At 43.7% G+C, this 54,958-nt stretch overlaps 1 protein-coding gene across 1 annotated transcript; it reads right to left on the reverse strand.

Annotated features, from left to right (window-relative positions):
• Positions 1 to 1,863: 1,863 nt before the first annotated feature.
• On the reverse strand, positions 1,864 to 45,038 carry LOC149276792 (mitogen-activated protein kinase kinase kinase 3-like). The gene is made up of 16 exons (XM_089503264.1): positions 45,010 to 45,038; positions 44,531 to 44,658; positions 31,045 to 31,142; positions 20,914 to 20,951; positions 17,177 to 17,276; positions 11,271 to 11,429; positions 9,351 to 9,462; positions 8,777 to 8,895; positions 6,152 to 6,225; positions 5,630 to 5,694; positions 4,805 to 4,897; positions 4,281 to 4,475; positions 3,866 to 4,014; positions 3,541 to 3,672; positions 3,171 to 3,300; positions 1,864 to 2,045 (listed from the first exon to the last, which is right to left on the reverse strand). Exons 1-16 carry the CDS (start codon positions 45,036 to 45,038, stop codon positions 1,864 to 1,866), a joined length of 1,803 nt encoding a protein of 600 aa, XP_089359390.1.
• Between the last annotated feature and the right edge of the window lie 9,920 nt (positions 45,039 to 54,958).

A 54,958-nucleotide genomic window follows, 5' to 3' on the forward strand; every position in this document is an offset into this window, starting at 1 on the left:
GTATACAGTAATATAACCCCCCAGCGCTGTATACAGTAATATAACCCCCAGCGCTGTATACAGAAATATAACCCCCAGTGCTGTATACAGTAATATAACCCCCAGCGCTGTATACAGTAATATAACCACCAGCGCTGTATACAGTAATTACCCCCAGCGCTGTATACAGTAATATAACCCCCAGCGCTGTATACAGTAATATAACCCCCAGCGCTGTATACAGAAATATAACCCCCAGCGCTGTATACAGTAATATAACCCCCCAGCGCTGTATACAGTAATATAACCCCCAGCGCTGTATACAGTAATATTACCCCCAACGCTGTATACAGTAATATTACCCCCAACGCTGTATACAGTAATATTACCCCCAGCGCTGTATACAGTAATATAACCACCAGCGCTGTATACAGTAATATTACCCCCAGCGCTGTATACAGTAATATTACCCCCAGCGCTGTATACAGTAATATACCCCCCAGCGCTGTATACAGTAATATAACCCCCCCAGCGCTGTATAAGGTAATATAACCCCCATCGCTGTATACGGTAATAAAAACCCCCAGCGCTGTATACAGTAATATAACCCCCAGCGCTGTATACAGTAATATAACCCCCCAGCGCTGTATACAGTAATATAACCCCAGCACTGTATACAGTAATATAACCCCCCCCAGCGCTGTATACAGTAATATAACCCCCCCCAGCGCTGTATAAGGTAATATAACCCCCATCGCTGTATACGGTAATAAAAACCCCCAGCGCTGTATACAGTAATATAACCCCCAACGCTGTATACAGTAATATAACCCCCCAGCGCTGTATACAGTAATATAACCCCCCAGTGCTGTATACAGTAATATAACCCCCCAGCGCTGTATACAGTAATATAACCCCCAGCACTGTATACAGTAATATAACCCCCATCGCTGTATACGGTAATAAAACCCCCCAGCGCTGTATACAGTAATATACCCCCCAGCACTGTATTCAGTAATATACCCCCCAGCGCTGTATACAGTAATATAACCCCCCCAGCGCTGTATACGGTAATATAACCCCCAGCGCTGTATACAGTAATATAACCCCCCCAGCACTGTATACAGTAATATAACCCCCAGCTCTGTATACGGTAATGTCTGGTTTTATCTCATTTTGTTCCAATAAACTCCCTTTATCTGCAGACCTGGAGCCGCCGTTGCTGTCAGTCATGTGATAATTTGGTTGACTTTCCCGGCTCAAACACCGCACTGAGCTGATGCTTTATGGCGATGCTAATGAAGTCCGTCCCTCCATAGACTTTCATTAGTGAGAGTGTCCAACTGGGTTGATAAGACTGAGCCATTCTATTGTTCCCCACAGGCAGTATGATAAGGATTCGGGGTGTTTGTCTAATAGATGCAGCTGCCCGAAAACATTATATTATGGGGCAAAAACTACAACTGCTTAAAAAAAACATCTAAAAACTTATTTTGATGCTAGTAAGAAAAAACAACAGCGTGAAATTGAGCAGAATAGGTGGGACGGCACCTTTAAAGCGAGGCAGCCCACAAATGAAAGGATTGCTTGTTCTCTGCAAATGACAAGGGGCCCCGGAGTGGCCCCCGTGGCACGTTAATCAATCAGATGCATTCTGGGAGAAAATCTTACCTGAAAGCGCATAAAACGTGTACATAACATACAGGCAATGTCCTTCCAACTCACACCTTAGTAAATCTCTCCCCACCGATGCGTTTTTCTTTTTTTTGTTTAATTTTCCCTTTTTCTGGCCAAGTTGCTGCCGTCAGATTCATTTTTTTATCCGTGGGAAAGACAGATCGGTTTTTTTTTCGGTTTGTTTTTTGTTTTTTTAATCTAGAACGCTCACCAAACATCTGCTTTCCTGCCGTATCCTTCCCCGCTGATCACCTCCGGGCTCATCCAGTACGGGGTCCCCGTCACGGATTTGATGCCGGTCCCGGACATGCAGATGGTTTGGATTCTCTTGCTGGCCCCGAAGTCCCCGAGTTTGACGTTCCCAGCGGAGTCTCTCAGAATGTTGGCACCTGCGGGGACAGAAAGGGCTCGTAACCTGCGCTCGGCCCCGGCCATGGGGAATCGCGGGGCGCATTTAGCCGATCCGGGACACGGACGGGCGATAGGCCACGGCGCAGCTCTCCGCCGAGGGCCGGGGGTTTTATCTAACGGCCTCAGCCTTCCTTCCTGGACATTTCATGGAATATTATTTCCTGCCTGGCACGGAGATCGCTCTCTCTATTCCAGACCAGAAAAAAAGAAAGAAAGAAAGAAGCTGAAAGCATTTTAAATCCTGTGATTTCCTCCAGAGCCGTTTAAAGGGACAGTGCCGCTCCGTAACCCAAATCGGCCGGGGGGGGGGGGGCTATTTGCTGTGCCGGACAGATAATTCTCAGAATTAACAGCAAAAGTAGACAGAAGAGCCGTAAAAAAGAGACGGACGTGAAGATTACTCCCCCTAGGAATTCTAAAGTTCAAATAATTCCTGGCTAAAGCATCTCTTTACATCCACACAAACATAGAACCTGCCGGCAGATCGGCCCCATCCGGCCCCCGTCTAGTCGCCCGTTTCTCTCACTGTAGAGACGTTAATCAGTCGTTGGTCTCGTCTTAGATTCAGGAGCCGTATGTCTATCCCATGCATGTTTAAATCTCCTCGCTGTATTACCCTCTACCACCTCTGCTGGGAGGCTGTTCCACTTATCTACCACCATCTCAGTAAAGTAAACCTTCCTTATTTTAGATCAGAAAAGGCATTCAAGGCTGTTCTACGGGTTAAACCTGTGATTCCTTAGCCATCATTAGCTGGCTGTAATAATGGATATATCTGTCATCATGTAAGTTAGAGCACTATGAACTCTATCGAAGGTCCCTTGAGGGGACCAATGCAGAGCCTAAATGAGGCAAGGATGTTACATATTACTGGGGTGAACAGCAGTCTCTGTGGGGTTGGATGCCGCGGTAAGTGGTGTAGTAGGGGATTGGATTTTCCATCAGCCAGCAGGGGGCACCATTGCCCAGCAATAACATCCATTCACTACCCGGACAGGGTGTTCTAGAACACGCAGCGAATAACGTGAAGTTTTAACGGGGTTCCAATCGTTCCAAACGAGGGGCCAGATCACACGTTACGGAGTCTCCATGAAAACACCCACCTTTGATGTCTCTATGTACAATCATGTTGGCGTGCAAGTAGGAGACCCCTTGTAGGATCTGCCTGGTGTACCGCCGGGTCACGTTCTCTGTGAGAGCGCCATACGCTTTCAGTTGGTCTTTAATCGACCCCTGGAAAGATAACCATAAGAAGGTTAAGTCCGTGACGGGCCGAAGCCTGACGCTTTCTGTGCCTTTATCTAGAACGTTCAGATTCTGGTTCTAGGTTTATCAACTTTCAAACGATCGTGTTTGTAGGGAACAGAAAAAAAAATAGATTTCATATTTAAAAATTCTGCCTAAACGTGTAAAAAAAAACAAACCATGCGTTTAGTTTAAAATAATAAAAATGGATACTGCCGTGTTCCTCACCCCTGGCATATACTCCACAAAGATGGAGAGCTTCCTCTCTGCCGGGTCGCGCAGGCAGCCGTAATACTGGACGATGCGTTCGTGGCGATGAAGCTTCAGCAGCTGAATCTCACATTCAAGGGCATTGACTTCCTGCGAGAGAGCGGGACGGTGAAACAAACTGTGATACCGAGCGACCAAACCCCCCCGACGACGCAGGAAAGACTCATCCGTTACGCTCATTATGTGCGGCACCTACGGCGGTGTCGCCAGTTTGTGACACAAAAGCTTCTGTCCCACACCTGCGCATGTCTCGCGTCACAGAAGCTGCCGGTTAAATGCTCACCTTGCTGGTTTCTTGGCTGTCTGGGTCGAAGGGCACCTGCTTGACCGCCAGTTCTCTGCCGGTGTCCACGTCGTAACACAGGTAGACCTCGCCGAAGGCTCCCCGTCCCAGCAGTTTTCCCAGCCTCCAGTTCTCAGGAGCCTGAGGGGCTGCAAGGAAATATCGGCGTAAGAAACAATGCCCCCCACTGGGATATTCCCCGCCGACACTCAACGAAGGGGGATGTTTTGGGACAACTAGAGGTCTGAAGGACCCCGGAGAAGACTCCCCGTCCCTCAAGGCTCAATTCACAACAGCAGGAGAACGCGATGGCCAACGACCCCATGCGGCCATCAGATGGGAACGGCAGCGGGAAAACGAAGCAGATGGCCTCGCTGCCCCGCTTTGACCGCACCGCTGGGTTCCACCGACTTACACTTGGCGCAGTGGTCAGACGAAGAGGGAACGGAGAACGGCAGGTTCTGGTCTGAGCTGAAGCCGCGTTTCCTGGACTCCTCAAACTGCAGCGTTATCAGCGAGCTCTCCCCTTTCACGCTCCGCGTTCGGTTTCCGGAACTCAGCTGGAACAGGTTCTCCGGCGGGGCGTAACTCCTCGGAAAGGTGCGCCGACCTGAGGGCGAGGAACGGAGAACACCACCCAAAATATTACAACCCCATTTCCAACGTTTATTCGGTATTATTTTATCTCTAGGGACAATATCTTGGACAGATCATAAAATAATGCATTTTAGTAAATAAACTGAATACATTAAAAAATTATTCCACGTTAGCCATCAGGAAAAGATGGACGGACCAGACGGGCCGAATGTGTTTTATCTGCTATGAAATCCAGAGTTTGTATTAAGCGTGGAAATGAATAATAACCGTTTCTGGGTTAATCTGCGCATGTTCTATTAATCCGGGGCAAACGAAATGAAAAGGTGCGTCCGGCGCTCTCACCGTCGTTGTAGTCTTTCCGGCTCTGTGAAAAATGGAACTGGCGGGGGAAAGTGCCTCCTTTCCCGAACCTTTCGTACAGCGGAATCTCAAAGTCTAGAGAACGAAAAGAAAAGAAGATCATTGGAATGACTCCCGGTCCTGCCGGCACGCTTACAGCACGCATACAGCACGCTTACAGCACGCCGACTCCCGGTCCTGCCGGCACGCTTACAGCACGCATACAGCACGCTTACAGCACGCCACGCCGACTCCCGGTCCTGCCGGCACGCATACAGCACGCATACAGCACGCCACGCCGACTCCCGGTCCTGCCGGCACGCTTACAACACGCCACGCCGACTCCCGGTCCTGCCATCACGCTTACAACACGCTTACAGCACGCCACGCCGACTCGCAGTCCTGCCATAACCCTTACAGCACGCCACGCCGACTCCCGGTCCTGGCCTCCAGGCAATCTCTCTGAGGGCCACACTGGCCCCTGGTAGACTCCCAGTACACACACTGGTTGGCTGACCTCTTGGCAAAGTGAATGCCCCGCATTTATTCATGACCTCTGGCACGCTCCCAGCTTGGCACATCGATCCCTGGCATCCTGCCACATTCTCTCACAGATACCGTCTCCAAACCCGGTGGACGTTCCCGTTATCCCTTTATTCCTGCTCCCCCCGCAGCTCCCCCGCAGCCCCCCATATCCCCCCCCGCAGCTCCCCCATTTCTCCCCCGCAGCCCCCCCATATCCCCCCCGCAGATCCCCCATATCACCCCTATATTTCTCGGCTCTCTCGTCGTGAAGCTTTTTTAAAGAATAAAGTTAAATCCTTTTACCTAAACAAGCCAAGCTGTCTTTGAGTGGACCTTGTCGTCTTGGAACCGGAGTGGAAAAAACCGGACTGAAAGCCAAAAAAAAAGAGATATTGAGTTACTTTGGGATTTCCCCGACTGGAGAAATAGCACGGACTGCTCATAATGTTTGTCCAGTAAACACAGGCATTGGGGAGGAAAAAATCACGAAACCAAAGTTCAAACATGATCTCATCCCATAGGTCTGTGTGGCAAGATTTATCCATAAAATATTAGAAAGAAAAGGTATTTTCATGTAAATAAACGTTTTTTCCTATAAAACCGATGAATAGAAGCAAAACAATTATTTACTATAAAAAAGGCATTTTAAAGGATAAGTCGTCGTTATTCAACAAAATATTTACACTAAAAACAGCTGGCGCCCCTAACAGCTTCTCCATGGGCTGGATTTAGTTATCCAGCAAAAGAAAAAGCCTATTCTCCCGGAGTACCTGAGGGCCGATGTAAAACAAATTCACGATGACATCAGACCCGTGACGTACTTACCTTTCTAAGGATTGGTCCAGTGACTGACAGCTGCTCGACAGGGAACCGCTAGGACTTATGAATGGATCGAGACCCTGAGAACGTAAAGAAATGCACAAAAAACGTGAGAGATTAGCTACGCTGTGCACCCCAAAGTGCATCATTTTGGCAGGGGTGTCCTCCTGGTTTTTTTTTTGGTTTTGTTTGGTTTTTTTTTATTCAATACTGTTTTTTTTTTGTTTGTTTTTTAAAGATTCTTCTTATTAGTAATCGAGTCAACAGTCAAAAGCGATACTTTTTACTGAGTTAATTGTTTTAGTCACATAAGTTTTCAAGAGATCTCTGAGGATTACGTCACTTTTCATCTTCTTCTATGGTGGCCCAAAAACCTATACGCCCTCTTTTCTTGCACCGATACGGCTCGATCTATATCTATATCTATATGGACCTTAAAAACTACAATCGGATATTTCTAGATCAATAGACAGACTTTGTTAAAATATATATATATACCCTACTGTTCACAATTTTGGGGTCACTTAGAAATATCCTTGTTTATGAAAGAAAAGGAGATTTTGCTCATTAAAATAACATGAAATGGATCAGAAATCCAGTGCAGACGGGGTTAATGTTGTAAATGACTATTGTAGCTGGAAACGGCTGATTTTTTATGGAATCTCTTCATAGGCGCACAGAGACCCTTTATCACTCCCATCACTCCTGTGTTCCAATGGCCCTTTATTACTCCCATCACTCCTGTGTTGCAATGGCCCTTTCTCACTCCCATCACTCCTGTGTTTCAATGGTCCTTTATCACTCCCATCACTCCTGTGTTCCAATGGCCCTTTCTCACTCCCATCACTCCTGTGATCGAATGCTTCTTTATCACTCCCATCACTCCTGTGTTCCAGTGGCCCTTTATCACTCCCATCACTCCTGTTTTTCAATGGCCCTTTATCACTCCCATCACTCCTGTGTTCCAATGGCCCTTTCTCACTCCCATCACTCCTGTGATCGAATGCTTCTTTATCACTCCCATCACTCCTGTGTTCCAGTGGCCCTTTATCACTCCCATCACTCCTGTTTTTCAATGGCCCTTTATCACTCCCATCACTCCTGTGTTCCAATGGCCCTTTATCACTTCCATCACTCCTGTGTTCCAATGGCCCTTTATCACTCCCATCACTCCTGTGTTCCAGTGACCCTTTACCACTCCCATCACTCCTGTGTTTCAATGGCCCTTTATCACTCCCATCACTCCTGTGTTTCAATGGCCCTTTATCACTCCCATCACTCCTGTGTTCCAATGGCCCTTTCTCACTCCCATCACTCCTGTGTTTCAATGGTCCTTTATCACTCCCATCACTCCTGTGTTCCAATGGCCCTTTATTACTCCCATCACTCCTGTGTTGCAATGGCCCTTTCTCACTCCCATCACTCCTGTGTTTCAATGGTCCTTTATCACTCCCATCACTCCTGTGTTCCAATGGCCCTTTCTCACTCCCATCACTCCTGTGATCGAATGCTTCTTTATCACTCCCATCACTCCTGTGTTCCAGTGGCCCTTTATCACTCCCATCACTCCTGTTTTTCAATGGCCCTTTATCACTCCCATCACTCCTGTGTTCCAATGGCCCTTTCTCACTCCCATCACTCCTGTGATCGAATGCTTCTTTATCACTCCCATCACTCCTGTGTTCCAGTGGCCCTTTATCACTCCCATCACTCCTGTTTTTCAATGGCCCTTTATCACTCCCATCACTCCTGTGTTCCAATGGCCCTTTATCACTTCCATCACTCCTGTGTTCCAATGGCCCTTTATCACTCCCATCACTCCTGTGTTCCAGTGACCCTTTACCACTCCCATCATTCCTGTGTTTCAATGGCCCTTTATCACTCCCATCACTCCTGTGTTTCAATGGCCCTTTATCACTCCCATCACTCCTGTGTTCCAATGGCCCTTTCTCACTCCCATCACTCCTGTGTTTCAATGGTCCTTTATCACTCCCATCACTCCTGTGTTCCAATGGCCCTTTATTACTCCCATCACTCCTGTGTTGCAATGGCCCTTTCTCACTCCCATCACTCCTGTGTTTCAATGGTCCTTTATCACTCCCATCACTCCTGTGTTCCAATGGCCCTTTCTCACTCCCATCACTCCTGTGATCGAATGCTTCTTTATCACTCCCATCACTCCTGTGTTCCAGTGGCCCTTTATCACTCCCATCACTCCTGTTTTTCAATGGCCCTTTATCACTCCCATCACTCCTGTGTTCCAATGGCCCTTTATCACTTCCATCACTCCTGTGTTCCAATGGCCCTTTATCACTCCCATCACTCCTGTGTTCCAGTGACCCTTTACCACTCCCATCACTCCTGTGTTCCAATGGCCCTTTATCACTCCCATCACTCCTGGGTTCCAATGGCACGTTGTGTTTGCTGATCCAAGTTTAAGTTTAAAAGGCTAATTGATGGTTAGAAATCCCTTTTTGTAATTATATTACAGCCAGAAATGTCCTCGTTTTACCTGAAAACCCCCAAACTGTTGAACGGTAGTGTATTTGGTCACTATGTGTTTAGTAATACACGTTTATAGAAATAAACTCATGTAAAAACAACAAGAAACCCGGATCTTTTTCTCCTTACCTCCGGAATAAATTCCCCTTCGCTGTGAATACTCGTATACGATCCCTGCCGGGCAATTTGTTGCTGTTCTTCGGGGACGCTGCCTGGCGGCGGCGAGCTCCGGCCCGTGTGCAGCGAACCTGGAGGGGCCACACAGCTTACACTTACAGCGAGAAACATTTATGAACACTTAGTTTATTCTGTAAAACCTCCGTGGGGCTCGAACTCCCATTATTCTTAGTCGAAAAAATAATTTAACTTTCACCGTTCTTAAGTCACTGAATAAAAATGATTATTATTATTAACTCACAAATTATTATTATTTATTAACTCATAAAAGAACCATCATATTCCGCCATCAAGACGTCTTCTCTACGGATTTGTCGCTGGGAGATGTGGATATTCTGGTCCCAAAAATTCACAATTTATAAACTTGGCCCTTCTGTGATTTTGGGTACAAATACTTGATTTAGGCTACTAAACTTCTGCAGCATCCCCTCGCTGTTCGGACCCCGTCGAGTTCATTTTTAGGACCCGCGTTGGGTTCAGCTGAAATCCCCGCACAGCCGGAACAATAAAAGTAAGGATGACTTGCCTGTGGAGCATTTCCGAGTCTTCCCAGAATCTTTGTACAAAGAACCCAAAATATCCCCCACGGATTTGGATATCCGCATTTCATATTGCTTCGGACCCACAGGCTGCAGATACTGTCAATAAAAAAAAAAATATATATATATATAATAATTTGTTTTCCTGTAAATCTCTACAAAATAAAAATTCTGCAAATCTTAAATTTTTAAATTCCTCCAAAATAAATTTAAGGTAATTGGTGCCGTTCTCAATAGTCAATACAAAGCTAATCAAAATTCCGCGCCCCGCCCCCCCCCAACTTTGGCACTGAAATGGTTAAAACCATATCAAGTTTTATAAGAACCGTACGGACTGCAAGAAGAGAACCAGGCTGTTTCGGAAGGAGCCAACGTGTTTTTGGCAGTAAATGATGGAAAAATAAAATAAAAATCTTTGCGAGACAATAATTCTTACTAATAACGCGCATAAAAAATCCCTATAATCTATACGTCGCAACAAAGTGATAAATACGCCCATATTGTGTATTCTTCTACCCGGAGGCGGAACATTTATTATACTTAACGTCAGGGAAAAGGGTCTCTCTATCTTAAATAACGAAGCTTACAGCCAAACACAATGCATTATGGGAGCTCGTTAATATTCGTATCATTAAACCTACACGTATGGGTAATGGTTGGTAAAGTTATATATTTATAATCTTATTAGTTTGCTGTCTCTAGGGTATAACTGCCAACAGACCTGGATTTGCAGGAACAGTCCCAATAGACAGGCCTATGTACGGTTTCACTAGCTGTTCTGGGAAACGTCTATTGTCCAACGTGACCGCCGGACGTAGTTTCTTCGCAGCGTCTAAAACGGGCGCGGGGCTTGCAAAAAATGGGGTAGAGATGGAGCGTTCAATGGGGGCATCATCGGCGTAACACATTCAAACGTTACATGGTGGCACTTGGGATGCCCTCTCCATGTTTCACCCGGACAGGGCTGGAATAAAAAGGTTCTGGCTCCCTCTCCTTTTTTCCCTGTTTGTTTGTTCTCCCGTTCTTTATAACTTTCTCGTTTCTTCTGTCTCCTTTTTTCCTCTTCTCTCTTTTTTCTTTCCTTTTGTCATCCTCTCCTTTCTCTTTCTTCTCTGCCCTCCCCTTTCTCTTTTTTCTCTCCTCTCCATTCTTCTTTGCATCCCTTCTCCTTTCTCTTTCTTGTCTCCCCTCCCCTTTCTCTCGTCTCTGCCCTCCCCTTTCTCTTTTTCTCTCCTCTCTCCTCTTTCTCTTTTTCCTCTCTCCTCTGCTTTCTCGATTTTCTTTCTCGTCTCCTGTTCTCCCGTGACATATTTTGTCACCAGTAAGCCTCTCAAAGGACTCCAGTAAATGATGCCACAAAAGATGCCAGCCCCAAGTGACGTCCCCGTAACGTGATGTCACCGTAGCGCGGTCGTGTTGTCACGCGGAAGGTTATTAAACACGGCCTACGATAACGCCCTGCAGGAAAACTTTAAAACAAGGGGGGGGGAAGCAGCCCCAAAAACTGCAATCGCACCACGCTGACGAGCGTTGGCCGGGTTTCCATGCAGAATAAGATGTATTAAATACAATCGAGAACGTTTGGCCATGCGCCGGTCATCTTCTGGATTTACCGTGGTGACTGGACACGAGCTGTGAGCTGCCCGATAAACTGGACAAATATTTCACCCCCCCTCCCCCCCACACCGTCTGGCTTGGAGTCGATTCTTCCGTTTTTGGGGGTTTTTTTGGAAAATGTAATACTAAAAATATCTTACAAACTTTCTACGCCGGCCCGTGACATTTTAACCGAACACATATGAGGCGTCACGCATGATGATTAATGTGACCGGATCGCTTTAATCTTCGCTACGATCCGCCGGCTCTGAGATTTTTTTTCATCGCCTTCTGTCTGCTGCCCAAACCACCCTCCCCGAATCCACAACTCCCGGCGGAAGACAAAGTCCACTCACGATATTTTTCTTTGGCGCTTTCACAAGTATTTTCAAACTCTTCAAAGAGAGGCTCATGTCCAAGTTTTCTAAGGCTTTGTCCAAATCATCCTGACACTTCAGGGGAACCAGGAGCTGGAAGACATCGGAGGAACCAACATCCATGATTCACAAAAACGGGGAAAAAAGGAGTCTTTCAGTCAAACCACAATTATTTACAACACAATCATTCTACCAACATACAATACACGTTTATACCTACCTCCCGAAATAAACATTCAAATATAAGCCTTGGCGCTGTATACAGTAATATAACCCCCAGCGCTGTATACAGAAATATAACCCCCCGGCGCTGTATACAGTAATATAACCCCCAGCGCTGTATACAGTAATATAACCCCCCAGCGCTGTATACAGTAATATAACCCCCAGCGCTGTATACAGTAATATAACCCCAGCACTGTATACAGTAATATAACCCCCCAGCGCTGTATACAGTAATATAACCCCCAGCGCTGTATACAGTAATATAACCCCCAGCGCTGTATACAGTAATATAACCCCAGAGCTGTATACAGTAATATAACCCCCAGCGCTGTATACAGAAATATAACCCCCAGTGCTGTATACAGTAATATAACCCCCAGCGCTGTATACAGTAATATAACCCCCAGCGCTGTATACAGTAATATAACCTCCAGCACTGTATACAGTAATATAACCTCCAGCGCTGTATACAGTAATATAACCCCCAGCGCTGTATACAGAAATATAACCCCCCGGCGCTGTATACAGTAATATAACCCCCAGCGCTGTATACAGAAATATAACCCCCCGGCGCTGTATACAGTAATATAACCCCCAGCGCTGTATACAGAAATATAACCCCCCGGCGCTGTATACAGTAATATAACCCCCAGCGCTGTATACAGTAATAACCCCAGCGCTGTATACAGTAATATAACCCCCAGCGCTGTATACAGTAATATAACCCCCAGCGCTGTATACAGTAATATAACCCCAGAGCTGTATACAGTAATATAACCCCCAGCGCTGTATACAGAAATATAACCCCCAGTGCTGTATACAGTAATATAACCCCCAGCGCTGTATACAGTAATATAACCCCCAGCGCTGTATACAGAAATATAACCCCCAGCGCTGTATACAGAAATATAACCCCCCGGCGCTGTATACAGAAATATAACCCCCAGCGCTGTATACAGTAATATAACCCCCAGCGCTGTATACAGAAATATAACCCCCCGGCGCTGTATACAGTAATATAACCCCCAGCGCTGTATACAGTAATATAACCCCAGCACTGTATACAGTAATATAACCCCCCAGCGCTGTATACAGTAATATAACCCCCAGCGCTGTATACAGTAATATAACCCCCAGCGCTGTATACAGTAATATAACCCCAGAGCTGTATACAGTAATATAACCCCCCAGCGCTGTATACAGTAATATAACCCCCAGCGCTGTATACAGTAATATAACCCCCCAGCGCTGTATACAGTAATATAACCCCCCAGCGCTGTATACAGTAATATAACCCCCAGCGCTGTATACAGTAATATAACCCCCAGCGCTGTATACAGTAATATAACCCCCAGCGCTGTATACAGTAATATAACCCCCAGCGCTGTATACAGTAATATAACCCCCAGCGCTGTATACAGTAATATAACCCCCAGCACTGTATACAGTAATATAACCCCCCAGCGCTGTATACAGTAATATAACCCCCAGCGCTGTATACAGTAATATAACCCCCCAGCGCTGTATACAATAATATATCCCCCCAGTGCTGTATACAGTAATATAACCCCCAGCGCTGTATACAGTAATATAACCCCCCAGCGCTGTATACAATAATATATCCCCCCAGCACTGTATACAGTAATATAACCCCCCAGCGCTGTATACAATAATATATCCCCCCAGCACTGTATATAGTAATATAACCCCCCAGCGCTGTATACAGTAATATAACCCCCCAGCGCTGTATACAGTAATATAACCCCAAGCGCTGTATACAGTAATATAACCCCCAGCGCTGTATACAGTAATATAACCCCCAGCACTGTATACAGTAATATAACCCCCCAGCACTGTATACAGTAATATAACCCCCAGAGCTGTATACAGTAATAACCCCCAGCACTGTATACAGTAATATATCCCCCCCAGTGCTGTATAGAGTAATATAACCCCCCAGCACTGTATACAGTAATATAACCCCCAGCGCTGTATACAGTAATAACCCCCAGCACTGTATACAGTAATATAACCCCCCCAGTGCTGTATAGAGTAATATAACCCCAAGCGCTGTATACAGTAATATAACCCCCCCAGTGCTGTATACAGTAATATAACCCACAGTGCTGTATACAGTAATATAACCCCCAGCGCTGTATACAGTAATATATCCCCCCAGCGCTGTATACAGTAATATAACCCCCAGCGCTGTATACAGTAATATAACCCCAAGCGCTGTATACAGTAATATAACCCCAGCGCTGTATACAGTAATATAACCCCCAGCACTGTATACAGTAATATAACCCCCAGCGCTGTATACAGTAATATAACCCCCAGTGCTGTATACAGTAATATAACCCCCAGCACTGTATACAGTAATAACCCCCAGCGCTGTATACAGTAATATATCCCCCCAGCGCTGTATACAGTAATATATCCCCCCAGCGCTGTATACAGTAATATAACCCTCCAGCGCTGTATAGAGTAATATAACCCCCCCAGCGCTGTATAGAGTAATATAACCCCAAGCGCTGTATACAGTAATATAACCCCAGTGCTGTATACAGTAATATAACCCCAGCACTGTATACAGTAATATAACCCCCAGTGCTGTATACAGTAATATAACCCCCAGCGCTGTATACAGTAATATAACCCCCAGCGCTGTATACAGTAATATAACCCCCAGCGCTGTATACAGTAATATAACCCCCAGCGCTGTATACAGTAATATAACCCCCAGCGCTGTATACAGTAATATAACCCCCAGCGCTGTATACAGTAATATAACCCCCAGCGCTGTATACAGTAATAACCCTCCAGCGCTGTATACAGTAATATAACCCCCAGCGCTGTATACAGTAATATAACCCCCAGCGCTGTATACAGTAATAACCCTCCAGCGCTGTATACAGTAATATAACCCCCAGCGCTGTATACAGTAATATAACCCCCAGCGCTGTATACAGTAATATAACCCCCAGCGCTGTATACAGTAATATAACCCCCAGCGCTGTATACAGTAATATAACCTCCAGCGCTGTATACAGTAATATAACCCCCAGCGCTCTATACAGTAATATAACCCCCAGCGCTGTATACACAGTAATATAACCCCCAGCGCTGTATACAGTAATATAACCTCCAGCGCTGTATACAGTAATATAACCCCCAGCGCTCTATACAGTAATATAACCCCCAGCGCTGTATACACAGTAATATTATATAAGCCCCCTTTAATGGCCAATAGTTTTGTCCCAATAAACTCCCTTTATCTGCAGACTTGGAGGCGCCATTGTTGTCAGTCATGTGATATTTATGGCTATGCTGTTCCTCCATAGACTTCCATTAGTCAGAGAGTCCAACTGGTTGATTAGGACTGAGCCATTCTATTGTTCCCCACAGGCAGTATGATAAGGAGTGGGGGTGTTTAGTAGATCGGGGGTCAGATAACAGAGCGATAATCATACAAATGGCTGATATGCAGCTGCCTGAAAACTTTATATTATGGGGCAAAAACCAGAATATTTTTGAAAACTTGAAATCCTCAGAACACAATATTCCTAGCGTGCGCTATACCGACTCCTTATTATGTAGCGTTGTAATGTGTTTTCTGACTGGTGGGGGAATCAGGATATATGAGTGCCCGTAATACCCATATCGTATTGGATTCCGTGGCTGAGCCTGTGGTTGAAATCTAACATTAAATTGAATCTAACATCTCAAGATTTTTAACTGGAAATCTTTTTTATACACGTAATTATGTGATGTATTTTGGGGGAGACGTCGGCTTTAAAAGGCATTGAATTAAACTCAGTTTCAGTGGAACGGAAAGCCGTCTGGCGAACACAATGAAAGGACAGCGATTGGGAAGTTTCTCTTCTGCAGCAGGAAGTACAACAATAAAGCCGTTTCATGTATCCTGGAGCAATTTATTCTAACAGAAAACCAATTAGGTCAATATATATATATATATATATATATATATATATACGGTATATAGATAGATAGATAGATAGATAGATAGATACGGTGTATAAATATATACATTGCATAATACGAGATACATTTAGGCCCGTGGGGTGTTAACGCTGAAGCGGAACAAAAACCTTTAACTGAAATCAGGGTTATGAAAGTTTACAAGAGTCCAATGCAATAAAAACTCACTAACCATAACCTGCTTGTATTTTAGAGCATATTTTAACATTTCACAAATCAACGCTTCATTCCCCCTCCCCCCCAGGCACTTCATTATATTATTCTTTTTTTTGTGTTTGCTTTTTTTTGAGCAGCACGGGGGAAGCATTTTAACAGCGCACCTCTGGCTTCCTAAAAAACGACATAGGTGTAAAACACTGACACACCTAAAATATAAAGGGATATTAATTCTCCAGCTTGCCAGAGAACAGCTCATGCGGCATCTTTTAAAAAAAATATATATTAAAAAAATTATGCAAATTATTTTAAAACGATAATAAATATTAATATAATAAATATACTATATATATATATATATATATATAAATAGTATATATATATATATATATTAAATATATGCGCACCAGAAATTTCAACTAACTGATTGTAAACTCACAACACCAGGGCCGCCTTCTCCTTCTGCACCAATATGCCTTAACATGTGTCCATATTGTAACAGCGCTACAAAATCTGCTGGCGCTATAACAACAATTGTAATCTACTCAACTAGTGAAAAGTGAGAAATTTAGCAGACGAATACAAATGTGTTTTTTTTTACGTTACTGGATACTAACATTTTTACTGTTTTTTAAAGTATCTCATTGATCCTTCCCTCTGTATAGATTTTTTTTTAATTTTATTTTATATTTAAAATTGACACCTGGACTGCGTATATTTTTTATAATTTTTTTTTTTAATTAAAATAAATATTCTATGAAAAAAAAGTTTTTCAAATAAAAAAAAAAGAAAATGTAAAGTTTATTACACGTTCTGTAAGTTTTGTGGCCGCCAGCAGGTGGCAGCGTTCCAGCACTGAACTGTGTAAGATTTGAATCCAGGAAGCTCTTCCACTCAGCGATTGGAGGATATTTTCGCTCTGCCTGATCGGGCATCGCTGCACGGAAAACCTCAGAGCCAAGCGGAGTTTTCCTACAATGCTGCCAAAAAACTGCCCTGGTCTCGAAAAAAGCATTCCGCTAAAAAAAATTTAATATTCCATGTATACGACACGTAAAACATATTTTTCCACATAGAAAAAAGTGCCCTGAAGTTCCATATACAATATTTAAGTAAAAAAAAAAAACAATCCTCTTTTTAAAAAGAGATTTTGCCTTTTTTTAAATAATTTTTTTTTAATAAATCCTTTTTTTTTTTTTTTTTAATTAAAATAATCCAATGACTAAATAATTATTTTAATAGAATTCTAAGAATAATAAAGGTTTCTTTAATAATTCTAGATTTTATAAGGATACGTCTGGATTTAGGTTCTAATTTTCCGATTGTAGCAGATTTTTAATTATTGATTTCTACAGCAGCGTCATAGTCGGCGGCGCTGAATTAGCGATGCGTCGGATTGTGGGCATGAGAGTTAATTGTCACCGAGTCGGATTTGGGTAAAGAAACGGAGCGATTACCTCATTGTTTGCATAGTGTAATTCCATTGTTTGCCCAAAGGCATCTGTAACTTTCTGCATGACATCTTTGAACTTTATCGGCCTCCGAAACTCAATAATCCTGCAAGAGAAAAGAAAAAACACAATACATAATCGTTTACAGTTTGTGCCGTACACATCAAAGCATCCGGCCCCATCCGGCCCCCGTCTAGTCGCCCGTTTCTCCTGCTGTAACGACTCAAACCTTAATCAGTCGTTGGTCTCGTGTTAGATTCAGGAGCCGTATGTCTATCCCATGCGTGTTTAATCCCCTCACTGTATTACAACCACTGCTGCTGAGAGGCTTTTCCACTTATCTACCACCCTCTCGGTAAAGTAAAATGTTCTTTTTTTGGGGGGGGGGGTCATCAATCTGTAGAGTACTCATGTTCATTGTGGCCTCATACATGATGAGAAAGTCCATAGGAATCGCTATATTTATGGGTATGGCGCTTCAGCTGTGAAGTATTGCTTTATTAAGAGGGGAGTGGATAAGTGGAAATGCCTCCCATAAGTGGTGGTTGAGAGGGTTTTTAAACTGCAAAGGCTAGGTATAAGGCTTTTGGGAACAACAGGTAAGAAAAATGGACAGTCTGGATGGGTCATCATAGCAGCAGATCTCAACTAAATGTTAAACCTTCATTTTTCCTCCTTGCTAAACTGATCAATCTATATAACTGCCGACGTTTTATAACAAACTCAAAAAGGCCTTTAACGCGCCAGCCTTCCGTTATCAGAATCAGTGCAGGAAACACCATTCTCTTTTTTTTTTTTTTTTTTATCTTAAAATAGCTATTGAAAATAAATAAATATATATATATATAAAGGCGTGACTAGGGTGGTAACGGCGGGAGAGTTAGCATCTCCTGTAGCGGGGACTTGCTGAATGACTCAGAATTCCCAAGTCTCGCTTCCAAGGCAAGTTATTCCTCAAACCCTTCGAAATGTTATTGTGTCTGGGCGAGCGATCGAGACACAATACGCCTCATCCGACTCACATCTACTAACAAATATTACTTAATATTTTATGTGTTTTGGAGAAAAAGACGCAAAAAAAGTCATCTGGGAATCACTTTCCGCCTACGCTGCTGAATTTAACACTTTCATCACTGACCATCCCTCTCACTGCTGAATGCCCAAGCTCTTCCCTGGAATAATTCACTTTTTTTTTTCTGGGAATCCTTAATTGTCATGTGACATAAAAGCAGGCGCTAAGCTGTTGCCATGGAAACCAGAAAAAAAAAATACACAACCTTTTCTTCCGGATGTCACTATTTTTTTTCCCATAATTCTAAAAATGTTTTTTCCTAATGCATAACATTTCCTTTTTCTACGTTAAACATCTGTCATCTCCATTTGTATGAGGTTCTCGCTCTGTTATCTGATCCCCGATCTACTAAACAAACACCCCGAATCCTTATCATACTGCCTGTGGGGGACAATAGAATGGCTCAGTCTTAATCACTCAGTCAGACTCTCTGACTAATGAAAGTCTATGGAGGGACGGACTTTATTAGCATCGCCATAAAGCATCAGCTCAGTGTGGTGTTTGAGCCGGGAAAGTCACCCAAAATATCACATGACTGACAGCAACGGCAAGTCTGCAATTTGGAAAAAAACAGGTTTTCAATGCTTAAAGTTTTTTGTTGTTTTTTATTCGTTGCACTTCCCCTTTAAGAGATCCAGATCCATGACTTTAGTAGCCATTCTGTCCAATATAAAGTCTTTTCCTCTACGGGATCGATGAGCGTAAAAACATCCCAACAAGACAGTTTCCATTAAACTGGCAACGGACAGGCTGCGGGCTACAACTATTATTATTTTTATAGGTCACGCTATTATTCTAGGATCTGTGCCCAAAATCTGCTTATCTAAAAGGATAGAGTCAGAAGGTCCCGTTCAAATACAGCGTATACACAGCACTCGGGCCAAACAACAAACACTCCGAAGGTAATTCATGCACCTTTTCCACGGGAAGTGTACGAAGGAAACGAAAGGTTCTACATTTAGAAACAAGCAGCAAATCACCCGAGGCTGACAAACATGATTAAATACAGAACAAAAAGTTAAAAAAAAAATCAATACAGAAAAAATTAATGAATATAAAAAAAATACAGAAAAAAGTAAAAAAAAAATGTAAATACAGAATAAATGAAAAATACAGAAAAAAGTTAAAAAAAATAAATACAGAAATAATAAAAAAATACAGAAAAAAGTTTAAAAAAATAAATACAGAAAAAAATAAAAAAAAATACTGAAGAAAGTTTTTAATTTAGTTTGTATTTATTTTTTTAAAAATACAGAAAAAAATAAAAGCACTATGAGCATGCAGATACCAGAAGCAACTGCACCAAGCTGCATCCTGCAAAATACCCTGCAGCTGCGCATTCCTTGGCTTTCCATGCACTGCCAGAGACTGCAAACAGTGAGTGCACCCCATGCGCAAACAGGGGCTTCCTCACCGCAGGTAAGCAACATCTGTTTGAGTTCTTACTTTGCACTCATACTCAAGTCGTGTTGGCCACCTGGGTACTAGCGCTGAAAGACTGCTTTAATCAAGATGCTGAGAATGTGTACAGTGTGGAGGAGAGAAGAGAAAGGAGAGGGGGAGAGGAAGAGAGTGGAGAGGGAGAGAGAGTGGAGAGGGGAGAGAGTAGAGAGTGGAGAGGGGACAGAGTGGAGAGAGGGGACAGAGTGGAGAGAGGGGACAGAGTGGAGAGAGGGGACAGAGTGGAGAGAGGGGACAGAGTGGAGAGGGGACAGAGTGGAGAGGGGACAGAGTGGAGAGAGGGGACAAAGTGGAGAGGGGATAGAGTGGAGAGAGGGGACAGCGTGGAGAGAGGGGACAGCGTGGAGAGAGGGGACAGAGTGGAGAGGGGACAGAGAGAGGAGTGGAGTGAGAGGGGGAGAGAGAGGGGAGAGGAAGAGAGAGGAGACGAGAGGAGACGAGAGAGAGGAGACGAGAGAGAGAGAGAGAGGAGATGAGAGAGAGAGGAGACGAGAGAGAAGAGAAGACGAGAGAGAGAGAGAGAGAGGAGACGAGAGAGAGAGGAGACGAGAGAGAGAGAGGAGACGAGAGAGAGAGGAAGAGAGAGGGAAGAGAGACAGGAGAGGAAAAAAAGAGGGGGAGAGAGGAGAGAGAGAGAAAGAGCGAGGAGAGGAAGAGAGAGGGGGAGAAAGAGAGAGAGAGGAGAGAGGGGGAGAGAAAGAGGAGAGGAGAGAAACATTGAAATACATAAATGGCTTTAATAAAGCACTGGAGGGAAGATTATTCCACAGGAGGAGAAAAGTTACAACAAGAGACCGGAATCTAACACTAGAGAGTCAGAGACTGAGATGGAATATAAAGAAGTTTTACTTTACATAGAGGGTGGTAGTTAACTGAAACAACCTCCCAGCAGAAGTGGTAGAGGTTAATACAGTGAGGGAATTTAAACATGCGTGAGACTCCTGTGTGTCCAAAGCCTCTGCACTCCCCACAGTCGTTATAACGCAAAGAGCGGGGAATATGTTTATGTATTAATAATTTATATTAGAATAAAACGTCGTGGTAAAGCCCTAGCCGCTGGACACGTGATGTAGAGGTGTGAAGAGGTATGAAGGATTAACCCCCGCATGTCTGAATGAATAATCGCTCCTATAATAATAACATGCGCTGAAATCTGACGGCTTGGATTGCGTCTTCGGTTCCCCCGTGCGGCGTTGGGCTGCTGACGTACCTCTTTTCTCCATTGTATTCAAACTTAATCCTGGCATCCTGCTGGAGGAAAAAAAATGAGGATAATTTAGTAAAAATACTGAAAATAGGAAGAACATTTTTTAATAAAAAAGTGAAATAATATTATGATTAATATCAATAATAGTAATATTAATAATAATAATCATTATTATTATTTAGAAAAATAAAATGATTATTAATTATAATAAAAATAATAATAAATAGAAAGGTACTGGCATAATTATATACATTTTATTTATTGAATTAAAATTTAATTATTATTACCGGTATTACATTTTATTTATAGAAACACAGATTTAACTATACATTATACAGGGCCGTGCAGCCTTTCACAATACACAGTGAAGCCAGGAGTTTCCCAGCATGCACCTGACACCTTCTGGATCGGCTACTAATTTTATATATTTTCATATTTTTTTGAAATCTGTCCTTTTTATTTGGATGATAAATGGCCCACCGGACGCCGTCATATTCCTGAATTTTAGGGGCCAGTCTCCTAAACCCTGAAATCAGACACTTTTTAGTACCTTTGGCTAAACGTTCGCTGCTACATATGGATACAACGTGCAAAAACAAAGAGGCTCGAGCCGGAAATAACCCTTTTATTGCCGTTTTACGTCACCGAGCTTACTGAGCATCGTAGAAACACCTCGGTGTAAGCAGGGCTGCTGTTTTATGCATCGCAAACAGAAACATTACACAGTTTGGATACACAGACTTATTTTCAGCACATAAACAGAGCCTGCCGGCAGATCGGCCCCATCCGGCCCCCGTCTAGTCGCCCGTTTCTCCTGCTGTAACGACTCAAACCTTAATCAGTCGTTGGTCTCGTCTTAGATTCAGGAGCCGTATGTCTATCCCATGCATGTTTAATACCCTCACTGTATTACCCTCTACCACTTCTGCTGGGAGGCTGTTCCACTTATCTATCACCCTTTCAGTAAAGTTCCATCTAAGCCTCCGACCCTCCAGCTTTAGAATATAACCATTGGCAGCACCTATCCCCCCCCCAGACACCACATGGTGAGGGACACGCTGGAGCTGCCGGGGCCAATGTCTTTGTACCCCTTCTGAAAGCGGACGCAGCGTAAGGGCGGGGTAGGAGCTCTGATTCTGCCCCGGGTGCCGGAGACCCTGGTTCTGGTTCTGGTTAATGATATTGAGCTTCCGCCATGGGACGGGGCCACGCTATGTGTAAGTCCTCCCCGTGAGGCCCGGACTTTGCCCCGCGGGACACACCTCGGATCCTCTTGATTGGAAAGTAATCGCGCTGCGCGGGCGGCCTGAAGAATTTCACGTATTTACAACTTGTCTGCAAGCCGAGGACATAAAAGCTAACTTTCCATAATCTCATCCTCCGGATGACGGGGCCGCGAACCAACTACCAAACACGCAGTACAGCTGGTACATTTCACCAGTAACCCTTTCCCTGCCCTCCTCCTCACCCTGGAGGGGGGGCATTCGGGGAACGGACCCCTCATTCGGACCCCGCAAGTATCTCCTGAATCCATGTAATGTATCAAAGTTGAAAAAGTGGTCTTATCACCATGGCAACCAACGGAATGGTCCAGTTACTATTCCAAAGTTGCAAGTAGCCCTTTACGACCAACAATGACGTTGTTCATACATGATCCCTGCACCCGATACTGGAGCAGAGGTAATAGATTGCAAGCTCACAGGACCAGAGCTCTCAGTATGTCTTAAAGGGACAGCCCAACCTCCGCCGCTCTTTGACGCATATGACAGCAGCGCGGTCCCGCCGTATACATTCGCTTACGTCATTGGCGGCTGTTTGCCTTAAAGCCCCAGCGTCGCCTCATCGTCGTCCCCAGTCCGGCTGGCTGCGCCTCTGTTAACCCCTTAAGCAGCAGCAGCAGGACCAGCAGTCAAACGGTTAATCGCTTTTCAGACCCTCCCTGCAGCCTTACTTTGGTTCTAATCACGTTCAGGATGACATCACGTCATATAGAGTTTCAGACATCTGGAGTTTGTTCCTCCCCGTATAAAAGACAGCGGTGGTTTCCCGAGGGGACATTTAAAGGGCCGGGTTGTTAATTGGCACCTAATGTGCAGAATTCCTTTTTATACGGCGGTGAACGTCCGTACCCGGCGACCGGTGCTCCGAATCGGAATATCCGGAGCGCACCTCTCCACTGCCGTTGGTTGGACGGTAAGGACATACGTACCAGCTTTCCCGAGTCTCACGATGGGACTTCCCACCATCATCCTACACACATGAATGCTAAAGGAGTACCACGCCACCAGTACCAACACACGCAACGTCAGGGAGATAAAACCCGACATACAGGACTGTTCCAGCAAATTGGGGAAAGTTGGCAGCTCTGTAAAGCGCGATCACCGAGCTCTAAGAGACGCAAGAAGGATCATCGATGACGTCACACAATGACTTCTGCTCTCGAGGACCTTTTATTTATTTCTTAGTGTATCAGAGACCCCTCTCCATTACATTATATTTATTTATATAGCGCCTGCAGATTCCGTAGCGCTGTAAAAATCGCACACAACGACAAACCGGTACAAAAGGAGAAGAGGGCGCTGCTCCCGGGAGCTTACGATCTAGTCGGTGGATGAGGGGAGGTGATACAGTAGGAGAGGAGAGGGATGAGTTGGTCGAGTCCGGGGTACCTGTAGAGGTTGTTGGTCGTTCAGATGCGTTGATTAGGATGACGGCTGAGAGTGATAGGAGGAAAGGTTGTGCACTTGTTGGAAATGGCGGATTTCAGGAGAGAAACCCCCCCCCCAAAAAAAAACATGGTGCGCAAAACTCCTGTTAAAGGACAGATAGATTATTATCATTTATATTATATGATATATATTACCGGTATATATATTTATATAATGTATACACGCACCCCACTGCGATGTGGCAGCTCCTTCCAGCGAGCGAAGGGTGAACAGCGATAGAAAACCTCTGTTTTCTGTAAACCTCCTGCCAAAAAACCAAAGCCATGTTTTCTTTTTTTTTTTCTAATTCATTCTGCGTTCCGTCCCAAAACTTCCGCCCCCTCTCATCGCCCCTCCGAGTCCGAAAATCTGCCGCGGCCTCGTTCCAAAGTAAATACGTGGAGCCGTGGAAACAGAAACTGTGTGCGCGTGCGGCCCCGCTGGAATAAATGCCCCGGGGCAACGGGGGGGGGGGTTGTGGCCGGTCATACTGCCACCAACAGGCCAGGTGCGGTATTGCGCCCAACAGGCGGCACCTGTGCCAACATTACAGCTGCCCACACGGAGGTATAGCAAGCAGCAGGAAGGGTGGGGGGGGCATACATGACCCCGTCCACGTTACCCAAAGAGCCCCCTTGGAGCACATTGTACGGCGCTGCGGAATATGTCAGTGCTATATAAAACAAATAATAATACAATGGAGGTCTGTCCTGCAACATCACAGAAGCACCCAGATAATCTCAGAGCCCGACAGTAGGCAAGCTGCATGGGGCAATCAGAAAATCAGGACTGGACAACAAAAAACGGGCTTGTAGGTAGATATGATATTGCACCCAACTGGTTAATTGTTTACACTGCCTTCCGGACCCTCATCGGGGCAGACAAAGCTGTATAGAGTGTTCAGTTTGCCAGTCGTATATCCCGCGCATTCTGTACATCGCTATAATTAGTGGTTGCCATCGGCAACTGCGTCACAATCCGCTTCCTTACCAAGGGGTTTAAACCGGACCAGTATGGGGGGATCGCCTCCATCGTTTATTGCTTTTTTTGCATTTTTCGGTACATTTTTAGTGCACGGTGTATAATTTTCATCACTTCTGTTTGGCGTTGGTCCACTTCCCGGATCATCGGAGGAGCGATTTCACAAACGCTAATAATCTGTAAAGGTCCGTCGCGCGTTCTGAAGTACACAGAGCGGGGTACAGAGCCGAGTACAGAGCGGATTGCAGAGCGGGGTACAGAGCGGGGTACAGAGCCGAGTACAGAGCGGGGAACAGAGCCGAGTACAGAGCGGGGAACAGAGCCGCGCACAGAGCGGGGAACAGAGCGGATTGCAGAGCGGGGTACAGAGCCGAGCACAGAGCGGGGAACAGAGCCGAGCACAGAGCGGGGAACAGAGCCGAGCACAGAGCGGGGTACAGAGCCGAGTACAGAGCGGGGAACAGAGCCGCGCACCGAGCGGGGAACAGAGCCGCGCACAGAGCGGGGAACAGAGCGGATTGCAGAGCGGGGTACAGAGCGGGGAACAGAGCCGCGCACAGAGCGGGGAACAGAGCGGATTGCAGAGCCGAGTACAGAGCGGGGTACAGAGCCGAGTACAGACGGAACTGGATTTAAGGGGATTTTGGATGGTCGGCCGCGTTAAACGTCAAGGAAAATCTGAGTCTTTAGCTAAAGCAGAAATGCCTGCGTTATAATTTATAACTTATAACACGCCCTCGTGCGCCAAGCCAAGGATATTCTAATCCAACAGGAGCCCCGGGGAGAAGACAGCATGTGGAGGGGGGGCTGGGGGTATACGGGCCATCAGCACCAAACGACGCACGCGGGGAACGTAGGCCAGTCCATAAAGCTCTGTCGCTGAAAGGGTTAAGGCATTCCCTACACTACAATGCTGTATTTAAAGGGACAGCTGCGGGTACAAGAATTCCACCCTGGAACACTCATAGATGTATAATAAGGAAGTACCGGCCCTTTAAATATTACAACTTTTATAAAAAGGTGTGCGTGTGCGCGTTTAACTCTTTTAGTGCTTGAATGCGGGGAGACATACAGGGCTCCGCGCAGATATTTTATTATATTTATTATTATATATAATCTATACATTTGAGTGAGGCGGTTACAGATCATTCCATTGTATTCCTTTATTTAAGAGATTTTTCCCTGTGCATTTGAGCAAAGAGAGACAACGTACTGTATGTGCAGTAGAGGCATCAGGTTAATTATTATTATTATATTATATATCAGTATATTTACAAACATATATATTATGATCATTATTATTAACTATTATTATATTTTCAGTTTATTTACAAACATATATATTATCATTATTATTGTAATTTTTACCATTATTATTATTTATTAATATTTTTATTATATTTTCGGTTTATTTACAAAGATATATATAATTATTATATTTTCGGTTTATTGACAAACTTCTATATTATGAGGCCCCCGCTGTCCCTGAATTAAGTTTAGAAAATCCAGTCACATGATGTCATAGTATCACGGAATTACTGCTGCCCTCGTTACGGAGAAGAAACATTTTGCTGGAACTCATGGATTTTTTTTAATTTTTTTTTTATTTTTTATTTTTTAGTTTTTTTTCCCCTGCGGACCGGTATCATTGCGCAGAGAGTAACAGAAAAGCAGGTGTTGGCGGCAAACATCTGGCGGGTTCCCTCGGTGTTATCTCGGCATCTGGATTGAGTTATGGTATCGGATCACAACGAGACTCTTCCCAGGAAACCTCAGGATCTCCAGCGCCGCCGGGGACCCCGGACGCTGGCGGTCCGCAGACGGCAAGCACCGCGCCAGTTGCTAGGTTACCAAAAACATTAACCAAACAAGAGGCAACCGCACGCCTGCGACTCGGTCTCATTCAAAGTAAAGGCGCTGTTCCGATTAGACACTCATTGCACTCTCTGAGATGTTAAACAAATAAACCTTAGCAGATCGGAGATTTTATTTACTATTTATTTGTTTATTTTTCCTCTTAATAAAATCAGGAAACACAGAAACGTTTCTTTTGTTTCAATGGCAACAACCTATCAGTGTCTGCTTTTGTGTCACCTGACAATTAAGTTGTTCCCAGCGCAAATTTTATCTTTGTAAATAACAAAACCATAAATGCTTAGAGGATGTTTTGAATCGCCTTTGTCTATCTATTGGCCCGTGGGCCAGATGGCTCCACCGCATTACATAATGATGTAAGTAGAGTCTCGCCCCCGGTACGTACGCGGCTCTACCTTACAAAAAGTCGGATAACGATTTTCAGTCTAGAAAAATAAATTCGACAAAATGAAAAAGGGATTTCTTAATAAAACAGGGTAATAATAATCATATTATTTATTATAGAAATTATATTAATAAATGAATTATATAAATTAAAATGTGTTAATAAAAAATAGCAATAATAACAATAATAATACTAGTAGCTATTATTTTTTTTAATATTATTGTTATTATTATTACTATTTTTTTTTAATTTTTTTTTATAGTGACAAGATTACTCCTCTGGAAAAACATATGGGGTGGAAATTATTTAAATACAATAGAACGTAAAATACTCCAAACTGTCTGTTTCTCATCAATCAAGAAACAACAATATTAAATTTTTTAGGCAGCGTCCCTTAGATTTTACAGACTCCACATCACAGTTCTTGATAAAAAAAATCCCTCTGTATATATATTTAGGTTAAACCGCAATCAGTCAGAACAGTAGCTGCCGTCACTCATCTGTGTGGAGTAATTAGTCACGTCTGCAATAATAATAATAATAAAAAAGCAGAAAAAAAACCCAGAAGTTTCGGAAAAGTGAAAGCAAGTGGGTATGACTTAGTTCAAGAAATCTCACACATTAACTATACATTACGCAGGGCTTGGTCTCCCATTTAATATGATGGGGTTATAAGGGAGGGCTTTAGCAAAAAATGTTATTTGACTTTTTGACATTTAGATTGGATTCAGAGTCTCACAAATTTTAATTGCCAATTTTGTTAATTCATAAGAATGTCCGAAAACGGGGAAGGACCCCCAAACGAAACAAACGAAAACGATGCAGAGAGCTCAGAATTGTGGATTTCATCTCGTCGTTTGTTTTCTCTCTATCTCACTCACACTCTTTCACTTGACCCAGAGTCTCCGGCTAATGCGCTGCTTTCTGGGTCTCTGAGTGACCTTCTTCTTTCTCTGAGAAGGAGGAGTAATGTGTGACCACACCCATGCCCCGCCCACTTCCCATCATACCCCTGACTGATTTAAGGCTGCTTGGTTTAAGCCCCACCCCCGAGATGCAAACCTAGAAGTCTAAAAGTACAACGGGTGCTTGGCGCTAACATAATCGAAGCTTTGGAACTCATTATGTCAAGACAGCTGAGACCTCTAGCGCTGGCAAGCAGCCAATAGAAAATCATATAGTATTTACTATAAAGTGTCACTTTAATATTACTGAAAATTCAGGACAGCTGGTAGGTATCTGTATTTTAGCATCTCACCATAACAGTGAAACCTTGGGAACATAACACAGCTGGGTCTAATATTTAGTTCCCATCTTGCATCTTTAATAAGGCCTATAAAAAGCATGCTTCTGCCCACCAGCACAACGTACATTCAGCAAACCCCAAAAATGTACGTTTCCCGCCGTACAGCTAATATTTTGCAGAAGTTGCCGTAGGAATGTCCAAAATAAAATGCATTTATTATTTATGTATATAAGAAAACAGCGAAAAGAGGATGTATTTGAACCATTTACTTTTCCACCATGTTCTCAAGTTACATCTTCCATATTACCCCATTGTATGGCTTATTCACTAAACTGCGAGCCTGCAAATGGGTTGAACATTTCAACTCACGACTTCACTATGAGGACCGACGTTTAGTGTAATCATACCTCCCAACTGTCCTGGTTTTCAGGCACTGTCGCAGACAGCTACCCCACAGTCCCCACTTTTACGTGCCCGGGGAGCTATGAACGCAATAGACCTGTTCCAGCACAGACCCCCCATTGTAGCTCCCGCAAGACGGTTATTTGGTTAAGGCGGGTGGGTGGCCACACCTCAGGTCCCAACCAATTACTGAATGGGGTCTACCCTCCCCGCCTCTCCTTACACACCCCAACGTAAAAAAAAAACTATTCTAGTCAATGGGAATAGCAGCAGCCAATCACATGGATGCTTTGTGAAAATTGATGTTTTACTTGTGTACATGCCATTGGCTGCTGCTTCAGTGAATTTAATGGGAGTGCTACCGAGCATGTGCAGGCAGCATACATACGAACACTTCCTGCTTCCAGCAGAGGCAGTCAGGGGAGGAGCTAAAAGAGACAGAAGTCTTATTTTCTAATTCCAATAACTAAAGAATCCCTGCACCGATTTGCATGCCGTAAAATGCATCGGATTCCATGCAAAACTGACTCCAACATGCCTTAAAATAAAAGTACAATTAGGAGGACTAAACTATTCCTTTAAGGATGATTATGTGATCTAGTCCCTCCCTATCAGTTGGCCTGAGTGTATTAGCCAGGTGCCTGACCCCAAACTGAACTCTGGGGTAAACACACATGGGTTCTTACCGGGTTAAAAGGACGTATCTGTCTCTTAATCGACTTAACTAGAACTTGGATGCAGCCAAGTTCACCTCCAGGTGGTTTCGTGAACTTGAACTCAAAAGACATCAAACTTAAGGAAGAGTAAACAAGGCAAAAGTTCAGAGCCCTGAGCGAGGTTTCAGAAAACAACACCACAGAGAAAGATCCAAAAATGAAAGAAAAAAACTCTTTTTCCTGTTAAGACTGTCAGCCTTCCTCCAGATCCTGCTAGACATGAGTGCAGACTGTCTGTCACTGGCTGGGGTCGCGGGTCATCAGGGCCGTTCGTTTAATCAAAACACAGAGGCTTTTCCGTCTTGTCCTCGGAACAGCATGACATCTTTCCGGTGTTTTAGGGTTTTGTAAAAACAAAACATTGTAACGGTGAATGGAGGGGGCTTAAAGTGGTACTGCCACCTAAAAAAAACCTTACGCTACTCACCAGACTATAGAAAAAAATCTCTGTGTGCTATTTTTTTTTATGTTTTTTTTGGTAATTTATAAAGTATTTATTTTAAGTATCTGTCTTTTATATAAAATGTAGTCAAAATGGAGAACTATGACTCATTACATCAGAAGAAGGGTAAGTTCCCTTTTTGGCTTTTTTTTTTTTATCAATTTTTTCAGTGCCACATTCTAATTACATAACACTTTCTCTGTAAATGTATCCGTTTGTTCCGTTAAAGAACCATAAAAGATAAGCGTGACTTCTCCGACAGAGTTACTTTTTAGTCTCTGTTGGCATTTTCAGAGAAGAAGGTGTTTGTCCACCGAAATCTGCCTTGTTTTCTGATGTCAGCAGATGTACGCTGATGATGTCGGCACATGTCTCAGCCAATCAGACATCGCATGCCAGCAGTAAGGAATGCTCGTTTTCACTCTTGTTAAATCCTCTATCTCTCCATCAAGGTTAAAAGTGTCTGTTGGCGACGTTATCACTATCTGCAAGCAGTGAGTAACGGCTCCCCTGGGAAAGCAGCGCTACAGAATATGGTGGTGCTATATAAATTAATGGATAATAATAGTAATGTGTAAGCTACATTCCCAACATTTTGGGGATGTTGGAGGAATAGGTTTGTCTTCTTCGCAAGAATCCAGTTATGTTTAAAGGTATAGTAGAACTTTGAACCCAACGGAACACTAAGCATTTTGTCTGAAGAAACGTGGAAGTTGCAGGTAGATAAGAACCATTTGGTCCTTCTGGTCTGCCCGATGGATACAATAAAGGCCAATATCCCTTTTTTAAGGGAAGAAATGTCTCTCAATCTCTATCCTTTTCGGTTCTGTGTAGCGTTTCCATGAGAAACACCGTCTGACCGCTTAGCTAGCACTGGTTGGGAAGAAGAGTTAGGGTTCTGCGCATGTGTAAGTGTGCAGACATTGGGGCTGCCTAAGCAGGTGAATCCTGTTAACCAGGCTAGGACCAGAGAAGATACAATGTTTCTCCACATTCTCTAGTGGAAAATGATCTTTATGAAAATCAGAAGATACCTTACTGGGCCGAAACCACAACCCATTGACAATCTCGCCTCCGCGTCTATGATCCTCAACAGTGTCCGTTTCTTTGTTCTCCTTCAAAAGGGCCTGTTTAGAACATCTGGAAACTTCTGTCTGCCTGGTGAGACCTCGCTGAAGCGGTGTAGCTAACCTGAGGCTTGTTGCTGTTCTCAGTCTTGCCATGGTATATGACGTTTGACATTGAACTGTCCTTGGTAACCTCACCTTGTTAGTGAATTTGGCTGCTCCTCGCCCAGTTTTATTCCTTTTGCACAGCTGTTTCTGTTTTAGTTAATATTAAATTGAAGAAATACCGTATTTGGGGATAAAATAACTCACCTGCTTAATATTCTTCTTCCGGTTATTGTCAAGTAAACCCCCGCACCTTCCTAACGCAGCCAGATCCTTCATGATCAAATTAAGGGCTTCCTCGTCATCTGAAAGGAAGATTAAAATACCCCATTAATGAGGCATCATTCAAAGTTTTAAACACAAATCAAAACAGAAGGAAGGGAGGCAATGGTGGTTTTAACAATTTAAACCTTTATTGGCCCAAAAGTAGCGCCTGTATACTTTTTAGGCACCCTTACCTGTGTGTAAGCAGTGACTTTCCCAATCTCTCTAATTTTGGAACCTTGACTTTATTATTTAAAGATGCACTTAATAGAGTCACCTGCATTCAAGCAGGGATATCAACCATAACATACTCGGAGCAAAAGCACCAACTGGAATAGCTCTGTATTGTGAAATGATAATCGTTTTTTTATGATGTCACGGCTGATGTCATCGACAAAGCTTTGGCCTGATGTCAGCACTTAAAATTCTGGTTACTTTCAAAGCATCTTAGACGTCCAAGTTAAAAAGCACCAATTATTTTTATTTTATTTTATTTGAAGTTTTAAGTTAATTGAAATAAAACTGCATTTGTTTTCCAGCATTCATTTCAGACGTTAACGTCGTCTGGTTTGGCACTCGGAGAGTCACCTTTAAGTTTAACACAAACCATACAATCTCTGAATAGCGTCTGTTTTTCTGATAAGAGGGTGACGTTACTGGCTTAAAGGATTTCTGGGGCAGAAGAGGCCAAAACAGGCTAAATTCTTCCAGGATTACTATATTAACCTTTTAAAAACAGCTTAAAAAAAGCAAAATATGGATCACCATAACAGATTTTCAACTCTGGATTTAAAGGTCCTGATCAACCAAGGGTGCCTCGTAAAATATCCCCAGATAAGCGCTGCATCATGCAAAGACAAGTGAAAGAAACCGATCTGCTATTTTATTTTTCTCCTTAATGCTCCCTGTCACTTAAAAACTGCATTACAAGTTTTATAGATATACTAGAGCTGCTTAGCAACAGAGTACTGCCATTCTTCCAAACTTCCTCCTCTATATATTACATAGAGTCCCCTATAAACTAATAGATAGTAGGGGTTATATTACTGTATACAGCGCTGGGGGTTATATTACTGTATACAGCGCGGGGGTTATATTACTGTATACAGCGCTGGGGGTTATATTACTGTATACAGCGCTGGGGGTTATATTACTGTATACAGCACGGGGGTTATATTACTGTATACAGCGCTGGGGGTTATATTACTGTATACAGCGCTGGGGGTTATATTACTGTATACAGCGCTGGGGGGGTATATTACTGTATACAGTGCTGGGGTGTTATTACTGTATACAGCGCTGGGGGTTACATTACTGTATACAGCGCTGGGGGTTATATTACTGTATACAGCGCTGGGGGTTATATTACTGTATACAGCGCTGGGGGTTATATTACTGTATACAGCGCTGGGGGTTATATTACTGTATACAGCGCTGGGGGTTATATTACTGTATACAGCGCTGGGGGGGTATATTACTGTATACAGTGCTGGGGTGTTATTACTGTATACAGCGCTGGGGGTTACATTACTGTATACAGCGCTGGGGGTTATATTACTGTATACAGCGCTGGGGGTTATATTACTGTATACAGCGCTGGGGGTTATATTACTGTATACAGCGCTTGGGGTTATTACTGTATACAGCACTGGGGCTATATTACTGTATACAGCGGTGGGGTTATATTACTGTATACAGCGCTGGGGTTATTACTGTATACAGCGCGAGGGGTTATATTACTGTATACAGCGCTGGGGTTATATTACTGTATACAGCGCTGGGGGTTATATTACTGTATACAGCGCTGGGGGTTATATTACTGTATACAGCGCTGGGGGTTATATTACTGTATACAGCGCTGGGGGTTATATTACTGTATACAGCGCTTGGGGTTATTACTGTATACAGCACTGGGGCTATATTACTGTATACAGCACTGGGGCTATATTACTGTATACAGCGCTGGGGTTATATTACTGTATACAGCGCTGGGGTTATATTACTGTATACAGCGCTGGGGGTTATATTACTGTATACAGCGCTGGGGGTTATATTACTGTATACAGCGCTTGGGGTTATTACTGTATACAGCACTGGGGCTATATTACTGTATACAGCACTGGGGTTATATTACTGTATACAGCGCTGGGGTTATTACTGTATACAGCGCTGGGGGTTATATTACTGTATACAGCGCTGGGGGTTATATTACTGTATACAGCGCTGGGGGTTATATTACTGTATACAGTGCTTGGGGTTATTACTGTATACAGCACTGGGGCTATATTACTGTATACAGCGCTGGGGGTTATATTACTGTATACAGTGCTTGGGGTTATTACTGTATACAGCACTGGGGCTATATTACTGTATCCGGAGAACGGACGTCGCAGTTTGCAGAACAACGCTAAACGTGTTTATTAGATTTTGTTAAATAAATCTATGCTTTAGGACACAAGAACAAGCGTGAAGTCACACAAACACCCGGAGCCACGGAGAAAACGCACTCCACAGAACAGAGAACGGCCATTAAAGGGATAATTATGGCAAAAGAAATTCTGTTTACTTAATTGATGGGCAAAACTAGCGTCAAAAGCCCCCCCCTGGCATGTAATAATCTAAAGCTAGAGGGTCAGAGGCTTAGAAGGAATCTAGGGAAGTTTTACTTTACTGAGAGGGTGGTAGATAAGTGGAACAGCTTCCCAGGGGAAGAGACGAATCATTTGTGATCAATAAAATATTCTAGTTTTTCAGGTTTGATCCTAATCACTTTAATCAAGTCCTAATTCCCTCAATAAACGGTTTACGAGGGAACCTAATGTCAAGTTGCGCAATAAGGCACATTGTTTTACGTGTAATTTAGCGGGCTGAAACAGGCAGTCAAAACATTGGTGGGCGGTCCCGTTGATGCTGCATGCAAGTCGGAGGAGGAGTAGGCGGAGAGTGGGGCGTGTCGTAAAATTGCTCCCACGGAGCTGCGGGAAAGGAGCCAGGGGTGTGGAAGCGGCTGGCGTGTCGGTGTGGCACCACCTGAAAAGTGTCCCCCGGGCGGATCAGCCCCTCCAGTATACCGCTGCCGATTCCGATTATGTCCCCCCCCCCCCGAAGAGTCATGGTTTTTATAAAGACCGTTATTAGAACCGTTTTGCTGGCGCTCGTGGTTAGTGGGCTATGAAAGAGTTAATATTTGAATTCCATATAATAGGCACAGTAAATGCTGGCAGCCGACGTGTTTATGATACCCCGCTTTACCCTTACAGATAAAATGCTTCTATAAGCACCATACTGACCCGTTCGTCCACATTCCCTTCCCCCGAACCCACAGCCATATCCCATTAACTATTAACATGTCTGTACGGTGCAGCCAAGGATACAAAACAAACAAACATAATTCTATCATCGAGACCTGAATACCTGCCAAGTGTCACCAATTAAGTAGAACATTCCCTCTTGAAGACCCATATCCCTGGCGCCCCTCTTCCCTCCCCCGATACCCCTTTTTCCTCCCCTGAAGCCCCTCTTTTCTAGGAGGTCAGAATGTTTGCTGGGTATGAGGGTACCGCAGGGTTCTACAGCCCTAAAAGCGCCGATAATGTGTATAGAAACAGCAGGGAATGGGTTAATAAAATAATATTGTTTAATCGCGATCAGTGTATCATTCAGATTAAAAACCATGCTAAAGCCCCGCCCCTTTTGGCCCTCCTCTATCCACACGCCATTTAAATAACGCCCTTCTTTATTCACTTAAAATGATTGGCGGTTTGGAACAGGAACGCTACGATACATTGTGCACGCGCGACGATCATCAGACACAGCGAATAACAACAAAATGCCCCGGAGGAAATTAAAAAAATAAATATCATCTAAAAATACACCCGCTATCAGGAGAACGGGGACAAAAATAAAACAGATCAGCGCCACCGAGTTATTTATCAATGACAGACATACAATAACGAGCGCGCAATGTTACTCGACAAAGGAAATGCTTTCAGTTACAAACACGGCCGCGTTTAATTCTAGACATTTTTTAGAGCATGCGGAACCTCAATACTCTTGTTCCTGTCTAGCGGAAGAGGTTAACAGAAGTCACATCCCATCAGCCAATCACATTGCACAAAAAAAAGAGAACTGTTTATTATTATTATTTTCTGCCTTCACACAAACTAGAGGTTTTTTTTGTGGTGAGCTCGCTAAGCGCCCCAGTAAACAGCGTGGAATTTATCTTCTAAATATATGTTTGGGTTTATTTATTAAAGAGACATTCCGGGCATCATATTCTATTTAAAGCTTCAGGTATCCTGGAGAGTATATAATAAATAATATGAGGAATATACAGGATATAACGGGTTATAAGGACGGGATTAGTTATACGGCCGGAGAGTATATAATAAATAATATGAGGAATATACAGGATATAACGGGTTATAAGGACGGGATTAGTTATACGTCCGGAGAGTATGGAATATATAATATGAGGAATATACAGGATATAACGGGTTATAAGGACGGGATTAGTTATACGGCCGGAGAGTATATAATATATAATATGAGGAATATACAGGATATAACGGGTTATAAGGACGGGATTAGTTATACGGCCGGAGAGTATATAATATATAATATGAGGAATATACAGGATATAACGGGTTATAAGGACGGGATTAGTTATATGGCCGGAGAGTATATAATATATAATATGAGGAATATACAGGATATAACGGGTTATAAGGACGGGATTAGTTATACGGCCGGAGAGTATATAATATATAATATGAGGAATATACAGGATATAACGGGTTATAAGGACGGGATTAGTTAGAGGTTGTTGATCCAGTTAGAAATCAGAAGCCAAGAAGTATGTTTTCCCCTTTTTGAGTTACGTAACAGTGGGGGAGAATTTCATGTCTTCTTTGAACCTAAATCACTATGTTAGGGGCGTTAAGTCGCCGTGTTTGTCCAATTTTACATTTGAACAATAAAATGCTGATTTAATGAGAGTAAAATAAAAACCAACCTAGCTTACCCATATTTACGACGATTTCAAGTCCGCATCACAATGTTTCCTTCGATGCAGCCGTCGAGTCTGTAATAACGAAAAGAGCAGATTAAACCAACACATACCAACTGCACCGCCGCTTAAGGACTGAAGGGGCGAATAAACATTATAGATGACAAAATAAGTGGGAATGTATGCGTTATCACAACATATACTGGATGCGAACTTTTGCTTAAAATATTTAGCCTCAAATTTAAGTCCATAATGTTAAATTGGGTTGGAATTCTGGAAATTGGGGAAAAGGGTGATCACAGCTACGTTTTGCGACCCTGCGAATCTGCCCGTGGGTCCCCGCGACCTCTCGCGTACGATAAATGAATGAAATGATTTTACTGGATACACAAATAAAAGAATTAAAAGTAAACGAATGAACAAGATGAAAAAGTTGCAACATTTTGGGAAAAGTAGACTAATAAAAGTTCCTTCCAGCCTAAAATTTAGCTAAAGCCGTCCCATACATTAGGAACGGCCATCTGGGATTGCGAAACGTACCTTCTTTCAAAAGCTTTTCCCATGAATGCCACATTGTGTCACCTCGGCAATTAGTCCCATAAATCAGTTCACAGCAGGTTAAGGACACTTAACAGAGATCCGTATTTGATTTAGGCTTAGCCTTGTTATGGATAATGTAACCATTTCTCAAACATCCACCTTCCACCTACTCTGCTGATTCTATAAATTCAAAAATATGATTATTATTTATTGTTTTATATGTAAGGCCATCGTATCCCATGGGGGGTATTAAAGGAACTTTCAGGTATAAGAACTGGGATTGTCACCATTCCAATGTTGCTTTAAAGGGGCATCCAGGCATAAGTGATTTAATGCCCCGTGGCCAGGCCCAGACTGGCCATCGGGCATTTTCCTGGTGGGCCGGGTGGCCCAGGGCCGGATTGAGGTAGGGGCTGATGGAGCTGCAGCTCCAGGCACCTACCTTAAAATAGGCTCAGTCAGGACCGGACTGACTGGGCCTATGCGGCCGCATTAACGCAGGGCATAAGGGGCACCTGCCCCTTAAGCCCGCAGCAACCGCGACCGTGTCCGCCTCTCTAGGAGGCCAGGCAACCCCCACCAGGGCCGGCCTTAGGGGTGCGCGCCCGCACACGGCTTAAATTAAAACATCGGGGGGGGTTTTTTGTTTACTTTATTTAACATCCATCATGTTAAATAAAGTTTGTTTAACTTTATTTAACATGGGGGATGTTAAATAAAGTAAAAAAAAAACAAACCCGATGTTTTAATTTAAGCCCTGTGCGGCCGCGCACCCCTAAGGCCGGCCCTGGTGGGGGCTTCCCGACCTCCTAGAGTGGCGGACCCGGTCGCAGTTGCTGCTTACTCCGGCAACAAGGTAAGTAGGGTAAGGGATGGGGGTGCAGTGAGAGGGGGGAGAGGGGTTAGATAGAGGGGGTACATATTGAGAAATGGGGACTGGGGTACATAGTGATAAGGGGGAACATAGTGAGAAGGGGCAGATAAGATGGGGAGAGGGGGTAGTGTGAATGCGTATGAGAATGAATGAATAAATGTGTGGATGAATTGTGTGAATGCGTATGAGAATTAATGAATTCATGTGTGGATAAATTGCTTGAATGATTTGTGAGACTGCATTAATGAATATGTGTTATTGATTTGTGTGAATGAGTAAGTGTTTGTGTCTATTATGAATGTTTAAGTGATTTGGGGAAATGCAAAGATGGTACATGAAGGGTGGGCTTTAAAAATAAATAAATAAATAAAAATGGGCTGCTCAGTCTTAAATGCCCGGGCCTATTTTTTGTCCCAGTCCGGGCCTGCCCGTGGCCCCCTTAAATTTTTGTATTCTCTATTTTGCTAATGCATGAGGCATTCTGCTGACCCCCCCCCCCCCCATATGCATTTGCCCCTCCTTCCCTAGCTAAATGCCCCGGAGGACATATAATTACTGCCAGGGAGCTCCATCTCTGGCTCAGGAAATACTGAGACTTCCATTAGTGGAAGGTGCTGCCATTGACTTCCACAGGAACACTTTCCTACCACTGATTGGCTGCTCCAAGCAGCCAATCAGTGACAGGAATAGTTGACCCATGGAGGAGGAGGGCTGCTCCTGCTGCAGGGAAGACTCTTGTGTATCTTTTTTTATTGTATTGTATTTTTAGAAGAATGCATTTATATATATATATATATTTCACAGGAGGTGTCAGGGACTTTTGGTAGAAAATAATAACCGTCTCCATGGGAAAAATGAACCAGATAATAAATAATCCGGGAACGTTTTTAATGTGTATATTCTCTTTCCGCTATTCTTCTGCGTTCTGCTCTGTTGGCAGAGAAATTATCTTTTTTTTTTTTTATGGATACAGCTCGAAAGTGCAGAATGTACAGATTTTCAGTGGGCTCGCAGCAGCACGTACATTCTGTTTCTTAACACGACTTCCAACTGGACGCAGGATGTTTCCTCACACTAATCCAGGGCAAGAATTTAGGCGCATGTTAGAGATGGCGGCCAGGAACGTTTTAACACAGGCCAGCGTGTATTTTGAGGCCAAAACAAGTTGTTTGGGGGTTTTTTTGTTTTGTTTTTTTGCTTTCTAAAATTTTTGGACCTAAATCTACAACGAAAAATGGATTCTGGTTGGAGGAGAGTTTTTGCATCTCTCTTTCTCCGCGAACCCATCTGCAATATTCAGGCCTATTGGAGTACTTGTGCAAAAGGGGCGGAGCCAGTGGGACAGCCTGTCCCCCGTTCCTCCAATCGGTGGATAGGGTGTGCGTGAAGGCTCTGTCCTTTTGCAAAAGTACATGGATAGTGGAGCTGATGCCGGGTGGAAGCGGAAGAAGAAAAAAGGCAGAAGAACAAGAAGGGGCCAGTGGAGAAACATGAGAGAGAGAGAGACAAAGAAAGAGAGAGAGAGAGAGAGAGAGAGAGAGAGAGAGAGAGAGAGAGAGACAAAGGGAGAGAGAGACAAAGGGAGAGAGAGACAAAGGGAGAGAGAGAGAGAGACAAAGGGAGAGAGAGGGAGGAAGAGAGAGATAGGGAGGAAGAGAGGGAGACAAAGGGAGAGAGAGGGTGCCCCAGGCTAGTACCGTGTATATATATATATATATATATATTTATATTTTAGGCTAAAACATAATTGCGAACAGAGCGGTACTTGATACGTGGATTTGCATCCCGTGCCGACACATGAAAGATGAGAAAATCTTACAATTACATCACTCAGCAGCGACGTCAGGAAGTAGCGAGAGAAAACTCATCAAGCCGCATTTGTTAAGGAAATCCTAAATGGAGCTTAAAAAAATACTAAAAGTGAAGCGATATTTTTGAGTTTACCAACTAAATATTCCTGATTGCTTTGCATTTAGAACAACGCATCAGAATCGTGCTTTAAAATATGACCCAGCTATATAATCGTTAAAAGTCCAACAAGAATATCACATGATTCTCTTTTGTTGAATATTTAAAAAAATAAATAAATGAAAAATCTATAAAAATACAATGAGGAAACCAGAGCGGGAAGAAACGTTCTCGGCAACGCCAAGCTGGCTCTCAAAAATGTCTGTATTCCACTATTTCCATTACTTTTTTGTGTGTGTGTTTTAAGGCTTGGTGACAAATGTGTGCTCATAGCCAATAATAAATAAAGCATGAAAATGTACCAAGAAGATGCTGGCCCCTGAAATTTGAATAATTAACATGAAAATAGAATATAAAAAAATTTAATTATGCCAAAAAAATTTACAAAAAGGAATAAATAGCAGCTTTAGCCCCGTCACACAACAGGTGTCTCAGAACCTGATACTTTTTATAATAGCCATTAAATATGGTCAGGGATGCCCTCAGGGTTTCGGGGGCCCCGGGCAAGAAGGATTTGCAGAGCTCCAGAGGGGAAGGGGCCACAGAGCGTCTGCACCCCCCCGTGATATGACATTATATAGTAGAGCTCCTCTTCAATCAGGGATGCAGGTGTGGAGAGCAGCGGCACTTCGGGGCCCATGGCATAAGGCCTGGTTCCTCCAGCCTAAGGGTGGCCCGAATTGCCCATGCCCTCCTTATCCTGGTCTAGAAGATATTAACATTTGGAATCCAATTTTTTTTTTATTGCAATTCCACAATACAAAGTATTCCGTTGATAGTATACTCTGCATCAGTTGCTCAGTCATCGCTGCATTATTTACGTTGTCACACCCTATAGATACGCCATACTCTGCCACCCTCAATACCATAAACATCTAATAAGTATCTATATAGTCCCTGTAATTCCCTACTTCTATACATCATATAAAATGTCCAGACTTGGGTGACACCAACACGTTAGATGTTCCGTGGGCTACAGCCAAAGATGGAGAATGGTAACTCCAGGAGGTACAAGGACCCCTACAAAGAAAATCTCCTTTAATGTTACAGGAGTCACGACATCACAGGTACAAATCAGCGCAGAAACATGTTTTCCCCACATGGTGGAAGGTGCTACTCTCTGCAGTTTTCTTCAGATGTGGGCAAAATATGTGGGCAATAGAAAATGGCTTTCCCCAAATAGTTCCCACACAGTTGGAAGCAGAGCATTGTCCGAAATGTCTTGGTACGATGCAAGGGACACCCCAAGACATCTTGGACGATGCTCTGCGTCCAGCTTTGTGGGGGACAGTTTTGGGGGAGAGCCTTTTCTATTCCAGCGTGACTGCGCCTGGCACACAAAGCGAGCTCCATAAAGACATGGGTTGGGTGAGTTTGGTGGGAAGAACATTTTTGGGATGAACCGGAACGGAGATTGCGAGCCGGGCGTCTCGTCCAACATCAGCGTCTGACCTCACAGACGCTCTACTGGATGAACGGGCAAAAATCCCACAGAAGCTCCCCAAAATCTCGTGGAAATCCTTCCCAGAAGAGCGGAAGCCGTTATAGCTGCAAAGGGTGGGGGTCAGCTTCATATTAATGTCTATGTATTTAGAATGTGATGTCATTAAAGTTTCTGTTGTTGTAATGGTCAGGTGTCCCAATGGTATGGCCATTACATGGTGCACCATGATGTTACGACGCAGTCCAAGAAAGGACCCCCGAAACCCATCAGTGTGGGAGGGGGTGACTGTTAGGTCTGCCAATAAAATGGGAGTTTATTGGTTATAGGGTGCAACGTTGTTTCACTGGGTGCTTTATTAGCAAGCACATGTCTGCGGTCTACCTATTTGCTGTCCCAACCACATCTAGCCTCTTGTTCCATCTCTGCGTTAGTCATGGCATCCTGTCCCTAGGCCGTGAGAACAACGAGGTCCATCAAAACTGGGGTGCCAAGTCCTAAGAGGAGGCTGATGGCATCTGAAGACGAGAGCTCACAGCGTTTTAAGTAAGCGCTTGCCTGCTTGGTAAGCAATCTCAGCAGCCGCCAGTAACGTGTCAGAGTCTCTGATTGGTTAAAATGGTTAACATAAAGCTGTGGCCGACGCACTTGCCCACAGTTGGCCATTGGTGGGTTCTTTATTTGAGATGGCCGGTGGGTTCATTTAGCCGTCAAGTCTCAATCTATCCGTTTAACCCCTGCATGCACTGCCCCAAGGAACAGAGACTGCTGGAAACCATACAGAACCATCCAAATTAAAGCTGCTGTTCCACTAGACATTCATCACATCCTCTCTCTAGTGTGCTCGGCATATACACCCTATGCATTTAAACCATTTTGTTCTTTCCTGTAAAGGTTTAATCAAATAATAAAAAAAAAAAAACATAATTCAGCATTTTTAATAAAAAAAAAAAAATTGTGGTTTGTATGGCAACAATGATGAATGAGAACAGAAGACTTCTCGGAATGATGTTTCTAATTCTGCATTTAGCTATACAAAATAATAATTACAGTATTAAGCTTATTATTATTAATTATTTATTATTTATTAGTATTATTATTATTCTGGCATCACATACATCGTCCAAAGAACCAGTAAGAGTTTTTCTGATGGTTCCGAGCCGTCATTTATTACACACATGATAAATACATCAAAATTTTTGGGTGATTCTATACTTTTTTCTCTCGTCATTCTCCGAGATCTAAAATTTTCTGTCTATAATTAAGTTCATATCCTGAATATTGTAAGATAAGATTACATTTCCTCTTGGGGCCGGCCTTGCAATTTTTTAAAAAAATTCTGCTCTTCGGCAGCATCGCCGAGAGTTTTAGATGTTCAGGAACAAATATTATTTATTGTTTTATATAGCGCCATCATATTCCGTAGCGCCGTACAATGGGTAGACCTACTGAAAAAACAGGTGAGGAAGGCTCTGCTCAAATGAGCTAACAATAGTAAAAAAAAAATCAATGCATTGCTTAGGGAGAAGCTGCAGCTTTCTGCCTCCTGCGAGGTCCAACGAGCCTCACCACTGATTGGTGGCTCGAAGCTGCCAATCAGTGTCAGAAAGGAGCAGTGATTGAAATTACACCCGTGCACAAGGAGAGGAGGGCCCGCTCTTTCCAGCTATTAAAGCATTTTAATTGTGATACCTGGCAATCGAGTCGGAGAAGTTTCACAAAATCCATTTAGAATGTGAGTGAATCATCCCCATAGCGTGACCCTCAGCCGAATCATCACATGACTCACAGACTGGGGTAAAAACCCTGAAATCAGAAAGTATTAATCAGTCCAGGTACTTTACGGCCGGTGGCTTGTACATGACACGCGTGGGATGCCCGCTGGATACATGCGGCCACGCGTTACACTTTCTGCTGTGAGTGTCGGTGTGTAACCAGCTGGCGACCGCACGGCAACCGAGTACATCGGCCGTTATTATTATTATTATTACTATTTATTCTTGGAGAGCCAACTCACGCAGCGCTTCTTACAGTCCCTACATTCAGGGGGTCGGACAGAACTAGAACTGAGGGGGGCTTGGTTTGCAGGCTTACAATCTAGAGGACAATCCGGAGAAACTGGTAAACTGGCTCTCTAAGGATTGGTGTGACCGATAAATCTTTGAAGGCTATGCCACAGTCGTCTAGGGTTCTTGGAGTAGCCACCACAGGCACCACCGAGCAGATCTCAAACTAAACCGGCGAACGTTCTATTCTAGCAGCTTTTTGGGGTTTATTCACTAAAGAAGGAGTTTGCAGAAGAGACCCGACCCCAGTGGACTCCTGCTCCAAGAGCGGCTTGCGCAGCCCTGTATAAAGCATATTTAATGCGCTATACATTATGCAGGGCCAGCAATGGTCCACCTGAACTACAACTCTCCTGCAAACGCCAGCTTTAGTGAATAAACCCCTCGGAGCTTACAGGTATTTGGCAAGAACATAGTTCTATAAGAAGCAATAAAAGCTTAATGTCCGCGTTCACCTGTGTGAGTGTCTGGAATCAGAGATATTGTACTGCTTTCTTATCTCTCGTCGGAATAACATTTTTTGAGCCCCCCGAGTTAAATCTTGGGGTTTTTTTTAATGCAAATGATCTCAGGTTTTCTTTTCTGCATAAGGGTTATTTTTTATATTTGATGAGCCCACTGTGTATTATACAAGAGAACAGCATGCAAACTCCTTGTGATAACGGAACGCTGCGCACAGGACACCATGACGTTATTTCTGGGTTTATTTTAACATTTTTTCAGACTCTAAATCCCCCTCCCCCACATCCATTTGCAAGGAGGACCCCGCAAATATTTAAAGAGACCTCTCAACTATCATAAGCATATGACAAGCTGCGTGTCCCCCCCCCCCCCATTATATATAGTACAGGATATGTATTCAGCCAAAACAACTCGCCAGCGCCATCTTTTTCCCAAGCAGCTTGCTGGTTCCATATTTGCCCCCCGAATAGCTTGTCAGTGCCATCTTTGCCCTCAAACAGCAAGTCAGTGCCATCTTTACCTCTAAACACCTTGTCAGGACCATCTTTGTGCCCAAACAGATTCTTAATGCCATTTTTGTGCCAGAACAGTTTGTCAGTGACATCTTTGCCCCCCCCCATAGATAATTACACTGAATGGGTCAGCGACATTCAGCGCTCCGATTTTAAAGAAGGCGCTAAGCATGAGGGGGCGCACCATGAAGTCTGTGCCGATTCAGCCGACGCAGACTTTACCCCTCACCCTGCACTCCCCGCCCGATGCACCCCTGCTATGTAGAGCATCACGGTACCTAGGCTCGGCTCTGGGAGGAGGGAAGCTGCAGCAAAAGAACTGCAGCTTCTAGATCAGGCAACTCTCTTTTTCTTTTTGAAGAATCCACATTAAAGTCTTCAAGAATTAAAACTTACTGGAAAAACTACTAATGTAACAAGTTTCTAAAACATCATTTATTGCGGATAAAAATTTTTTATTTAGTTCCTCAAATTGGATTTTGGTGAGTATACGATGAATGTGTTGGTGTATGGGGGGGGGGTGCGGGATCCCCTTTGTTCCGTGGACAGCTCACGGACTCTGTTGTGTGGCCTGGCCGGCGGGGAGCCTCAGGGTGCCGGCACAGCGAGTCTCCAGCCGAATGACATCATCGAAAACTCTGCGCAGGGAGACACAGCACCGTCTGACCACAACCGACATGGACATCCTGTGAGGGAGGACCATACCAAGCCAGGGAGGGTGGGGGAATAACCAAAGCGTGTGAGTGGGCGGTAGGGAGGCCAAGCCAGGGAGAGAGACCAAGCTGCAGGGGTGGAGGGTGGAGGGTGACGAGATTCGTTAGAATATTTTTCCCCGATTAAAAGTTACTAAATGCGTTATTAGAAAAAAAAAATTAAATTCTTTAATCATTATTCATAATTTTTGACAGGAACAATTAAATGTCCTGTGGCACAAAAGCAGGCGCTGATAGGTTGTTGTCATAGAAACGGAACTAAGCTTTCTGAAGGTTTCCTTGTTGTTTTAATGCAATTAACGTTGCTGAGCATCGTTTATATACCGACGTTCGGCATAGAGGACGGCCGCCATGGAGCTAAGGACTGGGTGGAGGCTGGGACGCTGCCCTGGGTCAGGCATACGGAAGAACCCGATACGGAACTGAATCGAGGTCGCATATCATTACTGGGAACATCCAGGCTCCGGCTACTCGGAGCCCTCACTTTACAAATGCGGACGGGCGGTCCGGCTGACGTCGAGAGGCGGTCCCTCTGACGTCAGTGCCAGGTGGTCTCGCTGATGTCAGTAGGCGGTCCCACTGGAAGCTGCCCATTTTTGGAAGGGAAGTGGGCGGGGAAAGGGTGTGTCATAACCTGCGACCTGGAGTTTCTCCGGAGAAGTGCGGTATGGTCATAGTTTGTCAGATTGACCCCGAGAAACGCAAAATTCCATCTACATTGAAATAACAAATAAGTAAAAAAAAACAAAAAAAAAAAACTATTTATAAATGTTGGATGGGTTTATCAAGAATAGACGAAGAAACGAAATCAAAGGATAAACAGCCCGTGCGAATCTACGATGTATCGGTGCCAAGTTTCGGACTCTCGCCTCTTAGAATTTCCCTTTTCTGTGTAAAACCAACTTCCGTTTCACAAACATCTTCACGAAAACAAACGGATCGGGCAAAATACGCGTTCAACGTCGGACCCTCCGTGCTTCCGACTTCCCCAAAACAAGGCTCTTAACCGGCCGAGTGTTTGGCATTAAATATTATTTACCCCCCAACAGGAAGAACCGGGGTATGTGTGACTGAAACGCGCACAATGGCAAACAACGTCTCGGGGAAATAATAACGCTATCAAGAGGTCAATATGTCTCTAACATCACCGGGCAGAAATAAACAGACATCAAGCCCACCTTTTCTCCAAAAAACACTTTCCAATAACAAAACCGCTATAAATAATAGAATAAACATTAATATTTTAGAGCTTTTTCATCCAAGGAGAAATCCGATCGCCTTTTGGAGTCAAAATAAACCCCAGCACTGTATACAGTCATATAACCCCCCCCCAGAGCTGTATAAAGTAATATAACCCCCCAGCGCTGTATACAGTAATATAACCCCCAGCGCTGTATACAGTAATATAACCCCCCAGCGCTGTATACAGTAATATAACCCCCCAGCGCTGTATACAGTCATATAACCCCCCCAGCACTGTATACAGTAATATAACCCCCAGCGCTGTATACAGTAATATAACCCCCCAGTGCTGTATACAGTAATATAACCCCCAGCGCTGTATACAGTAATATAACCCCCAGCGCTGTATACAGTAATATAACCCCCCCAGGGCTGTATACAGTAATATAACCCCCCAGGGCTGTATACAGTAATATAACCCCAGAGCTGTATACAGTAATATAACCCCCAGCGCTGTATACAGTAATATAACCCCCAGCACTGTATACAGTAATATAACCCCCCAGCGCTGTATACAGTAATATAACCCCCAGCACTGTATACAGTAATATAACCCCCCAGCGCTGTATACAGTAATATAACCCCCAGCGCTGTATACAGTAATATAAACCCCCAGGGCTGTATACAGTAATATAACCCCCAGCGCTGTATACAGTAATATAACCCCCCAGCGCTGTATACAGTAATATAACCCCCCAGCGCTGTATACAGTAATATAACCCCCCAGCACTGTATACAGTCATATAACCCCCCCAGCACTGTATACAGTAATATAACCCCCAGCGCTGTATACAGTAATATAACCCCCCAGTGCTGTATACAGTAATATAACCCCCAGCGCTGTATACAGTAATATAACCCCCAGCGCTGTATACAGTAATATAACCCCCCCAGGGCTGTATACAGTAATATAACCCCCCAGGGCTGTATACAGTAATATAACCCCAGCGCTGTATACAGTAATATAACCCCCCAGCGCTGTATACAGTAATATAACCCCCAGCACTGTATACAGTAATAAAACCCCCAGCACTGTATACAGTAATATAACCCCCAGCACTGTATACAGTAATATAACCCCCAGCACTGTATACAGTAATATAACCCCCAGCACTGTATACAGTAATATAACCCCCCAGCGCTGTATACAGTAATATAACCCCCAGCACTGTATACAGTAATATAACCCCCCAGCGCTGTATACAGTAATATAACCCCCCCAGGGCTGTATACAGTAATATAACCCCCCAGGGCTGTATACAGTAATATAACCCCAGAGCTGTATACAGTAATATAACCCCCCAGCGCTGTATACAGTAATATAACCCCCAGCACTGTATACAGTAATAAAACCCCCAGCACTGTATACAGTAATATAACCCCCAGCACTGTATACAGTAATATAACCCCCAGCACTGTATACAGTAATATAACCCCCCAGCGCTGTATACAGTAATATAACCCCCAGCACTGTATACAGTAATATAACCCCCAGCACTGTATACAGTAATATAACCCCCAGCACTGTATACAGTAATATAACCCCCCAGCGCTGTATACAGTAATATAACCCCCAGCACTGTATACAGTAATATAACCCCCCAGCGCTGTATACAGTAATATAACCCCCAGCGCTGTATACAGTAATATAACCCCCCAGCGCTGTATACAGTAATATAAACCCCCAGGGCTGTATACAGTAATATAAACCCCCAGGGCTGTATACAGTAATATAACCCCCAGCGCTGTATACAGTAATATAACCCCCCAGCGCTGTATACAGTAATATAACCCCCCAGCGCTGTATACAGTAATATAACCCCCCAGCACTGTATACAGTCATATAACCCCCCCAGCACTGTATACAGTAATATAACCCCCAGCGCTGTATACAGTAATATAACCCCCCAGTGCTGTATACAGTAATATAACCCCCAGCGCTGTATACAGTAATATAACCCCCAGCGCTGTATACAGTAATATAACCCCCCCAGGGCTGTATACAGTAATATAACCCCCCAGGGCTGTATACAGTAATATAACCCCAGCGCTGTATACAGTAATATAACCCCCCAGCGCTGTATACAGTAATATAACCCCCAGCGCTGTATACAGTAATAAAACCCCCAGCACTGTATACAGTAATATAACCCCCAGCACTGTATACAGTAATATAACCCCCAGCACTGTATACAGTAATATAACCCCCCAGCGCTGTATACAGTAATATAACCCCCAGCACTGTATACAGTAATATAACCCCCCAGCGCTGTATACAGTAATATAACCCCCAGCGCTGTATACAGTAATATAACCCCCCAGGGCTGTATACAGTAATATAAACCCCCAGGGCTGTATACAGTAATATAAACCCCCAGGGCTGTATACAGTTATGTCGGTCATGTTGACAAAAACCTGGTTTTATCTCATTTTGTTCCAATAAACTCCCTTTATCTGCAGACCTGGAGCCGCCGTTGCTGTCAGTCATGTGATATTTTGGGTGACTTTCTCGGCTCAAACACCACACTGAGCTGATGCTTTATGGCGATGCTAATGAAGTCAGTTCCTCCATAGACTTTCATTAGTTAGAGTGTCCAAATGGGTGATTAAGACTGAGCCATTCTATTCTTCCCCACAGGCAGTATGATAAAGAGTCAGGGCGAGAATCATACAAATGGCTGATATGCAGCTGCCTGAAAACATTATATTATGGGGCAAAAAAACTCAAATGGGGTAACAAAGAAAACAGTAAGATATCTTTGAAAACTTATTTTTAATCTGATACTGGGAATAACAATAACATGTTGGGAGATCCCATTTAAACACCTGTTCTATTAATCACGTCCTCCTCACTCTCCTGCGCATTTAGTTGCCGAGTTCTCATATTTGCTGCCTCGTCACTTCATCTGTGAAACCGCCAGGTTTACCCCGGAAATAGCTTTACATTTTAACATTTAACCTTTAGACTCGCCTTTATTGCAAAACACAGCGGTTCTTCGGTACAAACACCTCTGAACATTACATGACACACGCACACACCTGTACACTTCATCTCACAACGGGCCCCGACAACGCATTTAACTCATTTTAAAGGCGCAGAGCCTCTATACAAAAGAAGACAGGCGGGGAAATGACAGACCAAGAGACCATAATCTAACAATAGAGGGTCAGAGGCTTACATGGAATGTAAGAGTTTTGCTTTGCTGAGAGGTTGGTAGATAAGTGGAACAGCCTCCCAGCAGAGGTGGTAGAGGGTAATACAGTGAGGGTATTAAACATGCATTGGATAGACACACGGCTCCTGAATCCATGACGAGACCAACGACTGATTAAGGTTTGAGTCTTTACAGCAGGGAAAAAACGGCAGACTAGACGGGGGCCTGCTTTGCTGCTGAACTTTTATTTATTTGTTATTATTTTTTATACTTTATTTTTATTAATTATGCACTACAAATTGTGTTGCCTTTTCAGAGTGGCACTTAACGGGTTAACACATGACGCACGCAGCAACTGTCGGCAAACATGCCGAGAGACACGCCAGAGAACCAAGCAAAGGGCAAAGGCAACCGACGGGGCCGGCAACCGACGGGGCCGGCAACCGACGGGGCCGGCAACCGACGGGGCCGGCAACGGAGGAGCTTCCCCTTAAAGCGAGAGCGCCGGGCGGAAGCGATGGGGAGCCCAGCAAAAAGCTCCAATAACGCGTTTTAATTATCAAGATGACCTCGTTGGCAATTTTTTCCCTCACGGCAGGCAAATAGATTTTAAATGGGGCTGACACAAGCGCTCACTGTTTGTAAATGTAATCTACGTTACAGGGGTGTATTCGCTAAAGCAAGAGGGGTCAATAATTAACCCCATCAATCCCAGCGTAAGGCCCTGCGAAGCTTCATATACCGAGTCCAATATGAATCATCAAAGGAACGATTTAATGCCCCTGGCAGCCTCCCCCAGCTATCGATTTTCTCTTGAAGCAGCCAATCAGTGGCAGGAAAGTGTTCCTATTGATATTAATGGAAGCGCTTTCCGCTCATGTGTACAGAGGGTCTCGTTGGGACCCCATCCCAAACGTTCATCGAGCCGGCATTACAGGCGACTGGTGGTAAGTCAGTCACATGACTGCACAACAAATCAAGCAGGTTCCAGCAAAACACAAACAAATTCACCTGGAAAGGGTTAAAAGAGGACGCATTTTATTTGTCGCGCATGGAAGGTAATCCCATTTATATACGGTATGTAACTATTATTTCCTCTAAAAAGACACCTGCAAATAACTCTACTGAAACAAAACGTACATAAATAAATGTAAAAACAGGAAAGCCGAGTCACCTTTCACCAGCGATTTATAGGAAGTGATTCTTACCATAAAATCACAAGAACTCTTTCGTTTATATACATATAGAATGCGATCAGGGCGATTCGGCCTGTAACCATAGCAACCAATGGAACAATCAGCAGGAACATTCCATTGGTTGCCATGGTGATAAGACCGCTTTCTCAAACCTTGCGCCAGAATCCCATTTCCTATATCCAGGGCCGGACTGGCCCACCGGGATACCGGGAAATTTCCCGGTGGGCCGGAAGGTCCGTGGGCTGGGCGGCCGGCAGACTTACCATGAAGACAGCCGCTGAGCGGCTGCAAATGGCAATGAACGCCTCCCTCGGTGCCAGGGGCGGGCTGGGCAGGGGGGCAATTGCCCCCCAGGCTTCCCGAAATCTAACCAAAGCGGCCGCTGGGTGCTGATGCGGCCGGCCGGCATCAGCACCCAGCAGCCGTGTGCGATGGCCGTCTAGTGATGGGAGCAGTGTGAGGGGTGAAAGCTCCGCCCCCTCGCACTGACCTTTCACCCCTCACGCTGCTCCCATCACTATGCGGCCATCAGATTGCTGGGAATGTAATCTGAACGGCCGGTGCGTGCTGATGCCGCCGGCCGGCTCTGCTTTAATACTTTTTTTTTACTTTATATGGCAAGCCGATCCAGCTTACCATATAAATTAAAAAAAAAGTGTTAAAGTAGCTCCGGCCGGCGGCATCAGCACGCACCGGCCGTTTAGATTACATTCCCAGCAATCTGATGGCCGCATAGTGATGGGAGCAGCGTGAGGTGGAAGCTCCGCCCCCTCGCACTCAGACTGCTGCAGCACCGGATGTCAGGTCAGTGGCATCCTGTCAGCATAGAGGAGAACAGTGTGCAGCTACCAGGAAGTCAAGACAAGTAGAAGGTGAGTAAAATAATGTATTTTTTGTACTGTATAATGTTTTTTGTATTTGTTAAAAACAAAAAAAATCGGCATGTGTGTGTATGTAAGTGTGTCCCCCTATATGCCACTCTGCCTCCAGAAATGCCTTATACCCCCCTATATGCCACTCTGTCCCATGATATGCCTTTTAACCCCCTATATGCCAGAGTTGCATATAGGGGTATAAGGCATTTCTGGATGCGGAGTGACATATAGGGGGTCAAAAGGCATATCTGGAGGCAGAGTGGGATAAAGGGGGTTAAAAGGTATATCATGGGGCAGAGGAGCATATAGGAGGGTATAAAGCATATCGGGGAGGCAGAGTGGCATATAGGGGGCATAAGGCTTTTCTGGAGGCAGAGTGCCCCATGATATGCATTTTAACCCCCTTCATGCCACTCTGCCTCCAGAAAGGCCTTATACCCCCTATATGCCACTCTGTCCCATGATATGCCTTTTAACCCCCTATATGCCAGAGTGGCATATATTATTTTTTATTTAATATGGCAAGCTGGATCGGCTTGCCATATAAAGTAAACAAAAATGTCCCATGATATGCCTTTTAACCTCCTATATGGCAGAGTGGCATATAGGGGGTTAGAAGGCATATCATGGGACAGAGTGGCATATAGGAGGGTTGAGGCATATCAGGGAGGCAGAGTGGCATATAGGGGGGTATAAGGCTTTTCTGGAGGCAGAGTGCCCCATGATATGCCTTTTAACCCCCTTTATGCAACTCTGCCTCCAGAAATGCCTTATACCCCCCTATATGCCACTCTGTCCCATGATATGCCTTTTAACCCCCTATATGGCAGAGTGGCATATAGGGGGTTAGAAGGCATATCATGGGACAGAGTGGCATATAGGGGGTATAAGGCATTTCTGGAGGCAGAGTGGCATATAGGGGGTTAGAAGGCATATCAGGGGGGCAAAGTGGCAAGCCTGGGGGCAGAGGTGCATAACTCGGGGGTAGGTTGTCAAATGAAAGGAAATAAAAACCAAATATGTCTCAATCATAGCTTTTATTAAATATGGAAAAAAATAGTCTACATGAATTAATAAAGAAATAAAAGTTTCTTACCAGAATATCGTGAAGAATAATGTGATCAGTGTTTTGTTCCACTAAATAAAATGGAACTCTTTCATCTAACAATGTTCGCAGTAGTAAATGTTTTGATCCTATTATGTGTAATGTATTTAATTTATTAGGGCCTTTTAACACTTTTGCTTTCTGGCATTTTAATACAAATAATGAGATAAAAAGAATTGCACATAGTGTGACGCGGGTGTGTATAAGGGGTGCGTGTGGGTATAAGAGCTTCACCGTGAGATAAACTATATGGGGCTGGTCTCCAAATTTTTCCAGGGCTGCTTTTCAGTCCCAGTCCGGCCCTGCCTATATCATAATACGTCCTATGCCAGGTCTGGACTCTGTGCATGCGAATAAAGAAAGGCCCAGGGGACATAAAAAAAAACTGCAAAAAAAAAAAAGAAAATATAGTCATAAAATATATATATATATATATTAATATTAATATTTGGATAATAGTTGGTTTAAACTAAATGGAGAGAGTCCTAGGGGTTCCCTGTGGGATAATAAAGCCAATATCAGGGCAAAGGAGAAGAGTTTGGTCACACCCACTTCCTGCCCACTCCTGTCTAGTTTATGCCCACTTCCTGCCCTTCCAACGTCTAACTGGAGCTATGTGTGGCCTTTCTTCTTTGAATTAATTATATATAGAACCAAAATAATTAATTAAAGAGCAGCCATATTGATTTGACTAGCATGTGTAAGACAGGAACATGCGCAGGGCTAGGGGGAGCTCACAGCAGTTACTGGGCATGTGGGGCATTTATTAATATATTATTAGCCTCCTGCCGCCGGCCCCCCTGCCTCGCTTTTGGTTTAAAAGAAACATTTTCATTTCACACAAACTTGGTAAAACATGTGCTCTTTCCATTAAAAGCCTCAAACTTATCCCGTTTCCCCCAATACGGCTCATTGTCTTCTGTTTTAGAACCCTGACCACCGCCAGCATTAGCTGTCAACAGATTTGTTAATAAATAAGCACAAAGAAAATCCCTGAATTTATTTTTACTGCGATGGCAGTAGATAAGTGGAACAGCCTCTCAGCAGAGATGGTAGAGGGTAGAGGGTAATAAACACGCATGGGATAGACATACGGCTCCTGAATCTAAGACGAGACCAACGAGTGATTAAGGTTCGAGTCTTTACAGCAGGGGAAACTGGCAGACTAGACGGGGGCCGAATGGGGGCCGATCTGCCGGCAGACTCAAAACCTAACAATATTTAATAAAATATTTTTACAATTTTCTCATGTTATCAAAAAAAAATCTGCAAAATAAATAGATGCTATTTTGGGGGTTGGGGGGTCATCAAATGGAACCGAAAGGTAACCATCTCAATGATAGACACAAAATCACCCCAAAAATATTTTTATTCTACTACTTTAATCAGACAATCCCTAACTGTGCCCTTAGGGTATAATTAGTTTCCAAGATTATTATTAACATATCATTCCCATTGTACAGCGCTGCGGAATATGATGGTGCTATAGATATCAATAAATAATAATCATTATTCAACTCAGATTTGCAACCAATCGAAAACACATTTAAAAAAAAAAATTAAAATCTTCCACATTTTAAGGAAATAAAAAATGTGGGTCATACCACTTGTGATTTATTGAAGGGGCGATGGAAACAGGCCAAGAGCTTATTAATTTACTAGTTAATTACCGTACTCAGCCAAGAAATTGTATAATTTTAACTATACTTTTCTCCTTGTTAATTATGTAATTAAACTTTATGAAATGGTCAGATTTGTAAACAGATCTTCCTCCTTCCAGAGAAAACTCTATAATGACCGCTCCACAAGATCCTGTAAATACCTCCAAATCTGATTGGAGATCAGCGCTGGGCTCGTCCCGCTTCCCTTCGCCATGGAAATGAGCCAATAGCAAAAAAAATTGCTAAAAGAGGCCTTTTTTTAAGTGCTTTTTTGAAAGTTGGAGCAAATATTCATTGCTTGGGATCTCTGTGTAATAGTTGCTTAAATCTTGAAACTATCAATATTTTGTAAATTGCATATATTTGAGTAAAAAAACATAATCTGTTAACTATGACTTGGTTGAGAAAAGATTAAACATAAAGCAGACTTCTATTCCAACACATGTACATGTTTTTAACATGAATTATGTATCCAATATGTGTTAATGTTACGTTAAATGCATATTTTCACTGTGCCTTATTGTAACACCGCCACGGAATCTGCAGGCGCTATATAAATGTCATTTACTTATTTTAATGTGATATACATTAATTAATATAATTCTATCGCTTTACAGCAATCTATTCAGCTAGAACAGGAATACAGACTCGTAGAGAACAGACAACCTCCCATGTACTGTTTAATGACAATGAAATGGGAAATAATTAAATCCGTTCAGAAAATGTCATTTTTTAACGTAACTTCTCAAATTAGCCATGCCTTATTAACTGAAGGGGTTAACGCTGGGTAACTCTTGAAGGCTTTCCACTAGAGAGATTTTAAGAATAGCAGCCCTCTTGGTAAATCTTAAAAGACCTTCCCTGGGTAAACTGTAATAGCTGACAACACCCAAGGTGGGGGGGGGGATCCTCACTATGCAGGGTTCCCCAAAATTACCCCCTCCCCCTCTTCCTTTTTAGGGTAATCCCTGGAAATAAACCCTGGGTTCCTAAAGCAAGAGTCAAAAACTCTCTCTAGGACAGGCCTGGCTTGAGGACA

Source organism: Sceloporus occidentalis, unplaced genomic scaffold (genome assembly GCF_023333645.1).
Source record: "Sceloporus occidentalis isolate IW3139 unplaced genomic scaffold, rSceOcc1.0.p SCAF_224, whole genome shotgun sequence".
NCBI classification, from domain to species: domain Eukaryota; kingdom Metazoa; phylum Chordata; class Lepidosauria; order Squamata; family Phrynosomatidae; genus Sceloporus; species Sceloporus occidentalis.

Excerpts from the sequence above, each read along its gene's own strand:
- LOC149276792 (XM_089503264.1), bottom strand. The coding sequence starts at position 45,038 with ATGGCGGCCGTCCTCTATGCCGAACGTCG. Across the intron at positions 4,476-4,804 it reads CCGGAAAGACTACAACGACG|GTCGGCGCACCTTTCCGAGG; the intron begins GTGAGAGCGCCG and ends CCTCGCCCTCAG. Across the intron at positions 3,673-3,865 it reads ACAGCCAAGAAACCAGCAAG|GAAGTCAATGCCCTTGAATG; the intron begins GTGAGCATTTAA and ends GCTCTCTCGCAG.